Genomic DNA, 72,089 nt, shown 5'->3' on the forward strand with positions numbered 1-72,089 from the left:
TTTTTCAAATTAGCCCCCTGGCTTTGTCCTTCAAATTAACATAATAATATTTCAAAAAATTAGTTAAATAGCCAACTAAAATATTTGGAATTAATATATAACCAACGTTACATAAATCTTAGGTAAATAACAATAAAGATGACGTGACTTAATAAATAGAAGTGACTACTTACCTAAAATTTACGTACGTAAATATATGAAAGTGACTATTTACCTAAGATTTACGAAACATTCACTACTACAAATTCACATTTCTGGTGCGGAAGAGTATTAGGTGCGACATGTCGCACCTAATAGTCGCTCCTAAGCCCATATCCGGTGCGACATGTCGCACCGGATACTCCGCCAGATGACTAAAAATTTCGCTAATGTTTAGTGGTATCCGGTGCGACATTGATATGTTTTTGTCGCACCTAATAATTTTAAAATTTAAAGTTGTCAGGCATATTCCCCCGAAATTTTTTGGGTTTGGGATTTCATATCCGGTGAGACAGTAGGTGCGACATGTCGCGCTGGATATGAGTATTAGGTACGACAGCGTCAAACCTAATAGTTTTAGGGGTTTAAAAACCCCAAGCGCATTCTTCTTCTTCCTCGCCCGAAATCTTCTTCTTCCTTCCTTCCTTTGCCCGACCCTTCTCTTGAACGCCTCTACCTTCGACGCCGACACCTCGCCTGCGCCTCTACCTTCGACGCCGACACCTCGCCTGTCGCGTCCCCATCGCCGCTGTCAGCCCTCCGCGCCACTGTCAGCCTCCACCCCACCATCGCCGGACACTCCGCCTCCAGTCCCTCACCAGCGCCCTCTCAGCCTGTCTCTCACCGGCGACCACCCCACCTCCGGCGACCAGCCCCTTTGGTACGTCCCCCCTCTCTCTCTCTCTCACACTCTCTCTCAATTAATCTCACTCTTTTATCTCTTGCCCCCGATCAGCGAGGCCGTCTCCCACCGCCGCTACCCGTCCTCGGCCAGCCCCGACCCGCCGCCGCTAAACCACCCTCGGCCCAGCCCACCTCCGGCGACCAGCCCCTCTGGTACATCCCCACTCTCTCTCTCTCTCACCCTCTCTCTCAATTATTCTCACTCTTTATATCCCGCACCCGATATGAATAACCCGCCAAATTTTATAAATTTGGTAGGAAAATAGTTTGGGTATTAGGTGCGACTATGTCGCACCTAAAGGTTTGATTATTAGGTGCGACATGTCGCACCCAATGCCTTTAGCGACGGACTTTTAGGTGCGACTTTGTCGCACCTAATAAACTATTAGGTGAGACATATGAGGTATTTGGTGCGAGAATCGTCGCACTGGATGACGTTTTTTGTCCTAGTGATTGGCTATTTTTAACAATATCAAATTGTAAATGTGGTTATTTACCTAATAGACCTCATCCTGGGCATCGGACGAAATCGGAACTCCCGTACCGAAGTCTTGACCTTCCGACGATCTCCCGGAAGGAAGCTTTCCGTCGCGTTTCACACGGAAATTCCGTAGGTGCGGAATGTGAGATTAATAAGCTCAACTTGGTGAGCAAGTCTTTACAAACTTGGGGAGCAAGCAAACTTGATGAGCAAGTAAACTTGATGAGCAAGGATACTTGATGAGCAAGGATTTTAATGTAGTATTTCATTTCCTATAAATAGCCATAGTTGTATGCATTTCATTTTAACTCAAAAACTTGTATTTGACATATTATTTTCTAAACAAAGAGAAAGAACTTTTCTCCCAATATAGTGTTCTCCTTATTCCGTTTTTTAACTCTTTATCATTACTTTGGTAACGATCTTATATTTGGAACCAACATTTGGTATCAGAGCCGATGCCGAAGTACATGGAGTCACCTTGCAAATCCACCAGAGGAGACACAACGGCAACGAAGATCGAGAAGGAAGGAAACGTGACGTTCTACTATCCGATGCTCACGAAGAGCAACTACTCAGTGTGGGCGTTGAAGATGCAGGTGAATCTGCAGGCGCAAGGCGTTTGGGAGGCCTTAGAAGATGGAGTTGTCGAAGTGCGCAAGGATAGGATGGCTCTCGCCGCCATCTATCAGGGAGTTCCGGAAGATGTCCTTCTCATGATCGCCGAGAAGGATTCCGCAAAAAAGGTGTGGGAGACGTTGCGAACGATGCACATGGACGCAGACCGCGTCAAAGAAGCCAAGGTTCAAACCTTGAAGAGCGAGTTCGAGGTTCTCCGTATGAAGGACGGTGAATCTGTTGACGAGTTTGCCATGAAGCTTACATCCATTGTAACAGGTATCCGCTCGCTAGGTGAACAGGTGGACGAGAACAGCGTGGTCAAGAAGTTCCTGAGAGCGGTACCTCACAGGTACATGCGGATCGTGACGTCGATTGAGCAGTTCGGTGACCTCAAGACTATGTCAGTCGAGGAGGTTGTCGGTCGTCTAAAAGTCCACGATGAGAGGCTTTGGGGCTATGGCGACAAGGAAGAGGAAAAGAACCTCCTGCTCACGCATGAAGAATGGATGGCCAAGCAGAAGCAGAACCATGGAGTCGAGTCTTCTTCCAGCTCGTCGAGGCGTGGCGGGTACGGTGGAGATGGCCGACCACGTGGTAGAGGCCGAGGACGAGGGCGAGGTCGAGACAGGCGAGGTCGCGGCAGCAGCGCACCCCGTCAAGAAGGCACCACGACCCGAAGAGACAAGAGCACGGTGAAGTGCTATAATTGTCAGAAGCTCGGGCACTACGCATCGGAGTGCCGCAACAGGAACCATGTCGAGGAAGCGAAGCTGATGAGATTCCATGAAGACGAGCAACCCGCACTCATGTTCACCGAGTAGATAGTGAACTTGGAAGTATGCAGGGACGAGCAGGAGACGAGCATCGTAGGCGAAAGAGACGCCAAGCCCGGGCGAGAACCGGTCAGAGAGAAGACCAACTTCGAGGAGCCAGTCGATGCAGAGTCGAGCCCGGAGCCCAAGCTGATGATGGCCGAGAAGAGGCCCAGCCCAGAGAAGACGGCCACCGAGACGGTGATGCTTGTCGAGGAAAAGGTTATTGCGAACCTCCTCAGAGACGGAGAAGAGAAAGTCTATAACGACGTTTGATATTTAGACAATGGTGCGAGCAACCACATGACGGGAGACCAAGCTAAGTTTGAAGACCTCGATGAGAAGATCACAGGGAACGTGAAGTTTGGCGATGAATCAATCGTCGAAATCAAAGGCAGAGGATCCATCCTGTTCTAGGGCAAAAACGGGGACCAACGCCTGCTGACCCAAGTGTACTACATCCCGAAGCTGAAGAGTAACATCATTAGCCTTGGTCAGATGACGGAGGTCGGAAACACAGTGGTGCTAGCCGGCTCGTACTTAAAGATGTGGAACAGTAGTGGTGCCCTGTTGATGAAGGAGAAGAGAACGCCAAACAGGTTGTACAAGATACTCCTAGAGACAGGCCAACCTGTCTGCTTAATGGCGTCCCTAGCAGACCCGGCTTGGTTGTGGCACGCACGACTTGGGCACGTAAACTTCTACGCGCTCAAGATGATGGGAGAAAAGGAGATGGCCTTTGGGGTACCGAAGATCGAACACCCCAACCAGCTGTGCGAATGCTGCATGGTCGCGAAGCAGACAAGAATGCCATTTCCGATCAAAGCCAAGTTCCGAGCAGAGAAACCCCTCCAACTGGTGCACGCTGACCTGTATGGTCCAATTACCCCGGCCACCCTAGCCGACAACAAGTACTTCTTTTTGCTTGTTGATGATTACAGCCGTTAGATGTGGGTGTATGCGCTCAAAGAGAAGAGTGGAGCCTTTGAAGTCTTTAAAAAGTTCAAGAGACTCGAGGAGAATAGGTTAGGACACAGGTTGAAGACCTTGAGAACCGATCAAGGTGGAGAGTTTATGTCCCAGCAGTTTAGAGAATTCTGCGACGAAGAAGGAGTCGAACACCACCTAACTGCACCGTACACGCCCCAGCAGAACGGTGTGGTGGAGAGAAGAAATCGGACCGTCATGGACACTGCAAGGAGCTTGATGAAAACTATGCAAGTTCCGGCAAGGTTTTGGGGAGAAGCAGTTAGACACGCGGTCTATCTGCTCAATCGCTTGCCGACGAAGGCGCTAGGCGAGCGCACCCCTTACCAAGCATGGAAAGGGAAGAAACCTCATCTGGAGCATTTGAAGGTGTTTGGGTGCACCGCACATGTGAAGACTGTGGGACCACACCTCAAGAAGCTCGATGATCAGAGTCTTCCGATGGTGTACCTTGGCGCCGAAGAAGGGAGCAAGGCGCACAGGTTTTACGACCCCCGACGCGGCAAAGCGCATGTGAGCAGAGACGCTGTGTTCGAAGAGGAGAAGAAATGGGACTGGCGTGACGAAAAGGGAGAGCCCGAACAAAACTCAATGGAGTTCATCCTCGAAGAGGCAGAAGCGGTCGAGCAGGAAGAGGGTGAAAGTCGCAGCCAAGGACCAACAATGTCCAGCTCAACGGAAACTAGCTCCCTTGGAACCAGCTCACCACCAGGCTCGCCCAACCCAGGATCAAGGATGAGCACCCCGATACCAGAGAGTTCTAGCTCAGGAAGAACCATCTCGGGAGACTCGTCAGTCAAGGACGGACCAAGAGGGTTCCGTCCCCTATCCGATGTCTATGGAGAAGCAAGAGAGCTTGAGTTGAGCCCTAATGAGCTCTTGTTGCTTAGTGAAGAGGAACTAGCTAGCTATCGTGAAGCAGACACTGAGAAGGAATGGCAGGAAGCAATGGAGAGAGAGCTAGAGTCCATTGAGAAGAATCAGACATGGGAGCTAGTCGACCTTCCAAAAGGTCACAAGTCCATTGGTCTGAAGTGGGTCTACAAGCTCAAGAAGGATTCAGAAGGCAAGGTCCTCAAGCACAAAGCCAGATTGGTCGCAAAAGGATACGTGCAGAAGAATGGAGTTGACTTCGAGGAAGTTTTTGCTCCAGTAGCCAGACTTGACACAATCAAGCTGATCCTAGCCCTCGCAGCTCATCGAGTCTGGAAAATCCATCACCTGGACGTCAAATTGGCATTCCTAAATGGTGAATTGGAAGAAGAAGTCTACGTTGGTCAGCCAGAAGGCTTTGTAGATCAGACTGCAGAGCACAAGGTGTACAAGTTGTCAAAATCCCTGTATGGGTTAAAACAAGCACCACGTGCATGGAACACTCGACTCGACAGGAGTATGAAGAGTCTTGGGTTCAAGAAGTGCTCTCAGGAGCAAGCAGTCTACACGAGGAATAACGGAGAGGAGGCCCTCATCGTCGGTGTGTACGTCGACGACCTGATCGTGACTGGATCCAGTGCAGAAGGCATAAACGGATTCAAGGAGCAAATGATGAAAGAGTTCGAGATGAGCGACCTCGGACTACTTTCATACTACCTCGGCATCGAAGTCGATCAAAAGAAGGAATGCATCACGTTGAGACAGACGGCCTATGCGAAGAAGATCTTGAAGCAGTTCGAGATGGCGGATTGCAACCCGAGCAAGTACCCCATGGAAGCAAAGTTGCAGCTCGGAAAGGATGAAAAAGGAACCCCAGTAGGTCCCACAGAGTATAGGCGTGTCATCGGGTGCCTCAGGTACCTAACCCACACCCGACCTGACATCTCATATGCAGTGGGCATGATGAGTGTCACATGGAGAAGCCTACTAGTCTACACCAACAGGCAGTGAAGCACATCCTTCGTTACGTGAAGGGAACGACGAGCTACGGGATCCAATATGGAAGAGGAAGTGAAGCTGAAGAACTGGTCGGTTTTACCGACAGTGATCTAGCCGGTGATGTCGATGGCAGAAAAAGTACTGGAGGGATGACATACTATCTCAACGGGAATTTGATCACCTGGCAATCTCAGAAGCAGCGAACTGTGGCTCTATCTTCCTGTGAGGCTGAGTTCATGGCAGCGACCGCAGCAGCGTGTCAAGCATTGTGGCTGAGAAGTTTATTGAGTGAAGTGATTGGAGCCGAGCAAAAAACCAGTGACTCTCTACGTGGATAACAAGTCCGCAATCGCACTGATGAAAAACCCGGTGTTTCATGGACGCAGTAAGCACATCGACACCCGCTTTCACTTTATTCGCGAGTGTGTGGAGAAGCGAGAGATCATCGTGGAATTTGTCAGCACCAAAGAGCAACGTGCAGACATACGTACCAAGGCTCTGGCGAGAGTTAAATTCGCAGAGATGAGAGAGCTTCTCGGCGTGAAGAACCTCGAACCAAGTCAAACTTAAGGGGGAGAATGTGAGATTAATAAGCTCAACTTGGTGAGCAAGTCTTTACAAACTTGGGGAGCAAGCAAACTTGATGAGCGAGTAAACTTGATGAGCAAGGATACTTGATGAGCAAGGATTTTAATGTAGTATTTCATTTCCTATAAATAGCCATAGTTGTATGCATTTCATTTTAACTCAAAAACTTGTATTTGACATATTATCTTCTAAACAAAGAGAAAGAACTTTTCTCCCAATATAGTGTTCTCCTTATTCCGTTTTTTAACTCTTTATCATTACTTTGGTAACGATCTTATATTTGAAACCAACACGGAAATGGTTTTTCCGTGCCGAGTGAATATTTGACGGAACTGCTTCCTTCCGAGCTGCGTTAATGGCGGAAATAATCTGGGTCGTTGGATTTTACATCCAACGGCCCAGATTAAAAAAAAAAAATTAACAAACCTGCTGGGCAGCCTGCCTTCCGTCCTCTTCCTTCGATCCATTTTGAAAATATAAATCTAAGGTGTAGAAACCATGATTTTCAAGCGGTTTTCTTGAAAATTTTAACTGGTGAATTAGGCTCCATTTTGGCCCCCAGGAACCGTGGCCTGAGCCGCACGAGAAACCCCAATTTTTTTCCTTTCTAAAAACCTGATTTTGTAAGTTTTGGTACCAAGACCCGGCACACAATGCAAAGACACATGCTTAATTAGTCCTAATTAATATTGGAAAGCATCTCCAATCTCATTCTTGTAAACTAGAGCATGTATATATGAAGGTTTTAGGTACCGGGAAAACCGGACGCTTCCTATGCTGGAACTTGCGAACGGCAGCGTCCTAATATGGAGACGAGCAAAATTGAATTTACAAAGCGTGACCAAATTCCAGTTTGACTCTATTCAAATCTCATGTAAATTCGGGGGTTTCTCAAGATAACCGGATAACATAAGGGCCACTACTACAAAACTAGGATTCTACAACGCCTAAAAGCAGTTGTAGAATGATTCTACAACGCTTATCAAACGTTGTAGAATCCTGCATTGTAGAAGCTTCTATAACGCTTAAAAATCCGTTGTAGAATACAAGAGCTTTCTACAACGCTTAATTATCCGTTGTAGAAACTAAGCTTCTACCGGCGAGGATTTGATTTATAAATAATGTGCTCTCGGTATCTTTTTTGCTGCGGCGACTCTTATTTTGCGCCGCGGCAAACGTTATACGCTACGGCGAAATGTCAAGGTCGCCGCGGCGAGAGGCTTCGTTTTGAACCTGAAATCATTTTGTACACGTACTAAAACCCGTTGTAAAAAATATGGCACTTGAAATAACCTTCAATCCAAAAAATAATATCTACATCTTCAAGACATTCAAAAGAAATATTTACATCTAAAACCAATCCAAAATTGAATATAAAAACTAACTAATCATCACAATTAATAAATGTTTGTACATAAGTTACCCATTCTTCCCTAACTCTCTCTAAATCCTCCTTTGTATAGTGATTCTTACTTTCTAATTTTCCTACACCTTCTACGACTATATCGCGCATATAAGAAATTCCAAAATACCCGCATTCCGTGTTTCCGATTTGTCTCGGAGCGTTCCAAGCCTTGATGTACGTTGATTGTCCGTTATTATGGGCGTTTTGGTGCTCGAGCTTGAAATCCACAAAAAACCTATAACACGGAAATCATAAGAGAAAAAACCTCTACAATGATTTATAATAAAAATAGTTTAAAAAATCAAAATATTACCTTTTTATCAATCGAGTTAAATCGATTGGAATTTTATTTCTTAACGGGTCGAAGAACATAGCACTATCTCTCCAAGGGTCGAGGACAACGAGCATCCAATGCGCACCTTTATTGTACGACATCAAAGCTAGTTCACCAAATTTGCATTTTCGTACCATGTTTCCAACGTCCTTGACTCGTTTTGACAAATAAGCGTCCTCGTCGTTGTTTGCGATGTACGAACTTAAGCCCGGATTTATAAAACAATTGTCTCGACTCTTCTTCGCATTTTCTAGCCTTGAGCGTAGATAGCTATGACAAACAAGTATTTGGTTGATCAAAACACTAAATATTGAATATTTATATTAAAAACGCATTTAAAGAAAATACTTACTCCATATAAACCGTTATGCTCTCCCCGCGCCAATTTCCAAGTATTGCAAAAAGTCGGAAACATCTTCAAATGACACCGGAATCGGGATAGCCGCGAGACTTGGACTAACATTGACCATAATCACATCCCCTTCCGGTAACATTACTTTGTTGGCATGTTGAGTGAGCAATCGAAACTTTGGATTAATCACCTTGTACGGAATCTTCTTAGCATCATCGATGCTAGGTTCACTCTCAAAACCGAACTTTGAGAGTTGTTTGACAACCAGACCGTGGCTCTCTATTCCCGTGTCCATTTCGATCAATCTCTTCGGCCACGAGACAAATCCTCCTATGGCATCTTCAATGGTTTGAGCTTCTTCGGTGGGAATTGGCAATTTTGCTTTTTTAATCAAAACCTCCAAAACGGTCACACGTACATTTTCTTCCTCAAAAGGTAAAGAGTGAACTACGCTCCCATTTACGTATGCTCGCCCATTTGCAACATGAATCATGCCTCCTTTCACAACATCATCTATGAAAAGAAGACACTCCACGCTTTCATCCGAATTTGGTGTCACCGGGGTGGTTGGATTCAATGAGCAACTAGCACGAACACTATTGGGTTTTTCCACAACAATAGGATCGATCTTCGGACGATCATCAACAATGATAGGATCAATCTTCGTACGATCATCAACATCGTCGTGTTCTAAGAGAATCAAGAATATTATCAATAACTTAATACCAAAACATTTATCTTTATTAATAAATAGATAAAAAAAAAAATTAAACATACCTAAAGAGACCGCTTCATTGACGTGTTCTTCAACATTTGCCATCTCTTCATCATCAACAACCTTCACGTTGAGATTCTCTTCCACATGCTCGACACTAGGCGACTCGACATTAGCATCTCCGACATTAATGCTACCATTTCCACCGAAGGCCTTCATCACCAAAGACTTTAACTCGCTCATTTCCCGACGCATCTTAATTACTTCTTCGTTGGGCGTTGGAGGAACAAAGTACTTAAAACGCGATGTGTGTTTGGATTGACCGCAAACTCGTGACGTTCCCAAAGCTTCTTGCAAAATGCTCTTTCCAGATTCCGGCACCCATGTCCCTTGCGTTGCTTGTTGTGATAACGTTTTCTACACATAAAATTATTTGAAAATAAAATTACAAGGTTAATTGTTATAACAAAGGTAAAGAACTTACGATTTTTTCTCCCATCAATTTGTCTTTCTCATCCTTGTAGTTATCTACGTCTTTCATTCGCGAGCCAATCCAAAGTTCCTCTTTCGTAGGCCATTCCTCCGTTTCATCATGCTAGTCAGAAGTCATTATATAATAAATTAAAAAATAATTGCAACATTTGGAATAACTAAAAGAAAAAATGAATCTAACCTTTTCTTGATCAAGCTTTCGATATCCATTTCGGCCCGTTCGAGATTTGTACACACTTTTTCCGATATTTGATTTCCCATGTTCCGATGTGTGTTTGAACATTTCGGTTCGTCTATACTCAACAAATGCTATCCAATCTTCTTCGGTGATACTTGTATAGAATTTCAAAATACAAGCTGGTCTCTTTAAGGCGATTGATTCGTTGTTGATGTCTTTGAGTAGATCGTTGTATATCTCATGACGAAATAACCTTGCCGCTTCTCCGATTCTCATAAGGCAATCATGTTTTTGTTCGATAGGAATCTTAAATCCTTCTTACATTTCGTTCCAAATCCGTTCTTTAATTTGGGCGTTCTCTTTACATCATCGAAAGTGGAACGTGTTCTCTTGCTAACACGCCAAAGTAACTCGTCAACTCATCACCCTCTTTACCCATTGGTTGCCCTTTATCATCAAATTGTACCGGAATTTTTTTACCAAGTGTTTTAGCCTTATTAACCCGACCCATAAGAGTGTTTCTTTGTTTTCCTTGTTCATCGGAGTTTAGCGCTAGTTGTCTTCTAATTTTTCTTTTACCATTACCGCTAGAAGTAGTAGTAGTGGACGACATGGAATCTAATATACCAAATTCAAAACATAATCTCAATTTCTAACTCAAATCCAATCCGATTCCAACTCAAATACAACTTCAAATCAATATCAAACTCAAATACAACGAATTCAAATCCAATATACTAAAATCCAATACAAATTCTTCCTAACTTCAAATAAATACCAAATTCTAACTAAATAATAACATAAATCAAATAAAATTCAAAACAAGTTAGGAAATAACATACCAGGTGGAGGCGAGGACGTGGCGAGTGAGAGGCGAGGTGGAGCGGGGCGGGGGCGAGGTGGAGCGGGGCGGGGCATGGTGGAGCGGGGCGGGGGCGAGGTGGAGGTGGGGCGGGGCGAGGTGGAGGCGGGGCAGGGGCGAGGTGGAGGCGAGGCAGGGTCAAGGTGAGGTGGAGGCTGGGCGGGGTCAAGGCGGAGAGGGGTCGAGGCGGAGGCAAGGTGGAGTGAGGGTGAGGACCGGAGAGAGAGGGGCGGGGAAAAGAGAGGGTGAGGGCCGGAGAGAGAGGGGCGGCGAGAAGAGAGGGTGAGGGCCGGAGAGAGAGCGACGGCGAGAAGAGAGAGAGGGGCGGAGAGAGAGGGACGGCGAAAAAGAGGAGCGGAGAGAGAAGAAGAAGAATGGAGAAGTAGAAGAATGAAAGAATGAAAAAAACGCTTAAGTCTGAAAAAATAGGCGGGAAGTTTAAAAAAATGAACATTTTTTGTTTAAAAGGCTTCTACAACGCTTAGCAAAGCGTTGTAGAAACCTCGCCACGGCGAAGTGTAATTCCCGCCGCGGCGAGATGTTTCTATAACGCTTATAATAAGCATTGTAGAAGTCTCGCCGCGGCGACGTGTATAACATGCCGCGGCGAGGCAAACCCAGAAAAGTTAAGCCGCGACGAGAAATATTCCTTGCCGCGGTGAGAACAGACTCCTAAACCTAAATGTCCGCGCCGCGGCGACGTCTATATCTCGCCGCGGCGAGATGATTCTACAACGCTTAACAATGCGTTGTAGAATCTTCTCGCCGCGGCGTTGAGTATTTCCCGCCGCGGCGAACGTTGTACATTGCCGCGGCGAGGACATAATTTCAAATATGCACCCTATCAGTAAGTTTCCCGCCGCGGCGAAGTTTGTACACTGCCGTGGCGAGAACATAATTTCAAATAAGCATCCTCTCGGTAAGTTTTCCGCCGCGGCGAAATGTATTTCCCGCCGCGGCGAATATACATCGCCGCGGTGACGTTTGTACATCGCCGCGGCGGGTGCTTACTGTTGGGACGTCGCCGCGGCTAAGTGTTTTTTCTGCCGCGGCGAGAACTTTCTACAACGCATGAAAAAGCGTTGTAGAAAGGCCTCGACGCGGCGAAGTCGTATTCGCGCCACGGCGAAAAACACGAGGCTGATGATATAGATTCTCATTTCTCTTTTTTTTTCACTTAGAACTCTCATAACCTCCCTCGAAAAAGATTTCCAACACCTTTTCGACCATTCTACTGCGTCCTCCTTTACAAGTCTCATCTACACATCCAAATCTAGTAAGTTCTTCTTTAATTTGCTCCAAATGTTGTTCTCTTGATAATTTACAAATTAGAATGAGTTTTTTTTTTATATAATTAGGGTTTTCTATGAAGATGAGAAAGTGGATGGGGGAGAATAGATTAAACGAGATATATCGTAAAGGTGTGGATGAGTTTTGTGATTTTGCTAGAGAGAACATGGTAGATGTGAAATCTATGCGTTGTCCTTGTATTCAATGTGGAAATCATAGACATTTTTCGATTGATGTCGTTCGGACCCATTTGTTTGTATATGGAATAATGACCTCGTATCAAAGATGGTACTACCATGGTGAGGTTTTTCGTTCTACGGTAAACGAGGATAACAATAATGTTGAAGATTATATTGATGATATGTGCGGAATGATGAACGATTTGGAGGATGATTTTGTTGAGCGACCGGAATTGTTTGAGTCCATGATGAATGATGCGGAGACACCATTATATGAAGGGTATACAAGCTTTTCGAAGTTGTCATTTTTAGTTACATTATTTCATTTAAAGGCATCGGGCGGTTGGAAAAACACTAGTTTTACTCTATTGTTGGAAACACTGAAAGAAGCATTTCCGGAAGATAATAAAGTTCCTTTAAGTATGTATGAAGCGAAGAAGACTTTGGGCACATTAGGTATGAAGTAAGAGAAATTTCATGCGTGTCCAAATGATTGTGTTTTATATAGACATGAGTATGAAGATCTGAATGAATGTCCGACGTGCAAAGAGTCAAGGTGGAAGAAGGGTAAAATTCCATGTAATGGGGTTAAACGAGTTCCAGTCAAGGTACGTACATTTTCATTACTTGATTAAGAAATACATGTAGCTCATATTCATTATTAATTATTGATTTTCTTTAAATATATTTCAGTCGTACATTTCTCCAATGCCGCGCTTCCGTCGAATGTTTGATAGTGTCAAACACGCGAAGAACATGGTTTGGCACTCCGAAAAGCGTATCGATGATGGTATGTTGAGACATCCTGCTGATGCTTCACAGTGGAAATCCTTTGATTTAGAGTATAAGGATTTCAGTGTTAATACTCGAAATTTGCGCCTTGGTCTAGCGTCTGAGGGCAGAACCCGTTCAGCATGATGAGCAGTAAATATAGTGTTTGGCCGGTTATACTCGTGAACTACAATCTCCCTCCAAAGCTATGTATGAAGAGAAAGTTCTTGATGTTAACGCTTCTGATTTCAGGACCGAATCAACCAGGAAATGATATCGATGTTTATTTTGCACCGTTGGTCGATGATTTGAAGATGTTATGGGAGAAAGGGATAGAAGTCAAAGACGCTTACCGTGGAGATTCGTTCAACTTAAGGGCAATGTTAATGTGGACTGTTAACGACTTTCCTGCCTATGGAAACTTGTCAGGATACTCTGTGAAATGCTCGATTGGTTGTCCGATTTGCATGAAAGACACATCTTCCATCAGGTTGAAGCGTGGTAAGTAGACCGTTTTTCTTGGTCATAGAAGATTTTTACCAAGACATCACTCATATAGAAGGTTTAAACAGGCATTTGATGGAAATACAGAAGAACGACCGCCTCCTAGAATTTTGTCTGCTGAAGATGTCTATGAGATGGTTAAAAACGTCAATGAATTGCTTGGGAAAAGAAAGCGGAGTGCTAGTACTAAAGAATCCTTCAAAGAGAATCCTTGGAAGAAGAAATCGATTTTCTACGACCTTCCTTATTGGAAGACACACTACGTTCGGCATTGTCTGGATGTTATGCACATCGAGAAAAATGTGTGTGAATCGTTTATCGGTACGCTTATTGATGATCCAAATAAATCAAAAGACGGATTAAAATCTCGAATGGATCTCAAAGAGATGAATATAAGAAGCATTTTGCATCCCCAAGAGGGGGGTGGAAAAAAAACAAAATTGCCACCGGCAAAGTACACTCTAGATCGAAAGGAGAAGAAGAAGTTGTGTAGCTGGTTTGCTTCTATTAAAGTCCCCGATGGTCATTCATCAAACTATAAGAGGTTCGTGTCTTTGAAAGATTTGAGACTTATTGGAATGAAGACTCACGACTGTCATGTACTGTTACAACAAATGTTGCATCTTGCTTTGCCAGGAATTGTGCCAAAAGATGTGAGATTCGCAATATCAAAGATATGTGTATTCTTTAACTCAATTTGCTCGAAGGTCATCGATCCTACTCGTCTAGATTTAATGCAGTCAGAATTGGTGAAAACTCTCTGCTTGCTCGAAAAGTTCTTTCCACCTTCGTTTTTCGACATCATGGTTCATTTAACCGTCCACTTGGTACGTGAAATGAAATTATGCGGGCCCGTATTTTTACGGTGGATGTATCCAATCGAACGTTACATGAAAGTGTTGAAAAGCTATGTGAAGAACTACAATAGGCCCGAAGGAAGCATAGTTGAAAATTACATAGCAGAAGAGTCGGTTGAGTTTTGTTCTGAGTATTTAGCTAAAGCAGACGAAATTGGGGTACCCAAAAACACCAATTTTGATTCAAAAGCTCTATCTACAGGTATGTTTTTGACACTTTATTTGTTACTTTAAATTATGAGCGTTCTTGTTTAAGTATGTTTTTATTTATAGGTACCTATTCGAGTGTCAACCGAAAAGAATGGGAGCAAGCCGGTCTCCATGTGCTACACAATGTTTCTGAGGTCACGCCATTTGTGGATATTCATTTGAATAAGTTGAGAGTGAATAATCCAAAGAAAGAAATGAAAAATGGTTACAAGAAGAGCACAACCGTTTGTTTCAGAACTGGCTTGGAAAACGCTTATTTAAAGAGGCAGGACCTTCATCTACATTGAGTAAACTATCTGGAGGGCCTTCCTCAATGGTTACAAGGTACACTGCTTGGTCTGTTAATGGTTTTACATTTTACACAAGAGACAGAGACAACAAGCATCCCGTTCAAAATAGTGGTGTTACATTGTTTGCCGAAGCATTACATGTTTCGTCAGCCAAATATAAGAATCCAAAACATGCTTTAATGAACTATTATGGATACATTGAAGACATTTGGGAACTTGATTATTGCGGGTTGCGAGTCGCATTATTCAAGTGCAAATGGGCAGATAATAATCTTGTTAAAGTTGATAATGACGGAGTTACAGTTGTCGACTTGACGGATTGGCTACGAGAATGATTCATTTATTTTGGCTTCACATGCAAGTCAAGTGTTTTATGTTTCAGATCCAGCCAATCCAAAGTTATCGTTAGTAGTTCATATGAAACCGAGAAATAGTAACGATGAAGAAGACGAAGACATGTCTAGCATTCCACCGTTCACATCGGGATTACCTCCTATTGATCAAGAGATGGATGATTTTGATGATGACGATGTTTCTCATCTACTTCGTAAGGATATAGATCCTATTTTTGTTTGATTAAGAACAGTTAACAATGTATTTTCATTTTGGATTTTATGTTATTCTCTTATGGACAACATTTCTACAGTGTCTAAATTTAAAATATCATTTCTAGACTCTTGCCGCGGCGAAAATAATTAGTCACCGCGGCGACTAAGTTAGTACGCCGCGGCGAGATCAACTTGCCGCAGCGAGAAAATACTGTCGCCGCGGCGAGGCCAATTTTCAAAAAATGGAGGCTCTCGGTGTGTTTCTCGCCGCGGGTAAGTGTGTTTTGCGCCGCGGCGAAAACTTTCTACAACGCTTTAGAGAGCGTTGTAGAATCTCTCGCCGCAGCGAGAAAAACATGCCGCGGCGAGACAATCATGTCGCCGCAGCGAGAAAATGATGTCACCGCGGCGATATCATGTTTAAAAAAGTATGTTTTCAGTAAGATTCGTGCCGCGGCGATGTATGTTGTTCGCCGTGGCGAAACGTTTCTACAACGCTTGAAAAAGCGTTGTAGAATCTCTCGCCGCGGCGACTATGTAATTCCGCCGCGGCGAGATAAACTTGCCACGGCGAGAAAATTATGTCGCCGCGGCGAGGTCATGTTTTCAAATATGCATGCTCTCGGTAAGTTTCTCGCCGCGACGATGTGGAATTTTCGCTGCGGCGAGGAGTTTCTACAACGCTTTGCAAAGCGTTGTAGAATGCCTCGCCGCGGTGATGTAGAAAACACGCCGCGGCGAGAATCCACGCCGCGGTGAGTATAGTACATCGCCGCGGCGAGATTAGAGTATAATCACCTCATCATTCATAGTTCACTTTCTTTCCCATTTTAAACCTGTTTTTCAACAAAAAAATTACCATTCAAATAAAAAAAACCATCACACATTCAGATTTCACAAGCGGTAAATATTAATCAAGTCTCAAACACACATTAAATAAAATGCGAGTCTTAAACATAAACATAAACAAACCAAGCGAGTCTTAATTTAAATTTAAAAAGAGTCTGAAATTGTTATCGAGGAGTTGGTGTTGTTGGTTTACTCGTCATTCGGTGGTGGTGGTGGTGGTGAATGCGCCGGATATTGAGGAGGTGCCATATGCGGTGGCCACTATGGTGGTGGGTACAGATAGTCGGAGTATTGAGGATATGGAGGAAATAACACCTGGTTCTCTTGGTTGATGTCCCACCGAGAGTAGAGATCGTTCAATTGGTTGATGTGAGAGGCGACATACTCCGCTTGTTGGTGCATGTACTGTTGCGTGTGTTGGAACCCGCCGACGAGATAGTTGGAGCATTGAGCTATGTAGTCGATGGTGGCGGGGTCGACTACCGGAGGTGCTTGTAAGAACAATCGAGGCTCGTTGAGTGGTGGTTCCTCTTCCCCTTCTTCCTCCTCTTCCTCCGCTTCCTCCGCTTGTGGTTCCTCCCTAATCTTGTACCGATCGATGATGTTATTCGTAATAGGCCCCATAGGACCCTTGATCGTATCCCTTTTCGAGCGTCCTACCCCCGCATTTGTACAAAGGCCGGTAATGATTGACGGATATGGCAAACCGTGTCGTTCATTAGTATAGTCTAGACTCTTCATCCACATGTAGATGAATCGACCGACGTTGATAGAATAACCTTTTATGATGCAGAACAACCCCTGGATACGACCCTCGTCAAGAGTGGTGAAGTGCTTGATCGGAAAGAGGCGAGCGCAAACAAAGTAAATCCAAGCTTTAGCAATCCTGGTGAGTTGGTCACGCTTGAGTACCCTTTTTTTCTTTTTTCAAGGACCCAATCCTCTCCTGGAATGCACAGCAACCTCGCCATCTCCTCGTGGCTGCAAGTTCTTAACCATTCCTGATAGCCTTCATTCTCGTAAGGCACATCTGGGGTCCCAAGCAATTCATTGATCGCTTCGACGCTCACATCGACCGGTCTACCTCAGACCGTCACAACATCTCCATTGTGATCTGGTAAGTTTGCGTAGAATTCGTACACGAAGTTTAAGTTCGCCTCGAACTTGGGAATGGCACAATACTTCACCCAGTCATGACCTTGAATATTGTTGCGGATTAACACTCCTATATCGGTGTTAGAGCTCACATTGAATCCCCGCTCAGGGATTACACTGCGCGATGAGATTTTGTCGTAACGATCCTCCGCGGCCTTGCTAGTGAAGATACTTGTGTTATAATCTGCTTCAGGGGACGGTTGACGAGCTCGCTTACCTTTACTTTTAGTAGGACCTTTGGAAGAGCTCGGAGCCGTGGCGCCCGCCGGATTTTTTGTTCAAACCATTTTTCACCTTCACAAAGCATAATCATATAAAATTCAATCTCAACATCTACAATCAACATAACCATTTTAAATACTAACAACATCATAACAATCACAAATTCTATATCAATTCCAACTTCATTTAAACATAACAATATCAAATTCATAAACAATTCCAATAATCAGAAATTCATAAACAATCCCAACAATTGAGAAATTCATAAACAATTCAATATCAACATTAATCAATATAACCATTTTAAATACTAACCGATGTCACAATATGTCAAACACTATCTGGATATTGCAATCTAACTCAAATTCATTCTAACACAAATTCTAACTCAAATTCATTCTAACACAAATTCTAACTCAAATTCATTCATAATATGTCAAACAAAAACCTAATTTCGTGTTCTAAACAAAGAAAATAAAATAAAAAACCCTAATTTTGTTAAATCAATAACCACCTTAAATCAATAACCCTAATTTTGTTAAATCAATAACCACAACATGCAACTCGGGGAAATAACATGAAATCCATATTCAAAAACACGAAATGCATATCAACAACACGAAATTAAATCAATAACCACCTTAAAAACTTAGAAAATCATACCTTACAATGTTAAAGAGAGAGTGAGAGGCGGCGAGAGAGAGAGAGAGAGGCGCGAGAGAGTGGGGCGGCGAGGACGTGGCGAGCGAGAATGGCGGAGAGGACAAGGCGACGGCGAGAAATCGGGGCGGCGAGGACGTGGCGAGGGAATTAGGAAGAAAAAATCAGGACAGAATCGGCCAAAATGGTTGTCTCGCGTTTGTATTTTGAGGAGAATGAGAAAAAAAAATGAAAATGGGCTTATATAGGGAAAACCTAAAAAATCTCGCCGCGGCGAGAATATGTCTTCGCCGCGGCGAGAAGGTCCTACAACGGATTTTATAACCGTTGTAAGATCATCTTGCCGCGGCCAGGAAGTTTCATAAAAAATTGCTTGCCACGGTATCCTTCTCGCCGCGGCCAGGAAGTTTCATAAAAAATTGCTTGCCACGGTATCCTTCTCGCCGCGGCGGCGAATAGTTCTCGCCGCAGCGAGATAATGTCGCCACGGAGAGAGATGAATATCGCCGCGGCGAATGGATTCTACAACGCTGCAAACAAGCGTTGTAGAAAGAGTCGCCGCGGCGAGGTTGAAATCGTGCCGCGGCGAGGTTGAAATCGTGCCGCGGCGAGGTTTATCCTTCTACAACGCTTTTACCTTGCGTTGTAGAAAGGTTTCGCCGCAGCATAAATCACGTGGTGCCGCGGCGACGATTCTACAACGTATAGTGTAAACGTTGTGGGAAATCTGAAATTTATGTACTTCTACAACGCTTTACACAAGCGTTGTAGAATCACTAAGTTTCTACAACGCTTAGCTATAAGCGTTGTAGAAACCATCAGATTCTACAACGCTTATGGCTAAGCGTTGTAGAAACACCTAGATTATACAACGCTTAGCCATAAGCGTTGTAGAAACACTAAGTATCTACAACGCTTATGTTAAGCGTTGTAGAATCTCTAGTTTCTACAACGCTTATGTTAAGCGTTGTAGAAAGTGGGTTGTATATACTACAACAGTGGGTTGTATATAATCCAACATTTGTAGTAGTGGGCCTAAATTGGTCATATGTCTAATTATCTCTTTTAAAATAGTCTTTTATGATATTTAGTTTATAGATATTTATATTAAATTTATATTATGATCTATTGTTGATCATCCTCGATTTGAATTTTAGTACTGCTCCTACTCTTATTATTAATATTACAAAGTTCTCTCTTTTTTTAGCTTTAATTAATCATAATAATAGTATATATTATTAAAATTGTTTAAACAAATCTAATTTTTTACTTTTATATATTTTTGCTTGACAATTGACCAAAACGAGCATGATAAAAAAATATTAGGGTCTGTAATTTCAATTGAATATCGTTCATGTTACAGATTCTACTTCACAAAAGAAAGAGCATGATAAAAAATTAGTGTTTTATCTAATATTTTTCCTATAATATAAATTTCAGAATTAGAAACATATATTTAAGCATTACATAAATAAATAAATAATCTAAAATAAAGCACGCAGTAATACTTTCATTAAGCAAAAGCTACTTAGCCAATAGTCATTAATGTAGCAAACACATCCCGTAAACACATATACACACATTATTATTATTATTATTATAGCTTACGAATTGCGTATAATAAACAAACACTCATTATGTCGCATCTTTATTTTTATTTATATCAGTATCACCATCATCATTTTTATTTATAGATGATGGTCCCTTTTTCTACCCCTCGTGATTTTCTTCATTCATTCTAGACGGAGATAATAGATGGAAATGACTTGTGGTCTTTGGCATGGCCAGTCAATTTCTGGTCGTTTGGATAGGCTGAGAGGTTGGGGACGGGCTCGAAGTTGGTGAAAGCACTTTGATCGTTTGGATAGGCAGAGAGGTTGGGAATGGGCTCAAATTCATCAGTGAAAGTGCTTTGATCGTTTGGATAGGCCGAGATGTTGGGAATGGGCTCAAATTCATCGGTGAAAGTGCTTCGATCGTTTGGATAGGCCGAGAGGTTGGGAACGGGCTCAAAGTCATCGGTGAAAGTGCTTCGATCGTTTGGATAGGCCGAGAGGTTGGGGATTGGTTCAAATTCGTCGGTGAAAGCGCGGCTCGTTTTGGTGTTGTGAGAGATCAAAACCTTGATCACCTTTGGCATGGCTTGATCTCTCATCACCTCTCTCCAATACTCGCCTCCCGGGCCATTTCTCGATTCCGTAGTGGTACTAGCAAACTGCTCCAAAATAAATTGTAATTAGTTAGCAAGGTTTTATTTTTGAATTAAATGACAAAATGTACACTCAAATATACTACTTACCAAAAGGATGGCTACGATCACGGAGCCAAATGATTTCATGTCTAAAAATTTTTTTTGCAACTAGGGATTTTTTTTTTTTTTTTTTTTCTTTTTTTTTTTTTTTTTGCGAGGGGATGATATATCAATGAACTTGGTTTATGAAATATCGCCCTTCAAATATATAGCGTTGATTTCACTAGTACGTAAAAACCATTTTAATTTTAATATGATTAATACTGCTCTTGGTACCACTACGTAACTAAGATTATTACTAATAGCTTTCTAAGGGTTTTATTAGAATTATTGAATAACTACTTGTGGGAATAAATACAATTTATCAATTCTTAGAAATTTGAATAAAAATAATTCCACAAAATAATAAAAGAAAAAAAGTACTAGTACACAAAGAAAAAAAAATCATTAATTAAGAAATTAAATTAACCGGATACAAAATTCAAATAAGAGAATGACGCAGGGATCGTTAGAAAATCTCCTTAAACCAATTTCGTATTTTCAATTTAAAAAATACACTAAAAAAAGTACTAAATGATACTAAACGGGGATACCGGTTCCATCCCATTTCTCGGATGGCTCTGAGTCAAAATTTCCGGTACCACGTTTCATAATATGATTTTTTCTCATTTCTCATCACATAGTAATAACAATACGAGAAATGGGGTCATGTGGGATCCCATATGACCACCTTTAATCTTGACATTTTGTAATTGGTCCTTAAATTTATTAGATACATTAATTTATCATGCTTTTTTTTTCGTTTGTTTCTTTCATTTCTTCTTTTAGACGTATGTCTTTATCCCTTTTAGAATTTTCGGTAATATTTTTCAAGTATTTGTTGCAAGTAGCCAATCTTCTACATCTTTTTAAAGATCTAGCCAAAGTTTTATTTTATTAGAGAAATAGCTCACCAGACCGAAATTAATTAAATTAACTGACTAATTAATCTCATCGGTCTGGTGGATTATTTTTATAATAAAATAAAATTTGAGCTATTTTTTAAAAAGAATGTGAGCTATTGATCTATTGGTCTTATTGTGCATATTTTTTTAAGAATATAAAATAGCATGTCATAAGCTTATTCACTTGAGCTCGTCGTAGAAAGATCACGATGAGCATATATATTTGACGAAGATATTACTATAAGAAAAATATCCATGAAATTATTGAGACTTTATGCACTAAGGAAGGAGGGGTTAATTTCTTATCAACTACATAATAATGTCGATTATTTTAGTCGGCATGAGTGGGAGAAGTTTGAAAAGAAAAAATAATGTATGACAATATACAAAGCACTAAGAAAAACACAAATCTAGATTTTAGACCGTTAAGGAAAAAGCAAAAAATTTAGACAATAGATTAATATAAATCCCTTAATACATAGTTAGTAATAATAATCTTGGTTACGTGGTGGATACCAAGTGGTATTAAATAATAAAATGGTTTGTATGTACTAATAATGAGATTGTTGTATTAAGTAGCATACAAGTGGAGGTGTTTGAAATCATCAAGAGATCCTCATCTGACGGCTAAAGCTTCATCAGCGAGCTGGGCGAGCTAAGGAGTTGAGCGAAGCTGCGAGCTGAGCTGAGCGAGCTGCGAGCTAAGCTGAGCGAGCTGCGAGCTAAGTTGAGCGAGCTGCGAGCTAAGTTGAGCGAGCTGGCTTGGTGCTTGCGTGATTCAATTGTTTCTAGGATTCTGAAGACCGTTGGATCATCAGCGAGAGATTGCGTAAAGGACACGTCAGCGTAGCAGGGGCCTTTAAATACGGGCTTGTTGTGATCTTTGTACATAGAACATATTCATAATCATCTAAGCACTCATCTGAGAGAGAAAGACTGAGAGAAAAACATCGTGTGAGAGAGAACTACATGTAAAGATCAGTCTGAGGGTTTTCAGATTGTGTTCGTGTGTATTGTTCATCATCGTTGATAGTGGAACTACCTCAAGGCTGGACGTAGGTCATTTAAGACCGAACCAGGATAAATCCGGTGTGCTCCTACTTTATCTTTTACGTTCTTGTACATTGTGTTTGTATTGATCTGTTTCTTGTATCACAAGGCACTTCAGTTTCGAAGGCTTGTGTATTGAACAGGGTAAAAACGCAACAATTGGTATCAGAGCCTACACAATCTCTGCAAGAACTTCAAGATGGGTCTCACGAAGGTTGAGATCGAAAGATTCGATGGCAAAGGCGACTTCAGCCTGTGGCGCATACGTATGAGGGCAATTCTCGTTCAAATGAAGATGGCAAAGGCACTGGAGGGAGAAAAGGGATTCCCGGCGACGATGTCAGCGACTGAGAAGAATGAGGCTCTCGAATTAGCATATAGCAACCTAATTCTTCATCTCGGAGATAAGGTTATGAGGGAAGTCTCGAAAGAAAAAACTGCGGCTGGGATTTGGTCGAAATTGGAATCCCTCTATATGACCAAATCGCTATCCAATCGAATTCACCTCAAAGGCAGACTGTTTGGTTTCAAAATCGCAGAAGACAAACCAATCAGCGACAGTCTTGATGAATTCAATCGGATCATCATCGATCTGGAAAACATTGATGTAAAGATCGACGACGAAGATCAGGCAGTTATGATCTTGAATGCGCTCCCAAAGAATTACTCGAATTTCGTTGAAGCAATGAAATACGCCAGGGAATCGCTAACCCTAGAAGAGGTTCAAGCTGCGCTGAAATCGAAGGAACTTGACTCAAAATCTGATAAGAAACCTGTTGGCGAAGGGCTCAACATGAGAGGCAAACCAAGGAAGAACTCAAAGTCGAATTCGAAGAATCAATCCAAGAACAAAGCATCAGAGGGAAATGATCAGAAGAATGGCGAAGAAAAGGAATTTCCGTACAAGTGTTATCATTGCCACAAAGAACGACATATGAAGAAAGACTGTCCTGATAAAGACAAAACCTTCAGCAAGCCAAAGAAGCAAGCTAATGCCACAGTTGCTGAGAATGGCTATGATTCTGCTGAAGCCCTCAACATTTCTCATCAAGATTCATCACAATCTTGGGTCCTTGATAGCGGTTGTACCTATCACATGTCACCAAACAAAAGCTGGTTTGAAGATCTCAAAATTGAGAATGGAGGATCAATTCTTCTTGGCAACAACAAAGCTTGTAAGGTGATTGGCACAGGTAACATACGTATCAAAATGTTCGATGGTATTGATAGAATTCTTGATAATGTGAGGTTTATCCCTGAATTAAAAAGAAATCTCATTTCCCTTGGTACTCTAGATGAACAAGGGTACAATTTCCATTCTGAAAATGGAAACTTGTTTGTCTCAAAGGATTCCATTGTTGTCATGAAAGGGACTAGGATAAATGGTCTTTATTTTATGGTTAGATCTACTGTGGTTGGTTCTGCAAATGCAATTGACAGGGAAAACAATTCAAGATTGTGGCATCTAAGGCTTGGCCATGTCAGTGAAAAAGGCATGAATGTCCTGGAGAAACAGGGATGTTTTGGCCAAGGCAAGCTGGGAAAGCTGGAGTTTTGTGAGGACTGCATATATGGAAAAGCCTCAAGAGCCAGTTTCAACAAGGCTGTGCACAGAACTGAAGCAATTTTGGACTACATACACTCAGAGCTCTGGGGACCAGCAAAGGTAACATCACATGGTGGTAACAAGTATTACATGTCTCTCATTGATGAGTATTCTAGGCGTGTATGGGTTTATCTGTTGAAACACAAGAGTGATGCTTTTGAGACCTTTAAAGATTGGAAAATCATGGTTGAAAACCAAACTGGCAAACAAATTAAGAGGCTGAGAACTGACAATGGTCTTGAATATTGTGCTGATGTCTTCAATGAGTTTTGTAGAAAAACAGGTATTCAAAGACATCACACAGTTGTGCACACACCTCAACAAAATGGCTTAGCTGAGAGGTTCAACAGGACAATAATGGAAAGAGTAAGGTGTATGCTTAACCATGCAAGGTTACCTCTCTCTTTCTGGGCAGAAGCTGTCAAAACAGCATGTTATCTCATTAACAGATGTCCTTCCACAGCCATAGACTTAAAGACTCCTATGCAGATGTGGTCTGATCACAAAACTGATTACACAAAACTCAAGGTTTTTGGTTGTACAGCTTATGTTCATATCAAGCAGGGAAAGCTAGAGCCAAGAGCCCTCAAATGCATCTTCATTGGATATCCAGATGGTGTCAAGGGCTATAAACTCTGGTGCTTAGAACCAGGTCACAAAAGATGCATGATCAGCAGGGATGTCACTTTCAATGAAAGTGATTTCCAAAATAGGAAATCAGATGACAAAATCTGGCCTCTATCTGAAAATGAGGCCCCTGAAACCACACAAGTCCAGGTGGAGCTTGGTGAAACTTCAATAGGACAAGCACCACAAGAGGATACTGAACCAGGTGGAGTGGTTGAAGACACTGAGGAACCTGCAGAAGGTTGCTCCCCACGTCAAGAAGTAGAGGCCCAGACACAGGGTTCAGAGAACATTTCTGACTACAACCTTGTCAGAGATAGAAACAGGAGAGTTCCTAAACCTACTCAACGTTTTGGATATGATCTCACTGCCTATGCCTTTATGACAGGATCAACTCTCTTGGAAGAAGAACCAAGGACCTACACAGAAGCGTGCAAGTCAAGTCACTGCAAACAGTGAAAATCTGCTATGCTTGAAGAAATCGACTCTCTGAAGGAAAACAAGACATGGTCTATCGTTGACAAACCTGAAGGACACAAGATCATTGGATCCAGTTGGATATTCAAGCTAAAGGATGGAATTACAGGAGTTGAAGAACCAAGGTTCAAAGCAAGACTTGTGGCAAAAGGGTACTCTCAGACTGAAGGGATAGACTACAATGAAATCTACTCTCCTGTAGTCAAACACAGGTCTATCAGAACCATTCTAGCCCTCTGTGCACATTTTGATTGGGAACTAGATCAAATGGACGTGAAGACAACTTTCCTGTATGGAGACCTGGAAGAACAGATCTTTATGCAGCAACCTGAGGGTTTTGAGGTTGGTTCAAAAGGTGAAAAGGTTTGCTTGCTGCACAAATCTCTATATGGCCTGAAACAATCTCCATGGAAATGGTATTTAAAATTTGATGAGTTCATGATTAGTCATGACTATCAAAGAAGTGAGTATGACTGGTGTGTTTACTTCAAGGATCTGAAAATTTTTGGTTTCATATATCTGCTCCTCTATGTAGATGACATGTTACTTGTGTGCAAGGAAAAATCTGATCTGAACAGGTTAAAGGCACAGCTCAATCAGAGGTTCAAGATGAAGGACTTGGGACCAGCTAAGAAGATCCTTGGCATGGAGATAATTAGAGACAGAAGGAACAAGAAATTGTGCCTCTATCAGCAAAGCTATCTTGGAAAGGTCCTAGAAAGATATGAGATGTCTTTATCAAAGGCAGTATCAACACCCATACCTCAACACTACAAGTTGTCAAGTGCTCAAAGTCCTCAGTCACAAGAGGACATCTTGAGTATGGCCAGGATTCCATATGCAAGTGCAGTAGGTAGTCTCATGTTTGCCATGATCTGTTCTAGACCTGATCTTGCCTATGCTATTAGTCTTGTGAGCAGGTTTATGTCAAACCCTGGCAACGAACACTGGAATGCTGTCAAATGGGTTCTGAGATACCTAAAGGGTACTCTTAAACATGGAGTTATGTATGGTTGCTGTGATACTAACAAAGTGCAGGTGGAAGGTTTTGTTGAGTCTGATTATGCAGGAAGCATTGACACAAGGAAGTCATTAACTGGATATGTGTTCACTGTGTGTGGTAGAGCTGTAAGCTGGAAATCAACTCTCCAGTCAACTGTGGCTCTATCCACAACTGAAGCAGAATACATTGCAATCACTGAGGCTGTAAAGGAAGCCCTATGGATGAAGGGAATCATATATGAACTAGGTTTCAAGCAGCCTCAAGTGATCATCCACAGTGACAGTCAAAACGCTCTTCATTTGGCTAAACATCAGGTGTTTCATGAGCGGTCCAAACACATTGATGTGAAGCTGCATTTTGTCAAAGACATTGTGAGCAAGGGAGAGGTGAAGATCGAGAAGGTGTCTACTGAAGACAACCCAGCTGACATGATGACAAAGCCACTGCCAAGCAACAAATTCAGTCATTGCTTGAGGCTGGTCAATATTGGAAGCTGTGGTTTTGAGGAGTAGATCAAGACGGGGTTTTTTCACTAAATGATGAGAGATGATGTTCAATCAGGTGGATAATTGTTGTATTAAGTAGCATACAAGTGGAGGTGTTTGAAATCATCAAGAGATCCTCATCTGACGGCTAAAGCTTCATCAGCGAGCTGGGCGAGCTAAGGAGTTGAGCGAAGCTGCGAACTGAGCTGAGCGAGCTGCGAGCTAAGTTGAGCGAGCTGGCTTGGTGCTTGCGTGACTCAAGTTTCTCGGATTCTGAAGACCGTTGGATCATCAGCGAGAGATTGCGTAAAGGACACGTCAGCGTAGCAGGGGTCTTTAAATACGGGCTTGTTGTGATCTTTGTACATAGAACATATTCATAATCATCTAAGCACTCATCTGAGAGAGAAAGACTGAGAGAAAAACATCGTGTGAGAGAGAACTACGTGTAAAGATCAGTCTGAGGGTTTTCAGATTGTGTTCGTGTGTATTGTTCATCATCGTTCATCATCGTTGATAGTGGATATTCAAGCTAAAGGATGGAATTACAGGAGTTGAAGAACCAAGGTTCAAAGCAAGACTTGTGGCAAAAGGGTACTCTCAGACTGAAGGGATAGACTACAATGAAATCTACTCTCCTGTAGTCAAACACAGGTCTATCAGAACCATTCTAGCCCTCTGTGCACATTTTGATTGGGAACTAGATCAAATGGACGTGAAGACAACTTTCCTGTATGGAGACCTGGAAGAACAGATCTTTATGCAGCAACCTGAGGGTTTTGAGGTTGGTTCAAAAGGTGAAAAGGTTTGCTTGCTGCACAAATCTCTATATGGCCTGAAACAATCTCCATGGCCTGAAACAATCTCCATGGAAATGGTATTTAAAATTTGATGAGTTCATGATTAGTCATGACTATCAAAGAAGTGAGTATGACTGGTGTGTTTACTTCAAGGATCTGAAAATTTTTGGTTTCATATATCTGCTCCTCTATGTAGATGACATGTTACTTGTGTGCAAGGAAAAATCTGATCTGAACAGGTTAAAGGCACAGCTCAATCAGAGGTTCAAGATGAAGGACTTGGGACCAGCTAAGAAGATCCTTGGCATGGAGATAATTAGAGACAGAAGGAACAAGAAATTGTGCCTCTATCAGCAAAGCTATCTTGGAAAGGTCCTAGAAAGATATGAGATGTCTTTATCAAAGGCAGTATCAACACCCATACCTCAACACTACAAGTTGTCAAGTGCTCAAAGTCCTCAGTCACAAGAGGACATCTTGAGTATGGCCAGGATTCCATATGCAAGTGCAGTAGGTAGTCTCATGTTTGCCATGATCTGTTCTAGACCTGATCTTGCCTATGCTATTAGTCTTGTGAGCAGGTTTATGTCAAACCCTGGCAACGAACACTGGAATGCTGTCAAATGGGTTCTGAGATACCTAAAGGGTACTCTTAAACATGGAGTTATGTATGGTTGCTGTGATACTAACAAAGTGCAGGTGGAAGGTTTTGTTGAGTCTGATTATGCAGGAAGCATTGACACAAGGAAGTCATTAACTGGATATGTGTTCACTGTGTGTGGTAGAGCTGTAAGCTGGAAATCAACTCTCCAGTCAACTGTGGCTCTATCCACAACTGAAGCAGAATACATTGCAATCACTGAGGCTGTAAAGGAAGCCCTATGGATGAAGGGAATCATATATGAACTAGGTTTCAAGCAGCCTCAAGTGATCATCCACAGTGACAGTCAAAACGCTCTTCATTTGGCTAAACATCAGGTGTTTCATGAGCGGTCCAAACACATTGATGTGAAGCTGCATTTTGTCAAAGACATTGTGAGCAAGGGAGAGGTGAAGATCGAGAAGGTGTCTACTGAAGACAACCCAGCTGACATGATGACAAAGCCACTGCCAAGCAACAAATTCAGTCATTGCTTGAGGCTGGTCAATATTGGAAGCTGTGGTTTTGAGGAGTAGATCAAGACGGGGTTTTTTCACTAAATGATGAGAGATGATGTTCAATCAGGTGGATAATTGTTGTATTAAGTAGCATACAAGTGGAGGTGTTTGAAATCATCAAGAGATCCTCATCTGACGGCTAAAGCTTCATCAGCGAGCTGGGCGAGCTAAGGAGTTGAGCGAAGCTGCGAACTGAGCTGAGCGAGCTGCGAGCTAAGTTGAGCGAGCTGGCTTGGTGCTTGCGTGACTCAAGTTTCTCGGATTCTGAAGACCGTTGGATCATCAGCGAGAGATTGCGTAAAGGACACGTCAGCGTAGCAGGGGTCTTTAAATACGGGCTTGTTGTGATCTTTGTACATAGAACATATTCATAATCATCTAAGCACTCATCTGAGAGAGAAAGACTGAGAGAAAAACATCGTGTGAGAGAGAACTACGTGTAAAGATCAGTCTGAGGGTTTTCAGATTGTGTTCGTGTGTATTGTTCATCATCGTTCATCATCGTTGATAGTGGATATTCAAGCTAAAGGATGGAATTACAGGAGTTGAAGAACCAAGGTTCAAAGCAAGACTTGTGGCAAAAGGGTACTCTCAGACTGAAGGGATAGACTACAATGAAATCTACTCTCCTGTAGTCAAACACAGGTCTATCAGAACCATTCTAGCCCTCTGTGCACATTTTGATTGGGAACTAGATCAAATGGACGTGAAGACAACTTTCCTGTATGGAGACCTGGAAGAACAGATCTTTATGCAGCAACCTGAGGGTTTTGAGGTTGGTTCAAAAGGTGAAAAGGTTTGCTTGCTGCACAAATCTCTATATGGCCTGAAACAATCTCCATGGAAATGGTATTTAAAATTTGATGAGTTCATGATTAGTCATGACTATCAAAGAAGTGAGTATGACTGGTGTGTTTACTTCAAGGATCTGAAAATTTTTGGTTTCATATATCTGCTCCTCTATGTAGATGACATGTTACTTGTGTGCAAGGAAAAATCTGATCTGAACAGGTTAAAGGCACAGCTCAATCAGAGGTTCAAGATGAAGGACTTGGGACCAGCTAAGAAGATCCTTGGCATGGAGATAATTAGAGACAGAAGGAACAAGAAATTGTGCCTCTATCAGCAAAGCTATCTTGGAAAGGTCCTAGAAAGATATGAGATGTCTTTATCAAAGGCAGTATCAACACCCATACCTCAACACTACAAGTTGTCAAGTGCTCAAAGTCCTCAGTCACAAGAGGACATCTTGAGTATGGCCAGGATTCCATATGCAAGTGCAGTAGGTAGTCTTATGTTTGCCATGATCTGTTCTAGACCTGATCTTGCCTATGCTATTAGTCTTGTGAGCAGGTTTATGTCAAACCCTGGCAACGAACACTGGAATGCTGTCAAATGGGTTCTGAGATACCTAAAGGGTACTCTTAAACATGGAGTTATGTATGGTTGCTGTGATACTAACAAAGTGCAGGTGGAAGGTTTTGTTGAGTCTGATTATGCAGGAAGCATTGACACAAGGAAGTCATTAACTGGATATGTGTTCACTGTGTGTGGTAGAGCTGTAAGCTGGAAATCAACTCTCCAGTCAACTGTGGCTCTATCCACAACTGAAGCAGAATACATTGCAATCACTGAGGCTGTAAAGGAAGCCCTATGGATGAAGGGAATCATATATGAACTAGGTTTCAAGCAGCCTCAAGTGATCATCCACAGTGACAGTCAAAACGCTCTTCATTTGGCTAAACATCAGGTGTTTCATGAGCGGTCCAAACACATTGATGTGAAGCTGCATTTTGTCAAAGACATTGTGAGCAAGGGAGAGGTGAAGATCGAGAAGGTGTCTACTGAAGACAACCCAGCTGACATGATGACAAAGCCACTGCCAAGCAACAAATTCAGTCATTGCTTGAGGCTGGTCAATATTGGAAGCTGTGGTTTTGAGGAGTAGATCAAGACGGGGTTTTTTCACTAAATGATGAGAGATGATGTTCAATCAGGTGGATAATTGTTGTATTAAGTAGCATACAAGTGGAGGTGTTTGAAATCATCAAGAGATCCTCATCTGACGGCTAAAGCTTCATCAGCGAGCTGGGCGAGCTAAGGAGTTGAGCGAAGCTGCGAACTGAGCTGAGCGAGCTGCGAGCTAAGTTGAGCGAGCTGGCTTGGTGCTTGCGTGACTCAAGTTTCTCGGATTCTGAAGACTGTTGGATCATCAGCGAGAGATTGCGTAAAGGACACGTCAGCGTAGCAGGGGTCTTTAAATACGGGCTTGTTGTGATCTTTGTACATAGAACATATTCATAATCATCTAAGCACTCATCTGAGAGAGAAAGACTGAGAGAAAAACATCGTGTGAGAGAGAACTACGTGTAAAGATCAGTCTGAGGGTTTTCAGATTGTGTTCGTGTGTATTGTTCATCATCGTTGATAGTGGAACTACCCCAAGGCTGGACGTAGGTCATTTAAGACCGAACCAGGATAAATCCGGTGTGCTCCTACTTTATCTTTTACGTTCTTGTACATTGTGTTTGTATTGATCTGTTTCTTGTATCACAAGGCACTTCAGTTTCGAAGGCTTGTGTATTGAACAGGGTCAAAAACGCAACAGAGATCAACGCTATAAATTTGAAGGACGTACGTTTCAGAAACAAAGCTTCAAACAACATTTGTAGACATGAAATCCGTTGGCACCGTGATCTTAGCCATCTTTGCAATCCTTTTGGTAAGTAGTATTTATGAGTTTACTACATTACATATGTAGTTTAATTAGAAAAAAAAAATTAAATCTTGCTAATTACAATTAATTTTGGAGCAGTTTACTAGTAGCACTACGGAATCAAGAAATGGCCCGGGAGGCGAGTATTGGAGAGAGGTGATGAAAGATGAAGCCATGCCAAAGGAGATCAAGGGCTTGATATCTCATCACAACACCAAAACGAGCAGCGCTTTCACCGATGACATCGAGCCCGTCCCCAACCTCACGGCTTATCCTAACGATCGAAGTGCTTTCACCGATGACTTTGAGCCCGTCCCCAATGTCACGGCTTATCCTAAAGATCGAAGTGCTTTCACCGATCCCCAACGTCTCCGCATATCCCAACGACCCAAAATCGACTAGCCATGCCAAAGATCACAAGTCATTTGCTCAAGAGTTCGAGCCAAGCCCTAATATCTCCGTCTATAATGCATGAAGAAAGTCAGGAAGGCTGGAAAAAGGGATCATTATCTATATAATGGTGATGATGATGATGATTTTGATATAAACATAAAAAAAAATGCGACAAAATTATGAAGTGTTTGTCTGTTCGCAGTATGTAAGCTATAATAATGATAATGTACGTTTACGTGTGTATGTGTGTACGTGATATGTATTGCTACAATAATGTACTATTGGACAACTTTTCAAAAAAAAAATGTGCTATTGGAGAAGTGTTTTTGTTTTATTAAATTATTATTGTGTTTTATTTTACTTTTGTTTATTTACTGTAATAGTACGTATATATTTTATAATCCTGGAATTTATTTTAGGGAAAAATACTAATATTAAACGCAAAATATCTGTTTTTTAAAATTATACTCATTTTGGTAAAATAACAAGTAAAAATTACTAAAAATCTCGATTATTGATTTTTTTTTTTTTTGTTAAGCCAGCTTTGCTACAATGGAGATTGAACCCACGACCTCCACACAGGAGGTGATGTGGAATTACCACTAGGCTATCCTAGGTACCACATCGATTATAGAATTTATACAACAGTTGTATCAATATTAAATGTTATTATGATTAATTAAGGCGCAAAAAGCAAAAAAAGGGATAAACTTTGTAACATCAATAAAAAATAAATGATAATTTAAACAGTAATGAGATACCGAGAGTAAGAGCAAAACTAGAATTTTAAGATGAGAGTGCCCGATGATAGGTAATATAAATTTTGCATAAATATGTGTATATATAATTTAAGTAAACTAAACTATTTTAAAATATGTGCATATTATGTAGTTAAAAATACTATGTAATTTTAACGATCTATATAAATATTTGTTTTAATTTTTTTAAAAAGTAGGGGTGGCCTATGCAGTACTTAGTTTTCGCCACTCAGACCATACTTTTTATGCAAAAAAAAAAAAAAAAAAAAGACTGAGACCATATTTGAGTAAAACTTTTGCTTAGGAATGAATTTTTTGTTTAACACATACATCATTCAACATCCCATAGTTATTATTTGACGTGTATGAGAATCTGAGCCCAGTTACTTTTTATCGTAAAACGAACAGTTTCCAGGCGAATAACAACAGATATTTGAGTTTCTGGGCCGAATTGCATCGGGAATATATATACACGCTTTGGTTCATAAAATGAGATTAGCAGATAACGTTCGATCCTAACATTAATTAGGACATTGCATGAGTCTTTGTAGCCTGTATATACTATGTACTATGTATTAGTGCAAATGGGCTTATAATTATCTAATTTTTCGAGGATTAACAATTATGATTAATTACGTATCGGAATCCGCAAGAAACGACATCGAAAAGAAAACCATGCATGTTGACCATTCTAGATCATAAAAGAACAAAAGAAACCATATTACGTGTACACACAATTGAAAAACTGGCATTAATTGCCTTGGGATTATATTTTTGGCTATAAAAGCAAACGACAACAATACTGTACACATTCTCAAAACACAACTAATAAAATATTATCTGAATTAGACCATGAAGTCCATTTTCGTCTGCCTTATTCTCTTTTCGGTTCTCTTGGTAATAAAATTACGGTTTCTCTATTTGTATATATTAAGTGAATTTTTGAAATTTAATATAATTATTGTGTTTGGTGTACATCAGATGGGAGACGCAAGAAACGACATCGGAGGGTATTGGAAGAGTGTGATGAATGAACAACCGATTCCAGAAGCAATCAGATCAGACATTTTTGTTGATGATCAAGACTTGCCAGCTGGGTCTGATCATGAAAGTCTGGTCTCTTTCGTGAAGGACTTTGATGTTCAGTCAAGTGCCATTATTTACCACAGCCATACTTCGAAGCCTCGTCAGGCTGCAGATAATGAGATCAGTTCACGTGACTGAATCTGGTTTATATTTGCATGATAGCACTGAAAATCTTTCTCTCTTATAAGTGTTTTGCTTTTCATCTTCTGTGTTCTGTACTCAGATTTCAGTTGTGTAATGACGGTGCTCAATTAAATGTGATATGCGTATTTATGAACGCTGGGATTAATTGTTCTGGTTAATATAGTTTTTATTTATGCATTTCCTGTTCAATACTAAACATTCTGAAATATAGGAATAGGAATATACTCGTTTATAGTTTATATTTTATTTATCATTTATGGTAATTAGTATAATAATCTTAGTTTAATTCAGGATAATATTAACTAATAAGTATTGAGAAATTTCATTTTCTAGACCCAAAAACTATGGAAATATCACAATTAGACCCGTTACTTAAAAAAATATCTAAAATTGGACTTTTAGACACTTTTCGGACAAAAATACTCTAGCAAGACCATATAACACTACTAAAAAAAATTCATTCCCTACCACTACTACAAAATTGATTTTCTGATGCGCAAGACTATCAGATGCGACTAGTCGCACCTAAAAGTCGCATCTAAATGACTTTCAGGTGGGACTAGTCGCATCTGATAGTCTTTCAGAAGCCGAAAAAATTCGCTCAAATTGTCTTTTGATTTTGACAATCCGATGCGACTAGTCGCACCTGAAAATATGTTGAAACTTTCAGGTGCGATTATGTCGCATCAGATAGTTTGAAATTTTTGAGCGGGCCTCATCTCCCCCTCTTTTATTTCATTAGTCTGACGTGGTGAATGAAATTTTTATTTTTTATTTTTATAATCAGGTGCGACTAGTCGCACCTGATAACTCATCAGATGCGACTAGTCGCATCTGATAGTCTTATCAGGTGCGATTCTGTCGCACCTGATTATTAGGGTTTTGTTTAAAAACCCAGGTCGCGATCCTTTCTTCTCCAGCCGCTCAAACTCTGTTAAAAAAAAAAACGCTCTCTCTCTCCCTGCGAACTTCTCTTCTTCTCCGGTTGTAAACTCATTAGCCCACATCCATCTCCTCCGTCCCTCTCTTCTCCGACTATTCCTTCGCCTAAGAACACTTCGCCGACCACCACTGGACCACCACACCGAGCTCTGCCGAGTCCCAGCCATACCGAGCTCCGCCGCCGAGTCTCAAGTTCCGCTGCCTCCGAGTCCCAGCCACACCGAGCTCCGCCGCTGTCGCTGCTCCATCTCCTCCGTCCCTCTCTTCTCGGCCTCTTCCTTCGCCGACCACCACGCCACGTACCCGTACCCGGCCACCGGACCTCCGCCTCATCCGGCCACCGGACCTCGCCAGTCACCACTGTCTCTCTCTCTCACTCGGTATTTCTCTCTCTCACTCCCTCTCTGCCTCGCTCCCTCTCTGCCTCGCTCTCTCACAGCTCGGTTTAAACTCACAGCCGTACGTCGTCTCGTGCCTCCGGACCTCGCCGTGCGCTCAGCCCCGGCCCCGCTGCCTCCGAGTCACCACCGACTCTCTCTCTCACTCGGTATTTCTCTCTCTCGCTCCCTCTCTGCCTCGCTCCCTCTCTGCCTCGCTCTCTCACAGCCGTACGTCGTCTCGTGCCTCCGGACCTCGCCGTGCGCTCAGCCCCGGCCCCGCTGCCTCCGAGTCACCACCGACTCTCTCTCTCACTCGGTATTTCTCTCTCTTGCTCCCTCTCTGCCTCGCTCCCTCTCTGCCTCGCTCTCTCTAACTCGGTTTAAACTCACAGCCGTCGTCTCGTGCCTCCGGACCTCACCGTGCGCTCAGCCCCGACCCCGCTGCCTCCGAGTCCCAGCCACACCGAGCCTCTGTCCCCGAGTCCCAGCCTCCGAGCCGCTGTCCCCGAGTCCCCGGCCGGCCGTCCTAGGTTAGTGTATATATATATATTAGTGTATATATTAGTTAGTTAGGTTAGTGTATATATATAATATGTTAGGTTAGTGTATATATATAATATGTTAGGTTAGTTAATTAATGTGAAGTATGTAAGTTAATAATAATGTGTAACTTAATTAGTATTAATTTGATAATTAATTTAACATGTTTAGTAATTTGATAATTAATTTTGATAATTGATTGTAAATGAGTTAGTATTAATATGATATATGGTTAAAATAAGTTTGATTTTGATAATTAAGTTTAATAATGTGATTAGTTTATATTAGGTTAAAATTAAGTTTTAGTTGTTTTTTGACATGTTTTGAAATATAGTTTGTGACATTTTTAAATTTTTTTCTTTTAATTAATTTAGATTAATTGTAAGTAAATTATTACCTAGAAATTGTAATTAGTTTAATAATTACATTTATGTTGCTTAGTTTATAATTAGTTAATTAATTTGTGATAAGTTTGCGTAGTTGATTTAACATGTAATTAAATTGTAATTTAAATAAGAAAAATAGTTTTGTGACATGCTTTGATAGTTTGTGACATGTTTGATAGTTTGTGATATTTTGTTTATTTCGATTTTTCATTTATAAATGTTGTGATCGAACCACGGAGGTTCGGTTTAGGGCTGAGCTAATTTATAGGATAGTTCTGGATGGTTTGTGTATGTTTTTAAATAATTTTGCAGGTTTTTGGTTTGTCAGTATAATAGGGGAAACTCTGCCGAAATTTCGGTAGAGTTTCGAATTAATTAGTTTAAAACCTCCCAACTTATTCAATCCGAGCTCAAAATAACATAGAATTCATAATCTCTCTTTCATTTTGATCTCCGTCGTCCTTTATCAATAACTCTTCCAAACTTTCATTTCTCGCTCTCATTTAGCGAAATGTCCAATCCAAGTAGAGATTGGATCACGGAGAATAATCGGGTGACATTGCAGTACAAAACCGGTGTTAACGAGTTTATTCGCGCTGCAAGAAGATTCCCTAACGAAATTGGCAAATATCGGTGTCCTTGCAAACCTTGCAACAACGTGAGATGGCACGACATCGGGGTTGTCAGGAATCATTTGCAGAACAAGGGGTTTACCCCAGGCTACACAAAATGGTATCATCACGGCGAGCTCGAGCGTGTCGTACTTCCTCATGAAGAAGATTCCATCGGAGGAACAGATCAGAGAGGAATAGGAGGATTGCACGGTGCTGTGGAGGATATCAGGGATCACGAGGATTTTGACGATGCTACGGAGCCGACCCAGAGCGAGGTGCGTGCAGAGGAGCAAGTGGAAGACCTCTTCGCCGAGTTGGAAGCAGAATTGTACCCTGGATGCAAAGAGTTTTCTTCTTTGTCGTTCTTGGTTTCGTTGATGCACCTCAAAGTCACGAACCATTGGACGAACAAGTCTTTTACAGAACTCTTGCAGCTCTTGAAGAAGTCTCATCCAGCTGGTAATCGAATTCCGGAGAAGCATTACGAGGCAAAGGAGAAGCTGAAGCGTTTTGGCATGGGATACGAGATGATCGATGCGTGTATTAACGATTGTGTCCTATTTCGAAAAGATCTCGCGGAAGTCGACGTGTGTCCAGTATGCAACGAGAGCAGATGGAAGCCAACTGGAAAAATGATACCGCAAAAGATTTTGCGATATTTTCCTCTGAAAGATCGATTGAAGCGGTTGTACGCGTCTCGACACACGTCGCTTTTGATGCAGTGGCACGAAAGAGATCACGTCAGGGAAGTTGGTGTTCTACGACATCCTGCGGATGGTACGACGTGGAAAAACCTGGACGAGAGATACCCAGGCTTTGCTGCAGAGCCTCGAAACGTGCGGCTTGGACTAGCAGCGGATGGATTCAATCCGTTCGGAGAAATGAGTTTATCGTACAGCATGTGGCCTGTGGTACTAACTGCGTACAACTTGCCGCCTTGGTTATGCATGAAGAAAGAGTACTTGATGCTGACGCTTTTGATCCCGGGGCCTCACTCACCAGGAAAGGACATGGACGTGTTTTTGCAGCCAATTGTCGAAGAGCTGAAAGAACTGTGGGAGACCGGATTCCGCGTTCGAGATGGCGCCAACGATGAAGTGTTTCGATTGCGTGCCGCGCTACTTTGGACGATTAACGATTTTCCAGCTCGATCCTATTTATCGGGATGGAGTGGCCAAGGGTATCTCGCTTGCCCGACGTGCAACCTTGACACGCCGTCTTTGAAAGTCAGAAACAGGATCGTTTACTACGACCATCGTCGATTCTTGCGTATGCGTCACCGATTGAGAAAAAGCACCGATCACTACAAGGATCGCCACGAGAAACGTAGTAAACCCGAGAAGTTGACTCCGCAAGACATACTCGCTCAGTTGGCTAGTGTCTCTTCCATGACAACTGGAAAACATGCTGGTTCCGTGGGCAGAAAACAAAAGCGAGCCGAGTGCGAACTAAATTGGGCCAAGAAAAGCATCTTTTACGAGTTGCCGTACTGGTCAGATTTGGAGTTGAAGCATAACATGGACTTCATGCACATAGAGAAGAACGTGTGCGAGAATCTTCTCGGAACCTTGCTCAGCTTAGAAAATAAGAACTACGACACAGATAAGGCGAGGTTTGATTTGATGGACTTGGGCATCAAGACCGCTCTCCACTTGAAAAAACAAGGGGATTCGTGGTACAAACCGCGAGCATCGTACACCTTAACCCTTGTTCAGAGGCAGCGATTTACCGAGTTCCTCCAATCTGTCAAATTTCCAGATGGGGTCGCTGGGAATTTGAAGAAAAATGTGACTGCTGATGGAAAACTCACAGGTTTGAAGTCGCATGATTGCCACGTGATCTTGCAGAGGTTGTTGGCTGTTGGTATTCGTCCTTTTGTGCCAAAAGAAATACATCAGACGATCTCCGAGCTTTGCAACTTTTTCAAGCTGATAAGTTCGAGAACCTTGAGAGTAGAAGATCTTGAAAATGCGCAAGAGTCTATCATCGAGATCTTGTGTAAGCTTGAGATGATATTTCCACCAGCTTTTTTCACGATCATGATTCACGTGGCGATTCTTCTACCAGATGAAGCGTTGTATGGCGGCCCGGTGCATATGCGGTGGATGTACCCATTTGAGAGATACCTTGGGACATTAAAACATTTTGTCAAAAATAGAGCTAGACCAGAAGGCTCTATTGCGGAAGCTTATGTTGTAGAAGAAGCTCTGACGTTCGTTGCAAGGTATCTTGAAGATAAAAAAAAGTGTAGATGAAGTTCAAGTGCAAGAGCTCTCTGTTTTTCGATCCGAGATGTGTGTGCCTTATGGGATGATGAAACCGATAGTATTAGACGACGAACAGAAAGAGAACGCGGAGTGGTACATCTATACCAACTGTCCTGAAGTGGATCCATATTTGACGTAAGTTATCGTTGGGAATGTGTTTCAATTCATTCTTTTTTATATATTGCTATTGAAGTAATGTTTTTAATAACAACGAGCATTTGGATCTCTTGAGCGAATCTGGAGTTCGCGATATTGAAGCGGAGCATAGAAAGAGGTTCAAAATTTGGTTTGAGAAGAAGGTAATAACACAATATCAATGCAATTTTTTGATAAACGCACAAGTGCTAATCAATGCTTTCTTTCGTAATCAGATTTTTGATATGAAAGCTAGTGGTTCTGACGTGTCTGACGAGCTCTATTCGCTTTCTATCGGTTCCCTTCAAGTCGCCTATCAATATCCGAGCTGCTTTGTAAATGGCGTGAAGTTCATCACTCGTCGTCGCGATAATCAACGAGTCACTCAAAATAGCGGTGTATGTGTACTTGTGGATGATTTCACTTACTATGGTCGAATGGAAAACGTCATCGTCGTGAACTATAGGCATAACTGTAGTGTTGTATTATTCAAATGCATTTGGTACGGTGACAAGTATCATGCAAACCGACTAGTGCACACCGATAAGACTACTGGAGAAACGAGTGCTTATACTGCGAAACAGTGGTTTAAAGAGGAGCCGTACGTACTCGCGACTCAAGTGAAACAAGTTTTTTACATCGAAGATCTTATTAAAGGCGGCGACTGGGAAATCGTCCAGGAATGCAATCATCGAGGGATTTGGGACATTCCTGAAGTTGACCCCTCCAACTCAGCCTCGATCCCATTGACTATAGAGTTGTCAAACATCGAGCGTTTGAATCATCGACACGAAATCGATGAAGCTGAGTTAGTGACTGTCGTTGACGATGATGAAGAAGACGATGATGAAAATGAGAGACATGTCGTTTTTGAGGGAGAAGATGTTGATGTCGATATAGAAGATGATATTTACATTATAGGCATAGATGATGATGAATGATTAATATCTTTTTTGTATGTTTATTTACTATATAATGTAACCACGGTTTTCCTCCGCCATATGTGAGGTTTGTTAATAATAAAATCCGTGGTGCCGTCCACGTTTTTTTTAAACAGAAAACTAATATTTATTTACTAATATTGTTCACATCTTACAGGATGTCAGATGCAGGTGGAGCAGGTGGAGATGAGTCTCCGCTACACCGTTCAGGAGCAGGTGGAGATGAGTCTCCGCTAGAGACACCGGGTTCCCAAGGTCCTAAGAAAACAAGGGGACCAATAACCGGGTCTACTTCGGCAAAAGCAGCGCATGGGGTACCCGGTGCGAAAGTTGTTAGGTACGACCCAATCAACCAAACTTTCTACCAGGACGTAAGAAAAACAATAAAAAAGGTAGGAGTATTCAACAACCGCGTCGGCGCTTTATTGAAAGTCCATATCCCGGTCACACTTCGTGATTGGAACGAAGTGACGCCCCAGATGTTGGGCAATATTCTGAGCGCACTTCATTCCGAGTACACTTTCATGTACAAGGATGATGAGACCGATGAGCTGCTTCCGGCGGATTGCTATCGTCATCAGATTGACCAGACTATCATTCGCGATGCAAAGCGTATGAGGCGCAACCAAAAGTCTAGATTATCAGGGACTTTCTTAGGAAAATGTTGTGGGCAAATGAATGTCGCCAAGAAAGAAATCCCAAAAGGATATCAAAAAGACGATTGTGAGAAGGTGATAGAGGAGTTCGCAACTGACGATTGGAAGGTAATGTATAATTCTAAAAATTATGTTATCTTCTATGAAATCGAATTATAACGCAATTTAATATGTGCAGAAAAAGTCTACTCGCAACAGAGACAATTCCAAGAACAAGAAAACGAAGTCCACACAAGGGTCGATTTCTTTTTTGGCTCATCGACATTTGAACGTAAGTTTATTCTAATTTTGTAATCTTTTTTTTGCAATAAATACATTACTCATATTTTCATAAGAACTGCAGAGTAGGGAAGATGTGACTTTGGCCTCGGCGTTAAACACGTGGGAGAAAAAACATCAAGACGATCAAGGTAATTGGACGACAGCTTGGGCGCAACAAGCATTTGTAAGTTACTTGTGTTAATTACTTAATAATCAAGTTTCGATAATCTTAATAATTTTTTAACATATGTTTAAAGGCGCGAATTATGACTCAAGTCGAGGATATGCAGCGACAAGCAGCGGAGTCAGGCCAAATGTTTGACATAGACCAGGCGGAGCAGTACGCGATGGATACTGTTCTCGGGCAACGTCGAGATTGGTATGTCGGGATAGGTCTCTCGATCCCGAGATCCTCGTATCTCTTGGCTCAGGCTCAGGACGACAGCTCGTCCTCAGGTTCTTCATCGACGCGCGTTCCAGATCCAGTGATTAGCGAGCTACAAGCAGCGTTGGCCGCACAACAAGCTCAGATGGAGGCGTTTCAGCGACAGTTCTTTGCCTACACACAGCAGCATCCGTCTCCCATGCAGACATCCCCCGCGATGATGCACCCTGGGACGACGCCGCCATCAGCTTCAATGCCGAATGTTCAGACGCCGGCATCCGCTTCAATGCCGAATGTTCAGACGCCGCCATCCGCTTCCATGCCAAATGCTGATCAGACGCCAGGTTCGGTAGAATTTCAGCGACATCGTTCGAGCGGCAGCGCATCAGGCCGCCAAGGCGCACGAGCAAGATCTGGCGGAAGAGGAGGCCGTGCATTCCAGAATTGGCAGACTTCGAATGAAAAAGGGAAACAAAAAGAATAAATTGTAATTTTTTTAATTTATTGAATGTAAATTATCAAATTTTATGAATTTAATATTATTATTTATATACTTATTCTAATTAATATTATTCAAATTATTTATTTAATTTAACAAAAAAATTATTTAATTAATTTTTTAAATTATAATTTTTATATATTTAAATGGCTGATTCTATTAGAATCAGCATTTTAAAAAAAAAAATAACTACAGACAATCAGATGCGACTAGTCGCATCTGATACTTTCGCGGGAAGAGTATCAGATGCGACTAGTCGCATCTGATTGTACTAACACCCGCCAAATATTTCGCGGGGAATTACTATCAGATGCGACTAGTCGCATCTGATACTCTTCCCGCGAAAGTATCAGATGCGACTAGTCGCATCTGATACTATAATTCATGCTTTAATTTCTTATTTTGAGGGATATTTAGGTGCGACGTTTGGTGCGACTTGTCGCACCTAAAATGTCGCACCTGATAGTGATGACTTTCAGGTGCGACTAGTCGCACCTAATATCATCAGGTGCGCACTTTCAGATGCGACTTTGTCGCATCTAAAGTCGCACCTGATGATACTTTCAGGTGCGACATTTATGCTTTCAGGTGCAACTTTTGTCGCACCTGATACTTTGTCTCTCATTCTCTCTCATTCACTACTACAAATATGTGCATCAGGTGCGACAAAAGTCGCACCTGATGCCCACAAAGTCGCACCTAAAAGTCCGTAGCTAATACTATTGGGTGCGACATGTCGGTGCGACACTATTGAGTGCGATTTCTCGCACCTGAAGTCGCACCTATTTTTCCGTGGGAACTTAAGAATAAGGCGAGAATTTGACTTTTGGGTGCGACATGTCGCACCCAATGCTCTCCCGCCAACTTATTGGGTGCGACTAGTCGCACCCAATATCCTTCCCGCCATAGTATTGGGTGCGGTGAGTCGCACCCAATACCCTTCCCGCCATAGTATTGGGTGCGACTAGTCGCACCCGATTCCCAATTTATTTAAATTTTTTTTTACAAATATTAGAATTATAATTAGAATTAGAATATAATATTATTAGAATTAGAAATTAATATTATTAGAATTATAATTAGAATTAGAAATTAATATTTCATATTAAAATATTTTTAATATACAAACAACTAATACGAGTTTGTTCGCTGATATAAAAATATACAAGTGCAATTATTTTCGTTGTTGCCTATAAAACTTATCTATAGAGGAATTTCCTCTTCCAAATAAGTTGCCTCCGCGGCCACTGCTGCTTCCTCCTCGGCCACTGCCGCTACCGCTAGGACGATCACGCTGAAACTCCGCAGAACCTGGCGTCACATTATCAGCCATTGCCGCTGATGTCGGCGTAGGGGAAGCCTGAGTATGCATCTGTGTAAACGAGAGCAGCTGTCGCTACATCTCTTCCATCTGCATTTGTTGTGCCGCCATTTGAGCTTGTTGTGCTGCCAACTGAGCTTGCAACTCGGTATACAGTACTAGATCGGCACGTGACTGAAATGACGAACCAGACGAGCTTCCATCTTGAGCTCGAGCCACACTCAAAGCCCCAACTGGGGTCGTGGGTCCTATCCCGACATCCCAATCACGGCGTGGCCCGAGAACGTCATGCATCGCATACTCCTCTGCGCCTTCGAGGCTCACCTCTTCGTCTTTCTCCTCCGCTTGTCGCAAAATATCTGCCACTTGGGCGTTGATTCGCGCCTTTACAAAAAAACCAAATAAAATTATTATGAAGTAATTAAATAAAGTAACTTACAAATTGTTGACTCGCGAAGGGCGTTGTCCAGTTGCCGTTAATATCTTGATGCTTTTTCTCCCACGTCGCTAATGCGGAGGGCAATGTCCCATCCTCCTTCCTCTGCAAGTTTTAATCATCAAAATAAGACTAATGTGTCTAATGTTAATAAAAATTAAGCAACTTACGCTCTTCTGTCGATGAGCGAAAAAAGGTATCGACCCTTGTCTAGCCTTTGTCTGCTTCTTCTTCGCATTTTGTCGGTTGCGGTCAGCCTTTTCCTGCGAGAAATAAATTCATTTAATTCGATTCGATGAGAAAAAAAAATCATGTTCAACTCATACCTTATGGGCCGGTGTGTTGAACACCTCTATTGCCTTCAACCAAGCCTCGTGCGTATAGCCCTTTGGTGTTTCTTCTCTGGCGAGCTCTATTTTCCCGCAAAACTTGTTGAAGAATCTAGATGATAACTTTGACTTTTGGTTGCGTCTCAACCGTTTCATTTCATGAATGATAGTAGACTCTATCTCGTTGCGAATGCAATCAGCTGGCACTCTCTCGCCAGTTGCAGGATCCACGTACACAAAACGGTACTCGTTATGGATTGCGGTCATAACGGCCGTCACATGCTGAGGCTCGACTTCATTCTAGTCATTTGCGTGTGCTTGAAACGCCGCCTTGATCAAGTTTCCAAGACGGTTCGAGAAGGTGCCGATCATGGGATTTAGCTCCCTGATGTCCTGGTAGAACATCATGTGTCGCCGATCGTAGCAAACTACATTCGCACCAGGAGTCCCTACCCCTGCTCTCGCTGACACGAGACCCTTCGTTGGTCTACGTGTGTTCTTCGATCCGGAGGATCCCGGCGTCTGTGGTGGATCCTCGCATCCATTTGCTCCAGTCGACATCCTATAAGAAGAAAACAAAATTAGAAAACAAAGAAACGTGGACGACACCACGAATTTTTTATTAAAATGCCCTCACATATGGCGGAGGAAAACCGTGGTTACATATTAGATAAATATTACTCATTCATCATCATCACTGCCTATAATGTTAGTATCTTCTTCTATATCTACATCAACATCTTCTCCCTCAAAAACGATGTGTGCCTCATTATCCTCATCAAATTCTTCATCATCGTCAACGATACTGACTAGCTCAATTTCAACGGTTTCGTGTCGATGATTCAGACCTTCGATGTTTGACAATTCTATTGTCAATGGGACCAAGGCTGATGTGGTAGGGTCAACTTTGGGAATGTCCCAAATCCCTCGATGATTGCATTCCTGAACAATTTCCCAATCGCCACCTTTAACAAGATCTTGGATGTAGAAGACTTGTTTCGCCTGAGTCGCGAGTACGAACGGCTCATCTGTAAACCACTCTTTAGCGGTATAAGAACTCGTCGCTCCAGTAATCTTATCAACATGCACTATTCGCCCTGTATTGTACTTGTCACCATACCAAATGCATTTGAATAGTACAACACGACAGTTATGTCTATAGTTAAGCACGATGACATCTTCCATTCGTCCGTAGAAATTGTACTCATCCACGGGCACACATACACCACTGTTTTGAGTTATTCATTGATTATCACGACGACGAGTGATGAACTTCACGCCGTTAACAAAACAGCTCGGATATTGATGGGCTATTTCCAATGAACCGACAGACAATACGTAGAGCTCTTCAGACACGTCAAAGCCACTAACTTTTATGTCATAAATCTGGTTCAAAACAAAGAAATTCTTAGCACTTTTAACTCTTTGAATTATTTTGTTTAAGGTTTAGGTTTTACCTTTTTTGCAAACCAATCTTTGAATTCTTTCCTATGCGTTGCTTCGAGTTCAGCATCTTCAATGCCCACTTGAGAATTCCTTCGTATGAGTTCCAAATGCTCGCTGTTGTTCGAAACTTTACTCAAATAACAGATTAACAATGGAATAACTTAGAGAAACACATGGATCGATAAACTTACAGCAAATATGGATCTACTTCAGGACAATTGGTATAGATATACCACTCCGCCTTCTCTCTCTGCTCATCATCTAATATTATCGGCTTCATCATCCCATAAGGCACACATATCTCGGATCGAAAAACAGAAAGCTCTCGAACTAGAACTTCATTAACACTTTTCTTATCCTCCAGATACCTTCCAACGAACGTTAGAGCTTCTTCTACAACGTAAGCTTCCGCAATAGAGCCTTCAGGCCTAGCTCTGTTTTTAACAAAATGTTTTAACGTCCCAAGGTATCTCTCAAAGTGGTACATCCACCGCATATGAACCGGACCGCCATACAACGCTTCCTCTGGTAGATGAATCGCCACGTGAACCATGATCGTGAAAAAAGCAGGTGGAAATATCATCTCAAGCTTACATAGTATCTCGACAATGGAATTTTGCGCTTTTTCAAGATCTTCCACTCTCAACATTCTAGAACTAATCAACTTGAAAAAGTTGCAAAGTTCGGAGATTGTATCCTGTATTGCCTTTGGCACAAAAAAGGCGAATACCAACAGCCAACAACCTCTGCAAGATCACGTGGCAATCGTGCGACTTCAAACCTGTGAGCTTCCCGTCAGCAGTCACGTTTTTCTTCAAATTACCAGCGAGGCCATCTGGAAATTTGACAGATTGGAGGAACTCGGTAAACCCCTGCCTCTGCTCAAGGGTCAAAGTGTACGCTGCTTGCGATTTGTACCACCCATTCCCTTGTTCTTGCAAGTGCAAACTGGTTTTGATTTTCAAGTCCATTAAATCAAACCTCGCCTTCGAGGTGTCATAGTTTTTCTTTTCTAAGCTAAGCATGGTCCCAAGAAGATTCTCGCACACGTTCTTCTCTACGTGCATGACATCCAAGTTGTGCTTCAACTCCAACTCTGACCAGTAAGGCAACTCGTAGAAGATGCTTTTCTTCGCCCAATTAAGCTCACTCTCGACTCGCTTTCGTTTTCTTCCAACGGAGCCAGCGTGTTTGCCAGTTTTCGTGCAAGAAACACTAGCCAACTGAGCTAGTATGTCTTGCGGAGTCAACTTGTCGGGTTTACTGCGTCTCTCGTGGCGATTTGTGTAGTGATCGCTACTTTTCCTCAATCGGTGACGCGTGGGCAAAAATCGACGATGGTCGTAGTACACAATTCTGTTTTTGACTTTCAGTGACGGCGTGTCAAGGTTGCACGTGGGGCAAGCGAGATACCCTTGGCCACTCCATCCCGATAAATACGATCGAGCCGGAAAGTCATTTATTGTCCAGAGTAGCGCAGCACGCAACCGAAGCACTTCATCGTTGGCTCCATCTCGAACGTTGAATCCCGTCTCCCACAATTCTTTCAGCTCTTTAACTAGTGGCTGCAAGAACACGTCCATGTTTTTTCCTGGTGAGCTCGGCCCGGGAATCAGAATCGTCAGCATAAGGTACTCTTTCTTCATGCACAACCAAGGCGGCAAGTTGTACGCAGTCAGTACCACAGGCCACATGTTGTAGGCTAGACTCATTTCTCCAAACGGGTTGAACCCATAGGAAGCTAATCCATGCCGCACGTTCTGAGGCTCTTCGGAAAATTTTGGGTATCTCTCGTCCAGGTTCTTCCACGTCGTACCGTCCGCAGGATGTCGCAGAACGCCTTCTTCTCTGACGCGATCTCTTTCGTGCCACTGCATCTGAAGCGACGTGTGTCGAGAGGCGTACAACCGCTTCAATCGATCTTTCAGGGATAAATATCGCAATATATTTTGCGGTATCTGTTTCTCAGTCGGCTTCCATCTGCTCTCGTTGCAAACTGGGCACACTTCAGCTTTCTCGAGATCTTTTCGAAACAAGACGTAGTCGTTTGTGCACACGTCGATCATCTCGTACCCCATGCCGAAGCGCTTCAGTTTCGCCTTTGCCTCGTAGTGCTTTTCCGGAATTCGGTTACCGGTTGGATGAGACTTCCTCAAGAGCTGCAAGAGTTCTGTGAACGACTTGTTCGTCCAATGGTTCGTGACTTTGATGTGCATCAACGAAACCAAGAACGACAAAGACGAAAACTCTTTGCATCCAGGGTACAATTTCGCTTCCAACTCGACAAATAAGTCTTCCACTTGCTCCTCCGCACGCAACTCGCTCGGGGTCGGATCCGCAAAGTCGTCGAAATCCTCGCGGTCCATGATATCATGCAGGGTGTCGTGCAATCCTCCTACTCCTCTCTGGTCAGTTCCAATGGGGTGTTCACTATGAGTAAGGACAAGGCGCTCGCCGTGATGATACTATTCTGTGTAGCCTGGGGTAAACCCATTGTCCAGGAGGTGATGCCTTACGACCCCGATGGCGTGCCATCTCACGTTGTTGCAAGACTTGCAAGGACAATGATATTGGCCATTTTCGTTCGGTTGTCTGCTTGCAATGCGGATAAACTCGTTAACCCCTGTTTATATTGCAAGCTCAACTTCTCGTTCTCGATAACCCAATCTCTACTTGGATTAGACATTGATTTCGCTGAACGAGAAAGACAACGAGAATTATTAATTAGCATTGAAAGTCCGATCTTACTAACGGACCGAGAGCGAATTTAGAAGGAATGAGAGAGAGACTGTGAAAGGTATCTTATTTTTTTAAAATGGATTGTAGAAATTGTGGGAAAGATACTAAAGCGCCTCAAAATCCTGGAAACAATCCTGGAAAATGGATTGTTTTTTAAAATGGACTGTTTCTAGTGGATTTCGATTCTAATTGGTTCAAAACTCTACCGAAATTTTGGCAGATTTCCCCTATAATATTGTTAAACCAAAAACCTGCAAACTAGTTTAAAAACATTTAAATCCATCCAGAAACTATCATATTAATTAACTAAGTCCTAAACCTAGCCGCTGTGGCTCGGTCACAACATTTTATCAATATCTATAAAACAATCACTCAGTAATTAATTAATTACAATATCATAAACAACTGGACTAACAACTTATTAACCAATTTGATTTCCATTACAATTTCAATTTCAAAATAATATTTAATCTAAACTTTTACAATTACAATTAATTTCAACTAAACATTAACCTAAGCATATTACTAAACTAATTATAAAAGACTATATATATTAACAATTATAATTACATTAATTAATACATGTTACTAAACTAATTATAAATACCATATATATTAAACACATATATAGAATTTGAAACTAAACATACTAAATTACTAATTAAAAATAATTAATAATTATCGACAATTTCCGACAGGACCAATTTTCCAACATTTTCTGACATTTTCCGACAGGTTCCGAGCAGTTCCGACCAATTCCGATGAGTTTGGAAAAAAAATCAAAGTTTAATGTAATATAATACATTTTTGTGATATTTCTTGCAGTTTTATTGATAGTTAACGGCACATGGGAGAGAAATGGACACTTATACGTGTTCAAAAACGCGAGAACAATTCCGCTTGAAGTTTCGAAAGAGACAACGTACATGGAGTTAGTCGACAAGGTGTACAAGATAGTCGATATAGACAGATCAAAGTATGACTTAAAGTTTGAAGTTCCATATGAGGCGGGTAATATGCCAATTGAGCCTGCTTTGTTGAAGGATGATATGGACGTTAAGTATTATACGAAGAATAAAAGTCGTAGAAGTTATGCACTTTGTGTAACTTTGGTATCGAAAGAAGTCAAGGCGTTAACTCCAAAAAAAAAAGATAAAGGGAAAAATGTGATGAACGAATAATTGTCTTGCGTTGAACTCAACAAGAGACAACATAATCTTATTACAAATGACCGAGATGATAATCATGTGTTCAACAGTCGAATAGATGACCGAGACGGTGAAGTATACAAGCGTGATAGATATGACTACTACAACAACGATCTGGATGATGAAGACAAGTTTGACGTAGATGATGGACACAACTGTGACAAATGAACAAAATTTGAAGAGTTCGTGAACACTGAAGAATATGAAGATTTTGTAAAACATTTTACAGTACCATCGGGACAGGGTGAACCATCAGGACACGGTGAACCATCACGTAACCCTCATAAAGTTGTATCACCAACAGATTGCGTGCCTTACTCATGGAAAGCCCCCGACTTCACAACCGATGATTTTGTCAAGGAAGAACATAATGACGGTCCAAGTCAGTTGCCAAATTCTTCGACAGGTATTAAGAATGAGATGTACTTATATTCTTAAATGAAAAATGTTATGTTATATGTATTATAACCATTGAATGCAATAGGTAGCACAGAAGAAATATACCTCGGGAAGAAGTTTGAGTCCAAGAAGCAGATGAAGCAAGAGATTCACGTTTTTGCTCTAAAAAATAATTTCGAGTTTAGAGTGAAATCCTATTCGAAAAGTAGATGGTATGTCATACGCAAAAATGAGATGTGCACTTGAGAGCTGAGGGGTGTTGTGCAGTGGTCTGATATGTGACAGATTACGTCGTACGAGAGTAGACATTCTTGTGCACGTGTGGTTCGAACAGAAGGACATAGAGGAGCTGCACCTTGGGTTATTGGTCAGTTTTTAAAGATAAGTACAGTATTAGCTCTATGGCTGAGTATTCGGCACATAACGTAAGAGAGGAAGTCAAGACAAGATGGGGTGTTGACATCTCGTACTTGAAAGCTTGGAGAACCAGGGAGAAAGCAATTTTCATACGTAAGGGGTACGCCAGAAGAATCTTATCAGAAGTTAGCATCTTGGCTATACATGTTGGAGCAGAAGAACCCTGGGACTCTGACTGCGTTTGTGAAAGATGGCGATAGATTCAAGTACGCGTTCTTTTCTATTGGGGCGTGTCGTAGAGGATTCAAGTCTTGTCGACCGGTGATATCATTAGACGGTTCATTAGACAAAATACGGTGGACAGTTGCTATGCGCAATTGCGATGGATGCTAATTCACAATTATATCCACTTGCATTCGGGGTAGTAGATAGTGAGTGTCATGCTTCGTGGATTTGGTTTTTGAGAAAGTTGAGAGAAGCTATCGGTGAAGACGTTGAAGAGTTGGTGTTCATATCCGATCGACATGTTAGCATCATAGATGGCGTCGAAGTGGTGTTTCTTGATATCCCTCATGGAGCATGCTTCCATCATCTCAAACTAAATGTCCAGCACAAATTCAAGACCAATCATTGTGGCATTGAACTGTATGATGCCGCTTATGCCTTCAATAAGCGGGCTTTCGAAGCTCATTTTCAGCAATTGAGGAGAAAAGATGTCGAGATGGCTATGTATCTCGAGGAAGTCGGTTTTGATCGGTGGGCAAGAGCATTTTTCCCTGGAAAACGGTAAAACTAACACTTTTCCCTTTGTCATTACAAGTGTTTTAACTAGAACGTCGCTAATATGTAACTGTTTATATATGTACGATATAATGACAAGTAATAATGCAGAAAGCTTCAACAATAAGACGAGGAATGCTAGAACGTTTCCAATTACCACGTTGCTTGAGTTTATTAGATTCACACTTCAAACGTGGTTTTTTGATCGAGAAGAAATGGCTAGAAAATGTGATACAAGAGTGTCCCCGAAGTTTCAAGACAATCTCGCCCATCTAAACAGAAAGGCACAATTCGTCAATACCTATGGACTCGGTATGTATGAATGTCATGTCAAAGACGAGAGAGGTGACTTTGATGTTGATTTGTTGAGAAAGACATGCACGTGCGGGCTACCATAACTACTTGGAATCCCATGCGAGCATGCCATTGCATCTGCACAACACAGCAGTATCGACATCTATTCTTTATGCAGTCCTTTCTATTCGAAGGAGACATGGATTGAGATGTACAAGGAATCCATATATCCTGTTGGGAATGAAGACCAATGGAACGTTCCGGATGACATAAAGAACATGAAGGTGTCAGAACAAATTGAAAAGAAACAAGCCGGTCGACCGAAGAAAAGTAAACAAGGAAGGCGTAGGGTATATCGATATCCTTCGCAAGACGAAAAAGTTATTATTCACCGCAAATGTGGTAAATGTGGTGGTATGGGCCATAACAGGAAGACATGCACTTGGAGAGAGTGACAACATTTATCTTTTATTTTGTTTGTTTTGAATTTATGACGTATTTTTATGTTGACAACTTTTGTACATGTTTTGTTGAATATTGGTAGTTTAAGGTGAACTTCATCTTTATGTATATGTTTATGCTTATGCTTATGCTTATATTTATATTGACTATTTATCATATAATTTCATAGCGAACATTAAAATAACATTTTAAAATATTTAATGACACACAAATATCCAAATATTTAATGAATACATATCATCGCGCTTCTAATTGGAAAAATAAATCGGTCGACCATTTCTTCCTGAATGTCCTCATGTTCTCGCTTAGAAGTGTATCGAACCCCGCACCAATAAGGATGTGCTCCACATACTTGATTGCGAACATCCCGCAATCACCACTGAAAGACAAAACCACAAAATCTATACACAAAATACTCTTAATCTTGTTCTTATTCAAATTACATACCTTGTCACACATTGTGACACTTTTTGATCGACTAGCCATAGTAACTGTGGAAGTCGAATTTGGCCGCCATCTCGCTCTGCCCTTGGATGCTCGGTGAACATCCCCGACTCTGCCATAACCGTCGGCAACGCTCGACTCCAATTCTACGTTAACATAATAATGTTATAATAATGTAAGATATAAACATAAAGTTCATGAGAGTATTTAAGATTTTACTAACCTCCATCATCGTGTTGAAATCAACTGAATTGTGTTGCATATGCATAATATCTTTCTGGCAATCCAAGACGGTTATGGTCCACTCTTTAAGATCGACCCGGAACGTGAACCAATGCATGTTCTTGAAGTTGACGACATACAAAATCTCTCGCGCTCTAGTCCACGGAATGACTTGAGAATCTCTGCAGCCAGTCATCGGGTCCAACACGACTCTGTGATCCCATTCTACGAGCTCCACATATGTGCCTTGTTCTGCGGCTATCTTCTTGTTCTCCTCTTGCTTCGTATAACGACCGTATACGTTTTGGACCCACCGGGTATCCATGACACATACGTCTTGACGATACTCCGCATACTGTTGTTGGCGTCTCGGAAGCATATCCAGAATAGCATCAATATGTTGTGATCGTGTATGAAACAACAAACATATTAATTAACTTTTTATTTATAAACGTATTCAAAACAATGTAATTCGACTTACCGTATCTGTTAGCCATTTTCCATTTTCCAATAGGAGCTTGAAGAAGTCGGTCTCCACATTAGCGACCTTCACATAAACTCGGCCCAAGAACTTCCCCTCAAGCTTAGAAGTGCGGGTCCATTTTCCAAGAACCTGGCATTTGACACGCTGTTCAAGTAATCTTTAATGAGCCTATCGCTCCTCCGCTCATTCTGCTCCTCCTTCGATGGACCATCTTCCATGCTCATTCCGGTTATCAATGCGTATTCGACTCTTCCGAATCTCACGCGTTTATTTCCTATTCCGAAATGAATCTCCCCCTTTTTGTTGGGTGGATCTTACGTAGAAGAAGAGAGTGTAGAAGTACCGTAGAAAAGTTTAGTGTGCCCCCTTCGAAGAATTGAGCGAACGGACTCTCTGCGACTCTTTGAAGTAGACCGAGATCGGTGAATTTTTCTTTCACCGTCTTCAAATGCCCCGAACCACCGTATGTGATTCGACCGGCAAAGTCGTGGTCGCATAAATACGTCAATTTGTCCTACATATTTAATTATCACAAAATATTAATATAATTAAACATAACTCCAAGAATTCATTTAAATTTTTTTAATATAACAAAATATATAACATAAGAGAAACAACTAATTATTAGTATGTTGTTCATAATAAAAAAAAAACTAATACATAAAACAACTAATTAGTATGTTGTTCATCATTTAAAAAAATCTACTTACAAAAAACAACTAATTAGTTTGTTGTTCATAATAAAAAAACAATACAAAAAAACTCTTTTTATTTATCTTAAATTATTTAAAAAAAAACGTCAGAACTCGTCGGCCATCGGAATGCGTCGGAATACGTCGGAACGGTGGAAATTTCCGATGAAGACCATCGGAATCCATCGGAAACTGTCGGATCCGACAGTTTCCGATGGTCTTCATCGGAAATTCCCAGAATTTAAAAAAAAAAATAATTCACCTCCAAATCTCATTTAAATCAACTTAAAATAACTAATAACCACTCAAATCTTGTATCCTATCATTCCTACACTAATCAAACCATGAAAAAACTATAAAAAAAACTAACCTTTTTTGTCACTTGGTGAAGGTTGGAGCTATGGTGGTTTCGGTCTCTTCGGTCGGAGGTGTGTCGGAACTTCGTTCGGGGGCGTGTCGGAACTCGTCGGAATGGGTGTGGTTGGGCGTCGGAATGGCGTCGGATTTGAGTGGGGTATCGGTTGAGATTTGGTGTGGAGAGAAAGTGAGAGAGTGAGAATGAAAGAGATGAGGGTTTATTTTGAATTGAGGGTATTTTCGTCTTAAATTGGTACAAAAGTCCAATTTTGGATATTTTTTAAGTAACGGGTCTAATTGAGATATTTCGGGTCTAGAAAATGAAATTTCTCTAAGTATTCTTATTACGAATTTATTCTTATTAACTAATTATGTATATGGTAAATATAATTTGTTCTTTCAATAACAACACTAGTGAGGAAACAACGAACCACATAAATCTGAATTTGATATCATAGATTTTCATAGTAGAATCAGTGCAAGCAAGCAAGGAAACTTACACAACACAGTTGAGTAGCCTTTTTTAATAATAGTTTTAATTTATTTTATTCATAACAAAAATAAAAGGTGAAGAAGCTTTTCTTATGGTGTGTCTATAGGATTTTCACTCCTTTATTTTTATTTTTTAAATAAAAATAAAGATGTTATGCCTTATTTTTAGTTCCCCCAATCCACATCACCATGTTTGATCACTAACTAGATCGGAGAGGAAGTCGTCGGCGACGGGACCCACACGAGGTGTTCGGCAGGGAAGAAATGGCAAACTGGAAGAGTCCCGGGCCCAAACCCTAGCACGCGGAACGACACGTGGTTAGGGCTCCACTTGGCGGTGTCCATGTGGCACACCGCCAAGGCCTCAGCCACGTCACCGTTGTCGCCCTCGAGCGACACCTTGTAAACCCGGCTCTCGCTCTCTTGGTAGTGGCAATAAAACACGGCGTACGGGTAGGGCATGGTGTGGCACGCCACCATCTTCGGCGCCGGGATCTCCCTCGGGACCTGAGACACGGTGTAGTTTTGGAACGTCGTTTTCGAGTCCTCCGTGAGAAACGAGGTCGTCACGGCGGTGATGGGCTCGTGGGGCCCGAAGGCTCCGCACGCAAAGTCGAGCATGGACTCGAGGGAGGTCGGGCAGGCCTTGGTCTCGCCCTCGATGGGCCGGGCCTCGCATTGGGTTAGGGTTTCCGCGATGGCCGTGCCCTGAGGGGAATCCGGGGCGAACGAGAAGTAGGTCAGGATTTCGCTGAGCTTCTCCGATGAGAAAGGGATCGATTCGGCTTCGTCTCTTGGGATGAATTTAGGGGCTTTTTTTAAGTCTTTCTTGGGGAAGTAGACCGGGATGGTTTGCCCTAGTTTCAGGTCTTTTAAGGTGAAGAAGACCATTATGTTGGACTCCATGTGACCCATGGGGTTTGTGGAATGGTTTTGTGGTTTGGAATGATGGTCATTTAATTGATACTCTTCAACACCAACAGGTTTCGTTTCAGGACTATTTATGGATTGAACATGTAGAGGAATCAACTGAAAAAACAGAGAATACAATATTGAGTAAATCACAACAAGAACAAAGTAGAAAACTTTTGTGACTAAATAAACAAAGCCCAGATCTTTAGATATTAAAAACTTGCTAGATTAAGCTGAAACATCCTGAATCATATGTCTAGTGACTTTGAAAGAGAATGAGCAAATGGAAAAAAGTATTATATGATTTTTTGGTTGAGCTTTACCAGGACTAGCAGATGAAGCAAGAGTTTCCAACCTTCTATGATTTCCATTTTCTTTCAATCAGCCACCCCTTCTTCCACCTCAGAAAAATGTTCACTACAATTCACACTACTTTTTTTTTCCCCTTGCTATTAGTCTGATTATTTTAGTTAGCATTATCTAGAAAAATATCATTATTGCTACAATATTATTTCAAACCAACACCCTCTCGTGGGACCAGCTTAGTTGAATTAATTAATAACAACTAGCCACGCTAGACATATATAGCCATATAAACATAATAAAATTGATATATATCCATCATTTCCTTGATTATAAGTAAATAGTCATATCTTTATATTTTTATAGCCAAATTTATGTAAATACCCAAATCTACATAGTAGAAAAAACAATAAATATGAAATGCTCAAATTGTCCACATGAAACAAATCATTCGAATGACTAATTTTGTATAATTAACGAAAACTTGATTATTTAGCCTAGTTGATAATCACACCCAAACAACTAGCCACATTAAATAAATTTTGAGACTTATTAAAAAATAATTGAGACCAATATATTTTCTTAAGTTTATATATATTTTTACTTATGCAAGTTACTTTAATATTGAAGTAACTAATTAATAATAAATTAAAACAAAATAAAATATGAGATTTTCAATAAATATGGTACTGGTGCGTTCATGATCCCATGAAAATGGTTTCGGGACCAATTTTCCGATTTCGAGAGTCCCATTTTCTGCAAACAATGGGACGAGACTATGAGATCCTATAACCCTAGTCTTATAAGATCAACTTTATAAGCCACATTAAATAATTTTTGGGGTAAGTAACAAAGTTCTATCAAATTCCATCTAATTAGTAATAATTTTAGTATTTAACATATTTTTATGCAAAAGAAATTCTAAATTATTTGGGATTTTAAATGTTGAATTTGTCATCACTGCTGAAGAAAATTCCAACTAATTAGTAATAATTTTTTTATTTTACTTATTTTTATGCAAAAAAAAATATATATAAACTATCTAGGATATTTAAATGTAAAATCTTTCGTCACTACTTCGCTGGAGGATCGGCTCAAGGGGAGACAAATGAGGTCATTGTCCAAGGCTCTCCACAAGAAAGGCCCATCCATTTTCTAATAATGTTATGGTACAATAGGTGAAAAATTAAACATTCGTAAAATAAATAAACAATTAATTGTTAACTGATTTTGGTGCAATGTCACCTGCGTCTGGAGAGTTGTTTGCCTAATAGAAATAAAATTCACTAATAATAAGTAGTCAATAGTGCATGCCGGTCTCATCTGAATGATAACCTTTTCAAAGCTCTTTCCTATTATTACCCATGAATTTCAACTCAGTTTCCCTCTTGAATCTGAGATCTCCTTACTTCCACTAATACATGATAGTACAGAGGCATTAAGCTGAAAAAGATAAACCTTCACCTATTTAAGGGGGCAACATTTCTTTAAATTTCAGATAATGAAGACAGATCGTTATTTCAGGGGATTGAACCTACACCCTCATCGTCAGTAGGTATTGTCGCTCAAACTAGATGGTTGAGGTTAAAAGAAATTGAAAACCTAAAGATTCAAAAATCTAGTTGTAATCTATTCTCAAGTTAAAATATATATTAATATTCTAATCTATACGCTAATGGTTTTGTAGCCGATATGATTATTGTTGAGAGAGACGTAAATATATTAAATAATACTAGAACTATTTCTAAATTAATGCTAAATTATTTTCAAAACTACTGAAGACTTGATGAAAAAAATTGTCTAAATTGAATAGTGGATTTAATTTAATATACTGGTCGTTTTTCAGAGAAAATTTACTAGGTATTAATTACGAAATTTTCTTGGATTAGTAATTAACAGTTTTAAATTTGTATTCAATTACATTTCAAAATAGAAGAAAAATATAAAATTTCAAAGTTGGATTGATTTTGAATTTGAGAACATGGGAACTTTGAAAAAGTAGCACAAAATAGGTGGAACAATCCAACAAGACATTAAACCAAAATACATTTCAATAAAGGAAAAAAAATTATGAGAACCCAACATTGAATAGCGTTTGAATATAAGATAATTGAAAACTTGAATTTTAATGCACAGCAAGACGGCAAAAAAATGGACGGTTGGATTTTAGGAAGGGATATACTATTTGTTAATGCGATTTCTCGGATAATATTGTGAGACGCATGGTATGGTGGAGACTCATCGCGTGCATCGCTTTAGGTCATCATGGTAGCTTATTCAGCGGTCTCGAGAGGGTTGTGACTAATTGGAGCGAACCCGAAGTGTCACTATCTCAAGATGATATCCTTGCAACTGCAATAAAGACGGGGATCACTTTCGTTGGTTGCGAGAAGACTAAAATTTTGGAGTAGTTAGACCTAAAAAACCACAATCTTCACGGAACCTCAGAAGACACGATTGGTACGGTTTTGGTGGTATTGATCTTCTCCTCATGGAAAAGTGGGTTTTCTAGTCGTCGTCACCTAAAAAAAATGAACTAAGAGGGCGCAAGGGGTGTACCCGACACGTTCTCCGACGCTGAGCATTAGTAAAAGAACTACTTATGAAGTGTGATGTCTAAGTGTTACGATTTCTTATTAGAGAGAGATCGAGAAATTTGGTATTATTTTCCACGTCTAGAAACCTTAAATATTTGATAAAGCTTCAAGAACTGCTAAGGAGGTAACACTCGGCTTTTATAGAAGTCATACAAGTCTGTAAGTCAATTTAGGATTTCCTTACCCATAAACGTGTGAAGATCATCAAGGAAGATCTTCAGCAATAAGTTTTGGCAACAACTTGAAACTTTCCAGATTTACACTATGCGCACAAAAAGAAATATGTCTCCACAAATCCTGAAGCATGTTGTCCGACATATTTCTTTAACAACTTGCAGTAAAAAATAAACCAACACATAATATAACAATTTTTTTTTAAATAGTAGTTAAGTGGAAATTGGCTACGTAAGCCACCTAAACTATAAGAATTGTAAATTAGCCAACCTTTGGTAAATACTTTGTAAATAGCCAACTTGCATATGTGGCAGCCTATTAACTACCTTTTTTTACATGTTTGGCTGGATTAAATAAGTATTTTATTAATCTGTTAATAAGTTAACTTGACTATTTACAAAAAATTAACGAAAGGTGGGCTATATCCCAATTCACTATAATCGTGTGGCTATATAACTTAATAACCCTTTTTTTCTGTTATGTATTTCTTTTATCTTTGGTTTATATACATACATACATACATACATACATATATATATATATATATATATATATGTATGTATATATACAATATATATGGCAGTTTTTTGTTTTGTTTTATTATTTGGATAGTGTTGGATTTCATGGGTTTGTTTTAAAACGTTTTATTTTTATTTTTTTTATTTTATCTTAAATTTTGTAAAAAAAAATCGTATTTATTTATTGTTATAGCATTAAATTAACTCTTTAGTTAAATTAATTTATTGCGGGCCGATGGACTATTTTTTTTTTATAAAATGAAATCTGGACTATAATCTTAAAAAAAAGTCAGTGAAATATCTATTTACAACAAATTCTTCTTAATTATTAGTATTTTTTATTTTATTATTAAAAGAACACATTAACAATACGTTTTTATTTTTTTGTTGACACAGTCTCGACATCTCAGCATTTTTGTACCATTTTTATGCCATTCGGTTTTCAAAAGTGGAGTCTTGACAATTAGTCCTTAAATCTATAGATTTGTTACAAAAATTAAGCCACTTGAAATGTTTGAGTTCTTTTAGACATTGTTGTTACGCTATTTGTTGGCTTTATTTTGTAGTGCAAGTTGTTTGGTAAGATGTCGTGCTTCATGCTCCTTCTTCTGGTGAGACATCCTTCCCTCTGTGTGCAGACACTTTTTCGGGAAAGTTTCCAGTTTTGCCAGATTGCCTCGCTGGTGACGTAATTATGAGATATTCGTGTGAGGCTAGGTAAGGAAACCCTAGATACACTTCCAGGCATGTACAGCTGCTATAAAAGCCATGCGCTCCCCCCTTAGCAGCCTTGACGTTTTTGATAAAATACTTAGCGCTCCTAGACGTGCAAGACCGGCGGATTGGGAGGCTTTGTGTTTTGTTAACAGCGGTGTATTCTCTCAAACACTATTCCATAAAGATTGAGTGTCTGTGAGAGTTGGGTTCTGTGTTCTCGTGATTGAAGGCTTACGATCGTTTGAAGACTGAAAGTCATCCAAGCATAGGCAGGTGCTCGAAGAGTGGAATTGGGGCGGATCTCAAATCCAGGGGGAGTCCCTGGTATAGGTATTCACTGGTGGTAATAGTCTCTAGGTTTTATTGATTTGGTGATTGTAATCTATTTAAACCTTGCGTGTACTATTGACTACAAGATAGTGAAATCCTTTCCACTGGCAGAGTGCCCCCAGACGTAGGTGTATTGCACCGAACTGGGTAACCATATCGTGTGTATCTTCTTTATCGCACTGTTTGTTGTTTATCCATTATCTGTGTGCAAGCAGGTTGTGGACACATTGTCAATACATTGTGTGCGACATCTTGTCTTCGTGACTAATCAAAATTTCAATTGGTATCAGAGCAGTGACCTAGATCTCTTGGTCGTTTCCTTGGTATTTCTTTTCTGATTACCAGATATGGATAATTCCAGAGAGGGAGGTTCGGTCAATCGTCCTCCAGTACTTGATGGAACCAACTATGGTTACTGAAAAGCCCGCATGAGCGCCTTCATGAAATCCCTTGACAGCAGAACTTGGAAGGCAGTGATGATAAAGGGGCTCCTACGGGTTCAAAACCCGAGAAGGACTGGAGTTCTATTGAAGATGAGGCAGCTCTGGGTAACTCTCGCGCACTCAATGCCATTTTAACGGAGTTGATAAAAATGTTTTCAGGCTTATAAACGCATGCACGAGTGCCAAAGACGCTTGGGAAATTCTTGCTGTTGCCTATGAGGGAACCACTAAAGTCCGTGAGCAGAAGCTGCAGTATCTTACTACAAACTTTGAAGCTCTCACTATGCTTGAAGATGAATCGGTTGCTGAATTCAATGTGCGCATTCGAGACCTTGCCAACGAATCCTACTCTCTCGGCAAGCCCATGACTGATGAAGATCTCGTTAGGAAAACTCTGAGAGCTTTAAGCCCACGATTCAAATTGAAGATCACGGCAATAGAAGAAGTCCACGACCTTAAGACTCTGAAGTTTGATGAACTCATGGGATCCCTCGTGACATTTGAGCTTTCACTGCCCAAGATGGAGAAGAAACACAAAGGAATGGCCCTCAAAAGCTCCATTCATGAACAAAAAGAGCAGGTATTCTCAGATTCTGACAATGATATTGACGATATTATAGCTTTGCTGGCCAAGAATTATAGCAGGGTCATGAAGAGATTCAATCAGATGACTGGGAAGAATGTCTCCCAAGATGTCAAGGATAACTTTCAACAAATATTCCAGAAGAATGCTAACTCTCACAGGAATGGAAAAAGTGGCGAACGCTCTAAGAAAGGCAAAGGCATTCAGTGCCATGAATATGAAGGTTTTGGACATATTCAGAAGGAGTGTCCCAACTTCCTCAAAAAGCAGAAAAAAGGATACAATGCCACTCTGTCTGATGAAGAAGAAGAAGATAGAGACTCCGACTAGATAAGTAACTTTGTGGCCTTCACAGCCTCTATTCCCACTCATAACCTTAAATCTATTAATGAATCTGCTGAATCCTCACATAAATTTGTTATAGATGAGGAATTATCTGATAACGCTATGAATGATGCGTACAATGTTTTACATACTAAATGGGTTGAAGAGTCCCATGTTCTTGACAAGCACTGTGCTCTTATTCTCTCTCTGACTAAAGACAAGGCAAGGCTACTAGAAACCATTGTTGATCTAAAACGGGAAGTCAGCCGCATGGAGAGCTAGACCAGATGACTAAATCAGTCAGGATGTTGAACTCCAGCACCGAAAGCCTTAGATATACTAACCTGCAAAGAACATGAAGGGGGCTTGGATATACTCATGGTGCTTCCTCATCTCAAACTACCTTTGTTCCCCAAAAACCAGCTAGCCAGATGTCGCGAAACATATCTCAAACATTTGAAGATGACAAGTTTCAAAATCAACATCAGCGACATTCTTCTGGACCAACCAGGTCTCTTGTCAACAGACCTCGTTGGGTCTGCCATCATTGTGGTCGAAGGGGTCATATTCGGCCTTTCTGCTACCGCCTATATGGGAGGAATCTTCATCAGCATCTATCCACTTACAGGCATGCTCTTCCTCGCCGTCAACCTTCGACACGGTTGGAATGAAGAGTAAAAGACACATTCTACCGGGCCAATATCGCTTACACATCTCTGAGTGCTTCCACCGGTAGCGACTGGTACTTTGATAGTGGTTGCTCTCGCCACATGCCAGGTGTTCATGCCTTCCTGACCAACGTAAAACCCTACTCTAACTATCACGTGACCTTTGGCGATGGAGTGAAAGCCAAGATTATAGGTAAAGGTCAGCTAAATTATCCTGGTATGTCTTGTTTGACTGAGGCTTTATTGGTGGAAGGGCTTACTGCTAATCTTATTAGTATTAGTCAACTCTGTGATTTCAATTTATGCATCAATTTACTCGTGATAAGTGTGTTGTGATAAAGGAGAAACATGATGAACTTATGAAAGGAACCGGATCTCATGACAACTGCGACATGTGGGCTCCCGCCTCAAACGCTCAGGTCAACAAATGCCTTATGACCAAGGTAGATGAAACCAAGCTATGGCATCAAAAGCTTGATCACTTGAATCTTAGGAGCATGCAGAAAATTGTTTATGAGAAGGTCATTGTCGGTGTCCCCGATCTAAAGATTGTTGAAGGAAGAATCTGTGGTGAGTGCCAGATTAGAAAACAAGTCAAGAAGTCACACAAGATGGTGCAACATTTTACCACATCGCGTGTTCTGGAACTTCTTCACATGGATTTGATGGGACCAATGCAGGTTGAGAGTCTTGGAGGGAAGAGATACGTGTTTGTGTGTGTGGATGACTACTCCAGGTATACTTGGGTTGATTTTATCCGTGAGAAATCTGACACTTTTGCTGTTTTTGAAGCTTTATGCAAGAAGGTTCAGAGAGAAAAAGGTGAAGGCATTGGCAAAGTGATCAGAATACGGAGTGATCATGGGAGAGAATTTGAGAATATGAGCTTTACTAAGTTTTGTATTGCAGAAGGAATAGCTCATGAATTCTCTGCTCCCATCACACCACAACAAAATGGGATTGTGGAAAGGAAAAATCGAACCCTCCAAGAAATGGCTAGAGTGATGATGTTGGCCAAAGACATTCCACCTCACTTTTGGGCCGAAGCTCTCAACACAGCTTGTCATATTCATAATAGAGTTACTATTCGCCCAGGTACTGCTATCACTCACTATGAAATATGGAGGGGGAGAAAGCCAAATGTGAAATACTTCCATGTCTTTGGTTCTGTTTGTTATATCCTTGCTGAGAGGGATCCTCGACGCAAATTTGATCTTAAAAGTGATGAAGGTATCTTTCTTGGGTACTCTAGAAACAGTCGGGCCTATCGTGTCTTTAACAAACGCACTAAGTCTATGATGGAATCCATAAATGTGGTGGTTAATGATGATCATGCTGTTTCTAACAGTACTAATGATGAAGATGAAGTTTTTCCTAGTAACACAGATGACATGACAGATGCTGGGAACATTTTGGATGACATTTCCTCTAAGAGTCCCAATGTCAGGACAGATGCTGGTGACAAAGTGGATGACATTGGTCTTGATGAAGAGTCTTTTCCTGTGCCTGAACAAAGAGTTCATTCCAGAAGAATTCAGAAAAATCACCCTACTCATGAGGTGATTGGCGAGATGGGTGAAGGAATGCGCACTCGCCAGAAAGCTCCTGTAAATTATCGGGAGATGATTGGTAATCTTTGTTTTGTCTCTAAGATTGAACCTAAGAATGTGAATGAGGTTATTGATGATGACTACTAGATTACTGCTATGCAAGAGGAACTTGTTCAGTTTGAAAGAAATGAAGTCTGAGAGTTAGTTCCTAAACCTGACAATGTTAATGTTATTGGAACTAAGTGGATTTTTAAAAATAAATTTGATGAGCATGGCAATATAACTCGAAACAAAGCTAGACTTGTGGCATAGGGTTATACGCTGGTGGAAGGTGTGGACTTTGATGAAACCTTTGCCCCTGTTGCGAGACTTGAAGCCATCAGACTCTTGCTTGGCATCTCCTGTCATCTTCACTTCAAACTCTTCCAGATGGATGTTAAATTTCCTCAACGGGTACTTGAATGAGGAAGTCTATGTTGCCCAACCTAAAGGCTTTGTAGATCCCAGCTCTCCCCAACATGTCTACAAGCATAGAAAGGCTCTCTACGGCCTTAAGCAGGCACATCGGACATGGTATGAAAGACTAACTCTGTTCCTTGTGCAGAATGGTTATACCCGAGGTGGAGTTGATAAAACCTTGTTCATAAAGAAGGAGGATGGCAACCTCATGATAGCTCAAATCTATGTTGACGATATTGTCTTTGGAGGAATGTCGAACAAGATGGTGGATCTTTTTGTACGACAAATGCAGTCTGAATTCGAAATGAGTATGGTTGGTAAGCTAAATTATTTTCTGGGCTTTCAGATCAAGCAAATGAATGATGGTATTTTTATCTCCCAAAGTAAATACGCTAAAAACATTGTGAAAAAGTTTGACTTGGAAAAATCTTCTCACAAGCGGACCCCCGCCGCTATTCATGTTAAACTCACTAAGGATGAGCTTGGTGAATCTGTTGATCAAAGCCTCTACACGAGTATCATTGGTAGTCTCCTCTACCTCACTGCCAGCCGACCAGACATAGCCTACTCTGTTGGTGTGTGTGCACGGTATCAAGTTAACCCCAAAGCTAGCCATCTGGCTCAAGCCAAGCGAATTGTAAGGTATATCTCGGGAACTACTGATTTTGGTCTTTTTATATACTTATGATACCTCCTCTACGCTTGTGGGATAATGTGATGCTGACTGGGCAGGTAGCACGGTTGATAGAAGAAGCACTTTTGGTGGATGTTTCTACCTAGGAAACAATCTCATCTCCTGGTTTAGCAAGAAGCAAAACTGTATCTCCTTGTCCACAGCTGAGGCTGAATACATCGCAGCAGGGAGCAGTTGTACTCAGCTCCTCTGTATGAAGCAGATGCTTGCTGAATATGATGTTGGACAAGATGTCATGACATTATTCTGCGACAATATTGTTGCGATATTTCTCGCGCACGCAAGCGTACGTGTGTCGGCCAAGTAATATAGAATGTAAATTCGAGTATCGTACCCACAGGGACTAGTAAAACAACGATTTCCTAAAACTTGATGTTAATTAATTCCAAGTAAAATTGAGGAGATGGTTGTAACAAAAGAAATAACAAAACTAAAGCAGAAAGTTAAATACGAGTTTTACAAGATGAGAAGGTAGGGGTCACGATTTCACCGGAACTAACTAGGTTGGGAGCTTCGGGTTTGAACAACAAAATCTACTCCTATGGAAGCTAATCTCACTCTATCAAAATTATTCACTAGCCTCTCTCAAGTGTTCTAGCAAACCTATGTAATTGACGGATTATTATCCTCTCGGCATCTAATCCTATTAAAACAATCACACGCAATGAAACAAGAGCTCAAACGATTACATAAATTGCCTAGAGTTTAAAACCTAGGATCAACTATGAAGACATGAACAAAAGCACGATTATTTACTCTCTCTCGAGTAGCTAAACAATCCTAGATAACAGTTCTAATGGTGATCAAGCATAAGAACGCATAATGAACAATTCATATCAAGCAATCCATAATAATGAAGCAAACAATATTTGTCTAACCCTAATGAACCCCCTAACCCTTATCAATCCCGGCTACATCGCAACCCCATAAGAAACTTAGCCTCTAATGGAATTCATAATCAACGCTAAACACAACAGAATAATTAAAAGCACTAAAATAAAGATTGAAGCCAAAATAGAATTCATATTAAATAAAATTGATGTTCAACAATAATTTAAAGCAATGAAATAAATAAAAGAAAGGGAAGAAAGAAGAACGATTGAATTCGGAGAAGGAGAACTCGTCGGGTTGTCAATTCCGTTGAAGAACGCCTGTTTCCTCTTTCAAAAGCTCTCAAGAACAACTAAAACAATAAAAGAGAAACTAAAACAAAAAGGGAGATTCTGTTCTCAGAGCTTAGAGTTACATATATAGGTTTTGGGGTGATTTTCGGAGCATATTGGGCCTTTGGAATGGGTTGATTCACTCAAAAACATCAAAAACGGAAAGTAAGTCCGTCAAAACCCGAAGAGGAGCGCGGCGCGCGGTCTCCCTGGCGCGGCGCGCGGATACACATTCAGCTTATGCGCGGAGCGCGCGTAAGACTCTGTGATTTTCGAGTTTGCGATTCCCGGTATGCGCGGCGCGCTACTGATGGGGCGCGGCGCGCCTTCTTGAATTTCGCCATCGCGCGGCGCGCGGCTCCAATTTTCTTGCTTGTGATTTTTTACTCTATTTCGACCGTTTTATCTCCAAATCCCGTCCTTTTTCCACGAAATTGATTGTAGACGCTCTATTGCTCTTTTGAACCTGAAACTACTAAAAAACATACTAAAAACCATTAAAATACTTGAGGACTCGTCGGTTTTTGGTTCGGGAAATAGGAGTTTTACGCGTGATAAACGCACCTATCAAATCCCCCCAAACTTAAGCCGTTGCTTGTCCTCAAGCAACACAAAAGACTAAATAATAAAATAAACACACTAAAGAAGTTACACTAAAAATGAATGGTGATTACAAAATTAGCAACAATATCAAGTGTTAGTCACATGCCTCAACCTACAAAAATTTCCGGATTGGAGTCAATCATCACATGAACCCAAAAATAATTAGATTGACTAAATGGCCTTTTGCAACACATTCCCGATCAAAATCCCCCGTGTGTGAAATATGTCCCGAAAGAAAGAGAGGTCAACTCAATATGTTCGTTCACATCTTCTAATGTCAAATGCTCAAATAATAATGCGATGAATGTGAATCGAACACCATAATGCTTTTCGCCGCTCAATCTCCACTAATGCAAGACACTTACCGAGGAAATCAATAGGGCTTTGTCGGCTTGTAATGTTAGGCTAGGGTCAACGGAAGGATATGGTCAAGATGTGGCTAAAACGTCAACCTAGCGACTCAATCTCACCAAACTCACCAACTTTCACATGAGATAATACTTACTCACCCATTCCCACGTTCATGGCACAAAATTTCACCTTTCGAGAACGTTTTCTTTCCTAAGCCTTTACTTCCCAATGTTTTCCCCCAAACTTTGACTATGCAACGTCTAGTCTATAAAACTAATGTCACAGAACACCACGCCAAAAACTAATACAATTAAATAATAAAACGCAGAAATTAAACACTCTTTTTTTTTTGTAGTTTTTTTTTTTTCTTTTTTTTTCTTTTTCTCTTTTTTTTTTTTTTTTTTTTTTTTGATACAAAACAATAAAAATAAACACAAACAATCACCGGCGTGGTGTCTAATGAACTATAAAACACGTAGAGACTAGTCGAAAAACATGTCACAAAATCGAAAGAATTCACTCAAGAGTCGCTAAGTTAACGGGGTTCTTTGTGGGATTTCAAACATTATTGGCTAGGCTTTTTCTGACTAAGTATCGAGAAAGGATCAATCGTTCGACTTTTTCTGAAAGGGTGCTCAAGGGAGTATTACGGGTTGGCTTTTTGGCTCGGAGTGGCTAACAAAATGAAGGCCTATGTCATTTTTCCTAGGTTCGTGTCAAGTCATTTCGCCTCGAAGAGGGCTAGTGCGGTTCTTAGTGTTCATGAGCTACAAGACTTTTAAAGATATGATCGAACTTCTAAGGACTACTCAAACCCCGGGATGGACGTGTGTGCATAAATGGGAAAAATCAACCGAAATTGTGTTACTCAAACCACTAGTCAATCACAATGAAGCACAAAAATTTTTAAAATTGACTCAAACTCGGATTTCTTCGAAAATTCATGGTATCATTGGCAAGTAACGAGAGAAAACACTTTAATACTATCACTTATAAGCAATCACCAAACAAAATTAAGAAAAATACAAATTAAATAAAGACAACCTAATCTAACAGAAATCCCCCACAAAGTAGTTCACCCCCCCAAACTCAATCTCTACATTGTCCACAATGTAGAACCATGAAAACACGGGAGTCAGAGAACTTACCTCGCGGGGGTGGTAGAACTCCCCTACTCGTCGCCGCCGCGCTCGGGCGGCGGTGGATCTTCTTCTACGCGCTCTTTCTTCCTCCATACCTCTTTGAACGGTTTCGGCCAACGTCCTCGCCATGGCTTCGTGAATAGAGATTTCGGCTTCGCACCCTTGCTCGCACTCTTTGTTGATTTTTCCGGGGGAGCACGTGGCGGAGGTGTGGGTGGTGGAGCGGCGACTTCGTACGTCTCGATGACGTAGATCTCTTCTTTTTCCTTCTTGCGCTTTCGGGTTTCGCAGGTCCCGAATGTCTCCTCCTCGTTCTTCACGCGTGTCTTCAGCTCGCCTCTTTGCATGTCTATGCAAACACCGCAAGTGGCTAAGAACGCCCTTCCGAAGAGGATGGGGATATCGCGATCCTCGTCCATGTCGATGACGTAGAAATCGGCCGGAAAAGTGAATTTTCCGACCTTAACGAGGAGGTCTTCCACGAAGCCTCGCGGGTGTCTCACGGTCCGATCTGCCAGTTGGAGAGTGGTGCGCGTGGGCTTTAGTTCACCCACCCCGAGTTTGGTGAAGACGGCCGACGGCATAAGGTTGATGCCCGAACCAAGATCGCACAACGCGTTCTCGATGAAGATATCTCCAATGGTGCACGGCAATGTGAACTTGCCCGGATCGTCTAATTTTGGCGGGAGCTCTTGTTTTAGAAGCGCACTACACTCGGCGGAAAGTGCCACCGTGAGCCTTTGCGGGAACGGTAGTGGCGGCTCATATGTATGGACCGGCGGCGGCTTAGGAGCTTTGGTGACCGGGGCAGCCTCTTCTTCTTCTTTCTTCGGGCTCTCGGTGGCTGCAACGTGTTGATGAGAAATGGCGTTGCAGTGCTCCCTTGGATTCACTTCGGGGGCGCTTGGAAGCGTGCCTTAGGGTCGTGTGTGGATGGCGTTGGCGAGCTGCCCCACCTGCGTCTCGAGGTTTCGGATCTGCGCCGATTGGTTCGAGAGGGCTGTCTTCGTTTCATGCATGAAGTCGGTGGTGGTGTTCACGAAGGCAGTTGTCGACGTGGCCAGATTGGCTACGAGCTCCTCCAGATTAGTCTCGTTCTTGTAAGCTCGCAATGGAGGTGCTTGATACGGCGGTGGTCGGGGCTGATTCGGCGGCGGTCGAGGCTGTTATTCTGAGGACCGCACCATCCTCCATTCTGATAGGTGCGGGTTGCATCGGCATGTTATTCTGAGGACCGCGCCATCCTCCATTCTGATAGGTGCTCAACGGGCCTTGATTGTAGGGCGGCCGATTGTTGATGAAGCTTGCTTGATGGCCCTTGTTCCCTTGCGCGCACTCATCGCTAGAATGAGGGTCGGCACACCAGAAGCACGGCTCGGGAGTAGGGGCATGGATCGCATGAACGGTAGCTTGCTGCCCGTGGAGCGTTTTGGTGAGGTCGGCCACTTGTGCTGCGAGGGCTTTTATCATTTCCATCTCGGGCGTGACCGGCTCGCGCTTCTGAATTCTTCGCTCGGAAGGGCATTGGTCGTTGTTGTACGCGAGCTCCTCAAGGATGGCATGAGCTTCATCCTCGGTCTTTTGGAAGAACGACCCCCCTGCGGCGGTGTTGACGAGGGTGCGCGATGAAGGAGAAAGGCCGCCGTAGAAGATTTGCACCATCATCCACCCTTGGATGCCATGGTTAGGACACTTCCGCTGCAGCTCCTTGAAGCGCCCCCAAGCTTCGAATAACGACTCACCATCGAACTGGGAGAATGAATGGATCTCGTTACGCCTCTTATGCATCTTCTCGAATGGGAAGAACTTCGAGATGAACTTTACGCGCAAGTCCGCCCACGAGGTGATGGAGCCCGGCGGGAGGGAGTTGAGCCACGTCTTGGCTCGGTCCCGCAGTGAGAACGGGAAAAGGCGGAGGCGGATGGCTTCGTCTGAGATGTTGTGGAGCTTGAACGTGTTGCTGATCTCGACGAAGTTGGTGAGATGGTCTTGCAGGTCTTCGGCCGGTGATCCAGCGAATTGATTCGCTTGGACCATGTGTATAATGCCGGTCTTGATCTCGAAATTCTGGTTACCCGCAAGAACCGGCAGAACAATGGCCGATTGTGTGGCATCTGTCGGCGGCAGCCCGTATTGGAACAGGGTCTTGGGCTCCTCGGCATTGTTCCTGTTTTCTTCCATTGCTCGTTCCTTTGATTCTTTTCGATTTCTCCTGCAAAATTTTTCGATCTCGGAGTTTATTGGAACGAGAGCAGATGACCCGTCTTTTCGCATACACCTTCAAAAGAAAGAAAGTGACACGAAAAGTTATAAAACAAAAATAAAGAAATTAAATAGCAAGAACAAGCAAATTCAATCGCTATTGTAGACTAGTCCCCGGCAACGGCGCCAAAAACTTGTTGCGATATTTCTCGCGCACGCAAGCGTACGTGTGTCGGCCAAGTAATATAGAATGTAAATTCGAGTATCGTACCCACAGGGACTAGTAAAACAGCGATTTCCTAAAACTTGATGCTAATTAATTCCAAGTAAAATTGAGGAGATGGTTGTAACAAAAGAAATAACAAAACTAAAGCAGAAAGTTAAATACGAGTTTTACAAGATGAGAAGGTAGGGGTCACGATTTCACCGGAACTAACTAGGTTGGGAGCTTCGGGTTTGAACAACAAAATCTACTCCTATGGAAGCTAATCTCACTCTATCAAAATTATTCACTAGCCTCTCTCAAGTGTTCTAGCAAACCTATGTAATTGACGGATTATTATCCTCTCGGCATCTAATCCTATTAAAACAATCACACGCAATGAAACAAGAGCTCAAACGATTACATAAATTGCCTAGAGTTTAAAACCTAGGATCAACTATGAAGACATGAACAAAAGCACGATTATTTACTCTCTCTCGAGTAGCTAAACAATCCTAGATAACAGTTCTAATGGTGATCAAGCATAAGAACGCATAATGAACAATTCATATCAAGCAATCCATAATAATGAAGCAAACAATATTTGTCTAACCCTAATGAACCCCCTAACCCTTATCAATCCCGGCTACATCGCAACCCCATAAGAAACTTAGCCTCTAATGGAATTCCTAATCAACGCTAAACACAACAGAATAATTAAAAGCACTAAAATAAAGATTGAAGCCAAAACAGAATTCATATTAAATAAAATTGATGTTCAACAATAATTTAAAGCAATGAAATAAATAAAAGAAAGGGAAGAAAGAAGAACGATTGAATTCGGAGAAGGAGAACTCGTCGGGTTGTCAATTCCGTTGAAGAACGCCTGTTTCCTCTTTCAAAAGCTCTCAAGAACAACTAAAACAATAAAAGAGAAACTAAAACAAAAAGAGAGATTCTGTTCTCAGAGCTTAGAGTTACATATATAGGTTTTGGAGTGATTTTCGGAGCATATTGGGCCTTTGGAATGGGTTGATTCACTCAAAAACATCAAAAACGGAAAGTAAGTCCGTCAAAACCCGAAGAGGAGCGCGGCGCGCGGTCTCCCTGGCGCGGCGCGCGGATACAAATTCAGCTTATGCGCGGAGCGCGCGTAAGACTCTGTGATTTTCGAGTTTGCGATTCCCGGTATGCGCGGCGCGCTACTGATGGGGCGCGACGCGCCTTCTTGAATTTCGCCATCGCGCGGCGCGCGGGTGTGGCTGCGCGGCGCGCGGTTCCAATTTTCTTGCTTGTGATTTTTGACTCTATTTCGACCGTTTTATTTCCAAATCCCGTCCTTTTTCCACGAAATTGATTGTAGACGCTCTATTGCTCTTTTGAACCTGAAACTACTAAAAAACATACTAAAAACCATTAAAATACTTGAGGACTCGTCGGTTTTTGGTTCGGGAAATAGGAGTTTTACGCGTGATAAACGCACCTATCAAATATCAGTGCCATCAACATCTCAAAGAATCCAGTTCAACACAGTAAGACTAAGCATATTGAGATCAAACATCATTTCATTCGAGATCTTGTGGAAGATAAAAAGATCAAACTCGAATATATTCACACCGAAAAACGGCTCGCAGACATTTTTACTAAGGCCTTGGATGGTAACCGGTTTGAAAATCTCAGATCCTCCCTAGGATTGTGTGTGATTGAAAAATAGCAATTACTGAATTTTGGAGGGAATTTGGGTTTTATCCTCTATGCTGTCAAGGATGGTACTTCTCTGATTTATGTTCGTGTGTGTTTCGTGAAAGCTTTCTCATGGGCCCATTTTTCTGGTTGGCCCATTCGACTGTGTTGCCGGGCTAAAATGCCACCTATATTTATTTTGGGCTTGAGATGGATCAATGCCCATTCCATGTCACGACGCCGTGTTGTTCCTTGTCAGTTTCTCATACATGCAGACGGTTCCATTCTCAAGAAAGACTGGGAATTTACCTCTTGTTCAACTTTTGATATTTTTCGTGTTTCATCGTGTGACGACCCGACTTTTCGGACCGTCTTACTTATCTAACTTT

The 72,089-nt window shown here is 41.5% G+C and overlaps 3 protein-coding genes, 2 long non-coding RNA genes and 1 pseudogene across 5 annotated transcripts; 3 read left to right on the plus strand and 3 right to left on the minus strand.

The window, feature by feature from the left end:
• Positions 1 to 19,854: 19,854 nt before the first annotated feature.
• LOC149393847 (uncharacterized) lies at positions 19,855 to 20,514 on the minus strand. Its single transcript, XM_089618186.1, has 2 exons — positions 20,416 to 20,514; positions 19,855 to 20,331 (listed from the first exon to the last, which is right to left on the minus strand). Exons 1-2 carry the CDS (start codon positions 20,452 to 20,454, stop codon positions 19,855 to 19,857), a joined length of 516 nt encoding a protein of 171 aa, XP_089474312.1. The 5' UTR covers positions 20,455 to 20,514.
• Positions 20,515 to 31,124: 10,610 nt separating this feature from the next.
• LOC149393848 (organ-specific protein P4-like) lies at positions 31,125 to 31,635 on the plus strand. The gene is made up of 2 exons (XM_089618187.1): positions 31,125 to 31,239; positions 31,333 to 31,635. Exons 1-2 carry the CDS (start codon positions 31,192 to 31,194, stop codon positions 31,633 to 31,635), a joined length of 351 nt encoding a protein of 116 aa, XP_089474313.1. The 5' UTR covers positions 31,125 to 31,191.
• Positions 31,636 to 33,206: 1,571 nt separating this feature from the next.
• Positions 33,207 to 33,672, plus strand: LOC149393849 (uncharacterized). Its single transcript, XR_016299775.1, has 2 exons — positions 33,207 to 33,281; positions 33,366 to 33,672. It is a non-coding gene; the product is annotated as an uncharacterized LOC149393849 (long non-coding RNA).
• Positions 33,673 to 40,544: 6,872 nt separating this feature from the next.
• Positions 40,545 to 41,051, plus strand: LOC149393850 (uncharacterized). Its single transcript, XR_016299776.1, has 4 exons — positions 40,545 to 40,583; positions 40,654 to 40,746; positions 40,819 to 40,920; positions 40,994 to 41,051. It is a non-coding gene; the product is annotated as an uncharacterized LOC149393850 (long non-coding RNA).
• A 2,955-nt stretch (positions 41,052 to 44,006) lies between these two features.
• Positions 44,007 to 47,230, minus strand: LOC149393851 (uncharacterized; annotated as a pseudogene).
• A 6,882-nt stretch (positions 47,231 to 54,112) lies between these two features.
• Positions 54,113 to 55,468, minus strand: LOC149393852 (BURP domain-containing protein BNM2A-like). Its single transcript, XM_089617268.1, has 2 exons — positions 55,318 to 55,468; positions 54,113 to 55,111 (listed from the first exon to the last, which is right to left on the minus strand). Exons 1-2 carry the CDS (start codon positions 55,363 to 55,365, stop codon positions 54,287 to 54,289), a joined length of 873 nt encoding a protein of 290 aa, XP_089473394.1. The 5' UTR covers positions 55,366 to 55,468; the 3' UTR covers positions 54,113 to 54,286.
• Between the last annotated feature and the right edge of the window lie 16,621 nt (positions 55,469 to 72,089).

The sequence above is a fragment of the Urtica dioica genome, chromosome 6 (assembly GCF_054948205.1).
Source record: "Urtica dioica subsp. dioica isolate 48M chromosome 6, U.dioica_male_clone48M_v1_H2, whole genome shotgun sequence".
NCBI classification, from domain to species: domain Eukaryota; kingdom Viridiplantae; phylum Streptophyta; class Magnoliopsida; order Rosales; family Urticaceae; genus Urtica; species Urtica dioica.

Bases quoted from the DNA above. Each gene is read 5' to 3' on its own strand.
- LOC149393848 (XM_089618187.1), top strand. From the start codon at position 31,192: ATGAAATCCGTTGGCACCGTGATCTTAGCCATCTTTGCAATCCTTTTG. The intron at 31,240-31,332 runs GTAAGTAGTATT...ATTTTGGAGCAG, and splicing joins CCATCTTTGCAATCCTTTTG to TTTACTAGTAGCACTACGGA.
- LOC149393852 (XM_089617268.1), bottom strand. From the start codon at position 55,365: ATGGAAATCATAGAAGGTTGGAAACTCTTGCTTCATCTGCTAGTCCTG. The intron at 55,112-55,317 runs GTAAAGCTCAAC...CTGTTTTTTCAG, and splicing joins TGCTTCATCTGCTAGTCCTG to TTGATTCCTCTACATGTTCA.
- LOC149393847 (XM_089618186.1), bottom strand. From the start codon at position 20,454: ATGAAATCATTTGGCTCCGTGATCGTAGCCATCCTTTTG. The intron at 20,332-20,415 runs GTAAGTAGTATA...ATTTTGGAGCAG, and splicing joins TGATCGTAGCCATCCTTTTG to TTTGCTAGTACCACTACGGA.